Source organism: Ictidomys tridecemlineatus, chromosome 1, assembly GCF_052094955.1.
Source record: "Ictidomys tridecemlineatus isolate mIctTri1 chromosome 1, mIctTri1.hap1, whole genome shotgun sequence".
In the NCBI taxonomy this organism is placed as follows: Eukaryota; Metazoa; Chordata; class Mammalia; order Rodentia; family Sciuridae; genus Ictidomys; species Ictidomys tridecemlineatus.
Window position 1 is genome coordinate 222,234,532 of NC_135477.1, and position 72,089 is coordinate 222,306,620.

General features: G+C 38.2%; 2 long non-coding RNA genes across 2 annotated transcripts; both read left to right on the forward strand.

Annotated features, from left to right (window-relative positions):
- The first annotated feature begins 1,059 nt into the window (after positions 1-1,059).
- Positions 1,060-16,944, forward strand: LOC144365356 (uncharacterized). Its single transcript, XR_013423667.1, has 2 exons — positions 1,060-1,264; positions 16,587-16,944. It is a non-coding gene; the product is annotated as an uncharacterized LOC144365356 (long non-coding RNA).
- A 3,207-nt stretch (positions 16,945-20,151) lies between these two features.
- Positions 20,152-28,128, forward strand: LOC144366864 (uncharacterized). Its single transcript, XR_013426008.1, has 2 exons — positions 20,152-20,235; positions 26,092-28,128. It is a non-coding gene; the product is annotated as an uncharacterized LOC144366864 (long non-coding RNA).
- Positions 28,129-72,089: the final 43,961 nt, after the last annotated feature.

The window sequence follows — 72,089 nt, forward strand, 5'->3', positions numbered from 1 at the left end:
TAAGACCAGAAATCTGAAAATAGACATAACTGAGCTATCAACTGGATCAGAAAGACCATTGGAAAAGAAGCAAACCACCTAGGGTTCAGTTTTGCCACCAGAATTGTGAAGATGGGCATATGAAAGTCAGCTCTGGCTACTATGAAACCACGTCAGGCTTTAAGGAATCTGAGAATAGAGGAGACAAATCTAGGAAAGAGCCCAGGGATTCGAGCAAGCAGTGTTGCCACTACATTTTCAAGGACTGTGGAAGCCACAATCTGAGTTCTGTTCTCTAGCTTCAAGACCTGAAATTCTAGAAATCACCCAATGGGAATATTGAAATGGGAATATTCCAAAGTTTGGTGCAGTAGCCATGGCCACAATCATTTTTTTTTAACTATCACTGAGAGAAAAGGCATTATGGGGAAAAATGAATGATGCTCCAAATAACTCCAAAGCTAAAATCTCAGTAGGCATGGAGAAAACCAGGTGGGGCCAAGATGGGAGCCACCTGCTAAATGCAAAATACATTTTGAAAACAGATAGCTGTTGTTTTTTCTTCCTCCTGAGCTACAAGGAACTTAGTGCATCAATCTTCTTGTGTGCCCCTCAGTACTGCTCCTGGCATGGAAGCTAATCAGTGGAGATTATGTCAGTAGGCTTCCTGGAGCTCTGGATTCCATCTGCAATCAGCCAATGCAAGGCTCCGGAAGGAGACCAGAAAGAAAATAGGGAGAAAGGTAGGATATTTATTTCTCTGGATTCTTCTCTGCAAAGCTATTCTAGGTTGGCTCTGTACCTTACCACGCATGGATCGTTACTTCCATCAAGGGGCTAGGAAGAAGGTTGTAAGGACTTCCTCTTTCTTAAAACTTTCCCCTCCCCTGTTTTATAGTACTAGAATGATACCAGATATTGTTGCTAACCCTGGATTTCTTTCCTAGACCTTGTGGTTTTCTAATATCCCACCCACTTCTTTGTATTTGGCTCTTATGTAAATAAATCCTCTTTTAATTATCCCAATCTGATTATACCATCTGTTCTCTGTGGGGCCCTGGCTGCTACAGTGGGAGTGATTTAGGGAGAGATGAACTAGCTAGCATGGCCACAGTGGCAGGACAGGTACAGAGAAGGGTCTTGTTGACACTTGGGCTCCTCATAGACCTTAGAAAGATCTGGCAGACAATACTTCATCCAACCCAAGGCTCCAAAACAAGGACCTAAAATAGGACCCAAAGCAGCAGCCATGACAAGACTTTTCCTTCCTGCCATATAGATACAGGTGAGTCAAGAATAATGCCCAGGGCTGAGAATGCGTGGGGCGGGCCTGGAGATTAGAATGGGGAATTGACTCAGCCATGTGACCACCTGTCCCACATTGCCCTTGAACTCGGGATTTCTCCAAGACCAGGAAGATGCAGAGCAGGATGGAAGGTGAGCTGGGCAGAAGATCAACTTCCATGACAGAAATTCCCCCAGAAGGCAAAGTGACTCATGAGGCTCTTAGAGAGTCGTGAGGAGTCTACGAGTTGGAAAGTAAGTAACCCTAGGGAGCTGGCACAGAAGAAGTACAGTGACCCAGTTAGAGATCATCTATTTGTCCTTTGAGAAGACACTCACAGGTAGGGAATAACACACCAAATAAAGAATTGTCTGGTGGGGCTGGAGTTGTTGCTCAGTGGTAGAGCAGTTGCCTGGCATGTGTGAGGCCCTGGGCTCGATCCTCAGCATAGCATCTAAAGAAATAAATAAAAGATCCATTAACAACTAAAAAATATTTTTTAAAAAATGACTGGTGAGAAGAGCCTAGCAAGCTCTCTTGAGGCTGAATCTCAGGACTGGTTATTGACATGAATGGATTTGCAGAGGGGAGAGAGGTCCAGAGAGAAGGAAACTTTACAAAGAAGAGGGCCACTGGAGAGCGAAAAGACCATGAGGGCTTCTATCTGGAAACTGGAACCCTGCCTAGCCTCACAGCCCAGATCTGAGCTTCACGGAGAGATGAGCCTTTGGATCATTTCTGGTCTAATGGGGACTCAAGGGTATGGTTTTCTGTTTGGACTTAGGAAGCTCTTGCAAGACTCAGTGCCCTGGGCAGGGAAGGAGGTGACACATGACCAATGGAAAAAGCATGACTCAACCAAGAGACGCAGCAGCCACAGGCTGATTTGTAAGCAAATGAGACTCTGCCTAAGGTCCCCCCAGGAAGGTGTGGTAGAGAGGGGCTTAGTAGGGGATAAAGCTTCCCCGACAGACAGCGGGTAAGTGTAACAAGCCAACAAATGCTGAGTACGAATGCTAACCATATCTGTTCCCATAGGCTGGGCTGCACACAGAAGTACCACCTGAGAAAAGGGATAGTTTCGTTTTAGCCCATCCAATACATGGGCATGCATAGAAAATAATTGGGCAGAAAAAGAAAATAATTGGGCAGAAATGAGTGATGGGGAAAAAATACGTACTAAGAAATTCCTTTTATAGCACTCAAAGTATACACTAGAGTGAAGGCCAAAGAAAAACAAACTACAAAGGAAAGCCCATTTAATGGGCTGGTCAGAGGGTACCAGACTTCCTAGGGTTCTCATTAAGAGAACCTTATCAAAACCTCCAGGTATCCCAGCTTTCACTTGCACTAGCTCTGAAGGATCAAAAGTAAGTGGTCCAATCACTTGCTATCCAGAAAAGTTGTGTATTCTAAAACCTCTGCTGCCAGTTCCTGCCAAGAAGACAGGAACTTACCAAGAAGACAGGAACTATCACTGACCCTCAAATCAGAAGTTTACCACCTGGTAAACATCATAATTTTATTACGTTTTTGATTATGGTTTCATATTTCTCTTACATCTCTGTTGGAGTTCTGTGAAAGAATGATGTCTTCTGAGGAGCTAAAAATAATAGTATAGTAATAATAATAGCCATTCACTTCTAAGGGCTTCATGTATGCTACTCCTATGTGAGGCTCTTTATCTGCCACTCTATTTAGACTTCACAGAAACCCTATAAATACTGTGACTAAGCCCATTTTTCTGATTAGAAAAATGAGGTTTAGATAGTTTAAGTAACTTGCTTGCAGCTAGAGAACTGGGATGAGAAGAGAGGAGCCCTAGAGTTAAGGCTCTTAACCATTGAGCTCCACTAAAAAGGTGGCTGTTTGTCCCCACATCCCCCACCCCCCTTCATGTAAGGACCATGCACGGAAGTGCCAGGATAATGGAGGGAAATGCGAGGCATTCAACACATGCAGTTCATGGAAACTCTTGGAAATAAAATGAGGGAAAATATAAGTGTATAATGGACACACAAACCCAATTTTCCTACGGTAAGAGCTGGCTCGAAATCTTTTAGAAGAATCCTTACCATTTCAAAACAGCTCTTTCTTTCCTTAAGAAAATTGGTCCTTTGTGTGCATTTTAAATTTACATTCGCTGTTACTTTATTTCCAAAAGTTTCCATGAAATGAATGTGCCAAGGGCCTGGCATTTTCCCCCATTATCATAACATTTCCCGGCATAGTTCTCTAATCTTTTCCACGGTGGGTGGGAGTGTGGGGGTTAATCAGCAAACCAGGGAAAGAAAAACGCATCAGAGCAAATACCACCTAGGACTTGGTACTTCCATTTTAAGTACTTCTGAATGTCATTTCATTGGTTGTGTCTTGAACGAAATATATTAATTACCTTATAGTCCAGGACACAATATGGACTATTAAATGAAACAGTAGCATCTGCTAGGGTTAGTTAAGTAAGGGGAAATCTGGAAGTGTGCTAGGAGGCATAGCAAACAAAATCAAAGCTCTCTATTATTTCTCCAATTCTCCTTTTTCAAATTTAAGAAAAAATACTAAAAAGAATAAGAAATCAATATAGATATTTTGTGTAGATGAAAATGTAATATACTTCAAGTTATTGTTATCAGGAGTAAACACTTCTTTGGGGCAACAATACTGCTTTCTCAGAATCAAGTGGAAAATTGCAAATATTCCTTTCTTCCAATTGTGGCAGAAGAGGAAAAAGTACACTGCCATCAAGTGTCCTATGGCATGTGTCTGAAATCCATCCTTAACTTCTCCTTTGCTTCTTTAATCACCAAGCCTGCACTTCCCCCTCAGCCATCTTTTAATTTCCCTTTTGCCTTGTCCACCCTCCTCTGCCTCAAGGGAGTCATAGGAACTGGTGAAGATTGAAAGTCTGCATCTTCTATCTCATTCATAATAAATGGTGGGCCAATAAATTGTACAATAAATCATTTATATAAAAGAACAAGAGGTCACATTAATAGCATTTTACATCATAGATCTTACTCTGATTATTAACCCCCAGCCAATATAGATGGCCTCTAGACTAATAAGAAAATTCATATAGGTTTGCCTGGTTATTTATATAGGAGCAACAATGATATGCATTTCTGCTATGGCCCTTTAAGTGTGCTTTTCTTAAAGTAACCGTAAGGAATGTCAGATGGGCTTTCAGCAGAATTTGTTATTGGGTATCCTGACGCTTAGCCTCTTAGCCAACTACAATAATTTCCTCAAGATTTCATCAGCAGTACTTACAGTAAGCAAATTCCTCTATTCTTAAGGTCCCTAAATTATTCATGGGGTTCTGAAACAGCCATTATTTGGGGACACAAACCATCCTGTGGCTGACTACAGAGCATTTAGGAAGCATAAGAAAACACAACCTGTCAGCAGAGGATAGACACTTTTACAGCTGTGGTAAATTAATTACTGATGATGGTGAAAGTTCACAACAAGAATAATGCAACTGAGAAGGAAACTTGATTGTGTCTGTGGCCTGCAAGATATAGATAATAAAGTCATTTCCCAAAATTTTTAAACAAAAAGTCTGTAAGAACCATGCATAGCCAATTTTCAAAGTTAATACTCATTATCTCTGATGTAAAAAAAAATGGATAAATATATTTTTAAATATAACAATCTTGAGATATGATGTGCATGCTATACCAAGGGCAAAATGGCCATATATTAAGACTGTACTAGTGTGTGTCAAGAATATCAAGTAAAGAGATTTAGAAAGTTTGAAGTGAATCCTAAACATCTGTTTTAATAAAACTTCACAAGTAAGTCTAATATGCACCCTAATTAAAAATCACCGATCAAAAAATGTTACCTTCATATTAAAGATTGTGATATCAAGTTTTAAATGATAAATGATGAATGAAAACTCTCTTATAGTTTTTGTTACTAACATCAAAGAAGCACACAATTCTGATTAATATGAGAAACTTCATCAAAACCATTTCATATTACTTCAGTTTTTTCCCTGAAGTTCAAATATATTGAAAATGAGGGTGTTGGCAAAATTTACAGGGACTTTACATAAAGAACAAAATTTATGAAGCATTATGTTGATAACATTTCACCTTCATAGACTTAACAGATTAACCTATTATATCAATAGCATTTATCTATACAAATTTAACAGATTTAACCTACCTAAAAAAGAAAAGTCTGATTCTTTGCTTTTGGTGATAAATAAATAATAAAACCACAAAGTCAAGTATTACTCATATTGCATAATAATAGAAACAAAATCCAATTTATGTTTTTTAGTATGTTGAAAAAAATAGGCAAAGTTAACCTTCAACAGGTGAGCTCTTCATTAGAGCGCTGCTGAGCTACCACTAGAGGGCACTATGAACAGGTTAGAGAACAATGCCCAGGACCTTGTCTTCTGGTACAAAGCTTAATACTGTGGCATTTGTCTTCCTGAGTTCTAAACCGTTAGTAACAAGAGTAAAATGGTTTATATATTTGAGATTTGGTGGCTGTGTTCCCTTGTATCTATCTGCCACACCAGCTTCATGGATTTCTGCCAGGGATGGAGATGCAGAAAGTAACACCAGAAGGCTCCTCCTATACCACATTAAACTAACCCTTCACCTCAGGCTTTACTTTTTACTATTTGCTTTTCAAATAATTTACCATACAATTTCAAATTAGAGGATAATTTACATCTATGTACTCATCCTAAGGTTTAATAAGGAGACATAGATATTTACTTTTTTTAAGAGATAAAAGATGTTACAGGGCTGGGCTCAGTGGTAGAGCGCTTGCCTAGCACATGAGAGACATTGGGCTCAACCCTCAACACCACATAAAAATAAATCACTTTCTTCATCTACAACTAAAAAATTTTTAAAGTGAATCCTAAACATCTGTTTTAATAAAACTTCTATGTTACAGATAGAATTGAAGAATTTTTTAACTATCTCCCAGTTCTATTTCCTTCCTGTCTTCCCTATTTTTAATAATTTCAGCATAAACCACTATTGAGAAGTAGTTGTCTTTCCCACCCTACATACATATATATTATACACGAGGAAGTATTATTCATATTACAGTCGGTCCTCTAGGATTTAATTCAATCATAGCTTGAAAATATTTGAGGAAAAAAAGTGTATCTATAGTAAATATGTACAAACTTTTTTCTTGTCATTATGCTCAACAATAGAATATAATAGCTATTTACATATTTACATTGTATTAGGTATCATAAGTAATCTAGAGATGATTTAAAGTATATGGGAGAACATGCGTAGGTTATATGCAAACACTATGCCATTTTATACAAGGAATGTTGTATCCATCAATGTTGGTATCTGCAAGGGATCTTTGAACCAATCTCCCATAAATATGAAGAGGTAACATTATTGTTATTCCAAAGAGGCAATGTTTCCTTCCATTTGGTTTTTCTTTATTTCTGGTACTGGAGTGGAAATTATGTTTTCTTCCTTATTCTTTTAGTACTGTATTTTCAGGCCAGTATATATGTTACATTTAAGGAGCTCGGGATTTTAAATACAATCTTTCCTATTCCTATTCTTCATGTCTTCTACTGTTCTTTTTTTACCACCATTACTCAGCACTCATAAATATTTTATCACATATTGTTTTGTGTTGGTAGTGGAAGGAACATTTGTCTTTATCAGGTAAGTCCAGAGTATTGATAGAAGTCCACAAATAACCTAATTGGTCTTCCTTTTAATCTGTGTGAATGCTACTATCAATTTAACTGTTTCAAGACATTTTTTTCATCACACCTCTCTACTTTCTATGAAAACTATACTACTTTCTAGCTCAAGTGCTCTTCTGTAATGTTTGCAACTAATCTTTTCCATTGTATTTTCTTACTGCTTCCAGCATGTACCCTTTAATCTATATCATGATTGTTCCTCATTGATCCACAACACTGTGTTTATTTCTTAATCCATGATTATTATACCTATAGATAATTCTTTTTCTTCTTTCCTCTATCCAAATCCTATTCTTCTCCTAAATCCACTTAAGGACCAATTTGTAAGACTGTCTTCTGCTAGTGATTCCATATCCATCTTTATCTCTTGCCCCATCTCTTAAGACTCTTAAAGTCTATTATACAACTTAACATTGTCTTACACTCTCTTAAGCCCTGTGTTAAAGGATCAAATCTTCTTGATTGGAGAACAAGATATTTTGTTTACTGGTTCTTTCATTTAACTGACAGATGCAATAAGTGTTTATTAATTTGAGCTCAACTTCCAAACACTTGAGCAATTAAAAGCAAAGCACTGGATTACTGTTTGTAGAGAATTTGCTGGATTAGCTTTATGAGCGATTTCTCATTAAGTCAGGTCTTTCTCTCTTCCTTGTTATTTCACATCACTTTTATGGTCATTCAAATATCTAGTAACAATATATGTGCAAGTCTCTGTGCCACACATCATGGAGAAATGAATACATGGGGCACAAAAGCCTACCTACCCACTAAATATCATGCATAAGAGATGGTACAGTCTAAACTAGACTCTGAGTTTGAATCTCAGCTCAACCACTTCCTGGCTTGTGGCTCTGTGACCTTGGCAATTTCTTCTCCACACTTTAGTTTGCTATTCAAATAGGGGCAAATGGCCAAGCTCCTGGGACAGCAGGAGAAATACTAGTAGTGACAGGAAAACAAATAGATGTGTGGGTCTCTAGTTACTCAGTCTAAGACAGCACACAGCAATCTGTTGACCAGGATGTCAGAGGGCAGGGGAGGGGACAGCCCATTCCTAGGTTGTGGGACTTCTAAGATGCATGATTAGGAAATTTCAGACTCTTCCTTCAGGTGATTAGGGCCTGGAATACAATAGCCATATGACAAAGTAGCTATTGCCTCCAGACATGTCCTTCCAATTCAGCATTGCTGTTTGAGGTCAGCTACCAGCTCTTCTACCTGCAAGATCAGGAAGCTGGAATACAATCCTATGACAGGTCCATCACCTCAACCTTCATGCTTGGGAAAGCCCCTCACCTCCCCAGGAAGAAAAGGACTCAGATTGTCTGGGTTTGAATCTCAGTTCTGCCACTTACTGGAGAGACTTGTGGGCAAGACTTGCTTTCTGGTTGATTTCCACAAAACTTTGCAATAAGCCAGCTCTTTCTGTTTCTGGAAAGTTGGTCTATAGGGGACCATTCTTCAGCCAGTTAATTCTAACTTATTCTTTCCACCTTTCACAGAGGGATAAGAACAGTACCTACCCTCTTGGTGTTGGTGTGTTTTAACTGTTTACATAGAATACTCACAAAAGGTTGGCATATGTTAAATGCTCTCTAAGCATTACCCTTTATTATGTGTGCACCTAATTACAACACAAATGCCTTTCAAATGACACCATCCTACATAAATTCAGAGTGAATTTCCAGAAATGTCTGTCTATATCAATCCTGTGGTTGGCATCTTCTCAAATCACAGCTCGTGGATCCATGAACCATGGATCTCATTGCCAGGCTTCCTGTCTGGATGCTATACTCTGGATTTTTTTATCTGCTTGCTCTGATCCCTGGACACTAAGCTGCTCCCTACTTAGAGACATCCCAGGCCTCCTGGAGACCTCAGCTCCACCTATGCTTAGCTGCTATTCTGTGCCCTACTCCAATCCTCAGAACTCTCATCAACCTTAGACTGACCTGCGAACGTGACCGCCCTTTAATTGAGTTTTATCTCTCATTCTCTCGCTCTAAAGCCCCGCCCTTGATCTTGACTTCTCCTTTCTGATGGTCACCTTTAACCCTTCACCAGGGCTCTACTATCTAATGTAACTTCTGTTTTTACTCTTTCTAGTCTCTCCATCTTATGATCACTTTAGGCATTTCTTTAGTGAATATTAAAATCAAATCATAACATACTTAATGAGACATTATAAAGTGCCCAAGAGGTGCTCAAAAATGAGTATGACCAAGTTCACGCTTCAAGGAAGTCACAGCTTACTGAAGAGACAAACCATACCAGTTTTTATAATAGTCCTTTATTATTCTTTTAATGTCCCTGGGATCAGAAATGATATCCCCTTTTTCATTTCTGATATTAGTAATATGTGCCTTCACTCTTTTTTTCATAGTCTGCTAGAGGCTTATCAATTTTACTGACATTTTCGAAGAACCAAGTTCTGATTTTGTTGATTTTCTCTGATGATCTATTTTCTATTATTTTATTTCTACTCAACTTTTATTTTTTCCCTTTGCTTACTTGGGATTTAATTTGCTCTTTTTATATTTCTATTAACACATATTAACCATACATATTAATGAGCTTCAGTGTGATATTTCCATGCAAGCATATAGCATGACTAATCAAATCCTTTTCCACCCTTCCCCCAAACACACTCTCCCAATCTCTAGTAATCACTATTGTACTTTCAGGTTGACTTTGTTTGGCTTCCACATATCAGAGAGAACACACAGTACATGCAATTTGCTCTTCTTCTCATTTTATGTCTTCTTGGACTATTGACCCCTTTATCACTAGTTAATGGCCTCTTTATCTCCGATAATTTCATTCCTCCAAAAATATATATAACAATGTTAGATTTCTCTATCATAGAAATGCATAGAGCAGCCAAAAAGTATGATTATTGCTGAAAAAGTGGTGTCCGGATCCAGTTCATGTTTGGGCATCCACCATGTGTCAGTGCTAGGTTTAGGAAAGGGGACAAGAACCATTTCTTCAGGTATGATGCAAATGGAGCCCGCATGCACGGACCTGGCAGCAATAAAGAAACACTCCTATGTGCTTGTTTCCTTATTTGCTTTGTATATCTCTTCTGTCTTATCTACCTTGTCAAGCCATTTCAGAATGAATGAGACATCATGACATTTTATCCTGTTAATACCCCAACATGAATTTTTTTAAAAAGCAACAACAAAAACCTAAAGTTACACTCTGATAACTACAACCCCATTATTACACCTAACAATTAACAGTAATTCCCTATCTACCCTACACACAGCTGTGCCCTGAGAGGCTGACTCCTACAAATGCCTCCAGTCAGGTTCAGCCAATAGGAGGCCCCAACAGACATCAGCAGGAGGTCAGAGGGGCTGTGGGGAGCTGAGGTTCTTTTCCTCTGTCCCCACCCTACCCCAACCAGGTCACTGATTTGGTATTTTCAGAGAGTGTTCTCTGGTTCCACAGCTCCAGTTGTGACTGGACTCTCAGAATGGCACCAGGCTCACTCCCATAGGTCTAAGAGTACATGGTGATGTTATGTTCGTAAGCCCTGGGTACCTCAGCATCTCCTGTTCTTTCCTTTAGCCTTGCCCACACCCCTCAAAAGTCCTTTTATTAAATGATTTATGATTAAGTTCTTTGGAGTTTGCTATCTCTTTCCTGGGAAGACCCTGCCTGATATTTGAATAAACCATGTTCGAACATTCACTAATTACCCAATGTATTTTTAAATTTTTTTCTTAAAAAACAAAATCCAATCAAAGACCCTGTGTTGCATTTGGTTCTGCATTTATTTAGTCTACCAATTCCTCCTTTCTCTTTTGAGTTTTTTAGAGATCATACCAATTGTCTTATACATGTCCCGCAGTCTGATTGGGTCCAACATTTCCTAATAGTGGCATTTATTTCATCCTTCTCTGCTTTGTATTACCTTCAATTTGAATCTAATCAAGCCATTAGATCCAACTTCCATTTTAAACATTGTTGATGAGAATGCGGGTCATACCATATAATTTATTACATATCATCTCCATAGTTACATAGCATCATTCATTAATAGTGAGATAATCAATTCCACGTAATTATTGCTCTCTGTTTTTTCAGTCCATAAAGGTTTATAACCTTTCATAGTATAATTGTTGCATGGTTTCAATCTGTTGTCATTTAAAAGGTAAACAGAGCAGCAATGTATTCACCAGTGGCATATGGATGCACATTTGTTTTCTCATTCACTATAAGCACAAGCCTAGAATTCTCAGTAAACACACATCGTCAGTCTATTTCTGTAAGCCAGCTTGGGTGGTTTGTTTAGAGCACAGCACTACTAAAGGTAAACACATCATATATGAGTGGTGGTGAGGATGGCACCACTTTGGACACAGAAGATTAAGTTTTCTAAGTCCATACTTAACAACGAGGAGTACATTTTTTCAAGTGTAATTCTCAACTGTAATGCACAAATCAATAACAACTAATGTGTTAACTTTTTTTTGTAAGACCAGAAAAATGTTTGTTAAACTGTCACAAAGAAATTATGTGTGTGGATTTGGGCTGTTCAATTTTGACATCCATTCACAAGTATTCCATTCATCCTAATCTTGAACCAAAGACAGTTTAGATTTATTTATTTATTTATTTAGTATTTATTTATTTATTTATTTTTGGTACCAGGGATTAAACCCAGAGTCACCTAACCCGGAGTCACATCCTTAGCCCTTTTAATCTTTTATTTTGAGACAGAGTCCCGCTCAGTTGCTTAGGGCCTTGCTAAGTTACTAAGACTAGCTTTGAACTTGTGATCTTCCTGCCTCAGCCTCCTGAGCCATTAGAATTACAGATGAGTGTCACTGTGCCCAGCAATATACAATTTTAAAATATTACTGGCACAATTTTTAAAAGCTTCACATAATGATGACACCCCACTTTTTCTGCAAAAAAAGAAAAAGAAAAATGGGCAAAATCCTGCAATGATCATGCAGCAAAACATGATAAGTTCAGTTCATGTTTGCAGGAAATCTGTGGGGGTGATTCTTTAATGCCATGTAAACGTCTGATTCTGTCCACTGTTTGACTAACAGTTTTAGCATTGATTATTGATCCTCACCTGTATTGATTATTTCATTGTCTTGCAATCTTAAGTTTCAATTTCTACCAAGGCTTCTACGCTTAATAGCTATTCTTCTGTATATAAGAGATTTACTTTAAAAACAGGATCTATTTATGTTTCCTCATTGCAATTACTATAGTAAAAACAGGTTAAAACCTAAATTTTCCCATTTAAATCCTCACTCTGAAATTAGGTAATCACTATAATGCTGCCCCTGGTACAAACTATCTCTACTGGGTTTCACTAGTGAATTCTATGAATTCTGTACAATTGAACTTCAATTGATTATCAGGGAAATTTGAATGCTATACCTTCTGATACACAATATATTCAGCTCTGTCTGTCTTACCTTTGATTATTGCTGCAGCAGTGTCCTGAACAGTCATAGTCATCCATACAATTCTAGCACCAATAGAAACAGGCTTCAGGTAGCACAAATTGTAGGGGGGCGGGGGAAACATTATTAGTCACTGGTAATTACACCACAATTAGATTGTGTACCTCACAGGAGCACTCAAAATGCATTTAAAAGTGCTATCATCTCTTTCAGTGTTAGCTATTAGTTTCACAAATCTTTGATCATGCGATCCTCAAGGCTCAGCTCAAATGTTATGTTGCTTTCTCGATATGTATGCTGAAATAAGCCATTTTGCTCCCCTAAGTGCTTCTGTCTGGAAGAAATAATGGATTTTTAAAAGCTAAGTGGTGAGACTTCTGGGTTCTGTTTGGATTATTATAAGTGATCATTTGGGGGCTGGCCATCTGTTATCCCTAAGCAGTCCTTTGGATGTCTCAGTCACTCCCTATGTGTTGCCACAGGTATTTGCTACAGGTAGCAATAGCCCTTCACAAAGCTTCCTAGGAAAAAATACTCCCTGCTCAGCAGGACTCTAACCCTTGTGGACGTGGCCCAGAGCTTTTCTCTGAAGCCCTTAGCTCTTAGTATAGCTGGTCCTCTATTAAAGCAAAGCAGAGGGAAAGAACCAGTCAAAAAGAAAAAGCTGATACCGCCATTAACTAACTCTCCAACATGACTGGCAGTAATTACCTGAAATTCCTAAATTCCTAAATTTCTCTGATCATCACAAATAAATCCTCCCTCCACTGTTGATGAAATCTTTAGAGTCACTGAGAAAACATACAATGATTCACACAGGACCAATGCATGTAGGCTAGAGGATGTTTTTTAAAATATGGTGAAATGCTCTGTCTGGTAATTGGTTTATTTGCTCTCAGATCCTTCCTCCTGTGTGCTTCATACTAGAGGGCCTGTCCTCTGCAAACCACATTTCCCAGTTTATTCATTTTCTCTTGATCTATAACCAATGACTACAAACTTAGTAGCTTAAAATGACACCCAGTCATCATCTGGTAGTTCTGCAGTTCAGAAATCAGTTTGTTCCACTTGTTCTCTCCGCAGGGATCTCACAAAGCCCTAGTTAAGGTGTCAGTTGGGCTCTTACATGGATGCTCTGGGGAGAATACACTCGAGTGGATTCAGTTCACTTAAGTTATGGTAGAATCTACTTCCTCACAGCTGGAGGATCTTTTCTTACTTTCTTGCTAGCTATCAGTGGGAGACTAGGCCCTATCCAATTGTTGATGGAGCAGGGGTGCAATGCCCCAGGAAAAGCACTGCCTCATCTCAAAGTCAAGGTGGACCATGGTGGGCCATTGTGAAGCTAACTGCTGGAGGCTATTAGATAATAACTCCTTGTAACCAAACAGTCCTTTCTTTTAATTTTTCTTTTTTTCCCTTCCCTTTTCCTCTGCTGAAGTTTGAACTCAGAGTCTCACACATGCTAAGCACATGTTCTGCCACTAGCTATAATTGTAGCCACATGGAGAGTCTTTTCTTACAGTAGGATCTAAGACAGGAGTTGGCAAACCATTGCCCATGAGCCAAGTCTCACTTGTCATCTGTTTTGGTATAGGCCTGCCCTGAAAAAGGAAACAATTTTACATTTTTAATGATTACATTTTTACTTATGTAATAACTCAATTTTGGCAGTCATCCAGCATAGACTATGTACTATGAGTACTCATCAAGTCAGAATAGGTACTCTCTGGTCCTTTACAAAAATAATTAGTGGAATTCTGAATTCTACACAGAGCACCTTTGTATCTGCTCAACAGTGCAAGTCAGAAGAGAGGGTAAGGACCTGGTACATGGAGAAGGGAAGAGATAGAAGATATACCAAGTAGAAAAGGAACAAAACCTAGGAACCTGATAGCAGCACAGGTATCAAAAGTGAAACTGTCATTTAAAACTTCCTAGAACAGAACATAATTTTTTATCTTTGCTACTTTGTTGTAATAAAAAATGCTCATGTTTTAATTTGCATACCATTTGGTTACTAATAAAGTTGGATTCCTTTTCATATGTTAATTTGAAGAACTGCAAATGAATGCTCCAAATAAAATGAACAGATTTGTTAACTAAGGACAGAAACAAAAGGGTTAATATCCATAAAGCTAAATTTATCTACAAAATGGAAAATACATTAGCCCCAACCAAAAAAAAAAAAAGGAGAGAAAATGTTTATTCTTTTAAATTTGCTAATATTCCAAAACAAACCAAATTTTGAAGTATGACTTCATGGCCAACTTCATAGCTGGTGTATTAAAAGACCTTGGGTAATTTCCTGGTACTTGTTAACAGTTCATGACTCTACTAATTTGGTCAAAGTGTGTAGTTGTACACCCGAGAAGGTTCATGGTATCAAAGACACACAAAAATATTTTTTTTCTCAAAGGGAAAATGAAGTCAAAAAGATCAAATTTTAGCTTTGCAATATAGATGTTTCACCCTTATTCAATAGAAAAAAAATCCCCTTTAATGACCAAACTGTACTATTTCAAAGACACCATTTGAGAAATAGTTGGGTTTTGGTCCACACGAGGACATTTACAAAATGAGTCAAACGCTTTTGTGTCAGAAAGCAAAAAAACAATTAAACTCTAAAAAGGTCATGTCAATACTACATAGAAGATCAACTGAAAAGGCTCCTACTGGCAAGGTTGAGACAATTTGAGCAGAAAGGATTGACATCAGTGTTAAAGCATACACACATAAAATGTCAGTAGTTCATAATGATCCTCAGGGAGCAACTCACCGGTCACATCTGCATCTGCTAAAGCATAATTCTTTACTCTCAAAATTAATAAAAGAAAAGAATCGAGTCTTTACCTTCTCTATGTTTCAGCTTATCCAAAGCCTTGACAAGGTCGAATTCTTCAAAGAATCCCAGCTGACAAATGGAAAAGGAATGGCAAACTGGGAAGGTTACCATTTTTCAGTCTCAGTGAGACAACGGATCTAGGAAACGATCATTGTTCGATGAATCATTACTTGGTGCCACCTCCTCACACACTGATCAATCTTAGAGTTGCTAAAATTAGGTAGGCCTCAACACTGTACTTCACAATATGAAGCCACAGCAATTATGCAGCTTGTCTTAGGAAGTATTCTTACCAATGAAATTGACCTTGAACCTAAATCAAGCTTTGAGTTCTAACAATCAGTTTATAGGAAATATGGGGAATAGAGAAACTATTTTAAATACCATCATGAGAAACAATCAGTCAAATTCCAAATATGGAATACTTTGTCAGATATAAAGGACTGATTTCTCTAACAAATCAAGTTTATTAAAGAAAGGGCAGGGGCCAGGATTGTAGCTCAGTGGCAGAGAGCTTGCCTAGCATTCACGAAGCACTGGGCTCGATCCTCAGCACTACATACAAATAAACAAATAACGTAAAGGCATTCTGTCCTTCTGCAACTACAAAAAAAAATTTTAAAAAAATAAAGGGCAGAAGGATGTATAATAAAAGATCCAGCAGACATAACAATCAAGTGCTAAGTCTGAGCATTAGTGGATACTAATTTGGGTTGGGGGGAAGCTGTAAAAAAAGCATTTGAGACTATCAGAAAATTTAATATGCTGGGAATTAGATGAAATCAAGAATCCACTGTTAATTTTGTTCCTTGTGATCATGGCATGCTCTTAGCATTAAGGGGAGTGGATAGTCCTGATCAGTTAGAAATGCTCCAGACAATCTAAATTTCCCTCAAGGACAAAGAGCCTCTTCAGAACACAGAAGAATTACATGGGCCTCACAAAACAGGCTGGTCCAAATTTGAAACAGCATTTGTTTCCCTTGCTACAATGAACCAAATAAACAAGTAAATTGGGGACTGAAGACTGCTGAGAAAGTTGTATTGATGAACACATGATTTTTGCCAACATGTCAACTGAGGAGCTCAGAGTAAACTTTCTTGAATTTAGGAAGAATGATTCAGAAAAAATGTTTGGACTTTAGGGGGAAACCTATACAATGAAGGGCTTCAATGAAGTACTGGTGTTTGAAGCCAGGAAACCAGCTATGAAGTTTTCCATTATGTTAACTATCTGTTGAAGCTGTGATGCTCTGAGGTTGTATACCTCTGTATTAAAACTCTGGATCAGATTTCTAATGTTTATGCAAATGTTCTCTATTGACAGTGAATGCTCAAGACCCTGCAAGAAGACTAAGCACCAGGATGTGAGGTTAAAAAGACCAACTGTGATGTCAGGGGTAGATGCTGATAGAGATTCACCTGTGCTAGTGTTTGTATTGCTCTTGTTTATTTTTATTTCCTAATTATTAAGTTTTATAATACCAACCCCATTTCTCTCAAAAGCCCCATTATTTTAATTTCACTATATTTCCAATTACAAAGTTTTGGAGGTTTTGTTTTGGTTTGGTTTGGTTTTTTAGGAGTGCCAAAGATGTCACAGTAAAAATAATTGTGTATCAAAATAAAATTATTGATCTCTTCTAGAAACCTGATGTTGATTAAACCAGTAAATTTCTATTTGACTCTGTTTTTTTTTTTAATTTGACAAATGGGAATACCACCCATCTCAAAGGATTTCTAAAGTTTTATATGTAAAACACTGAATATGTCATCTAGCACATGGGAAGGACTGAATAAATAGTAGCTGTTATTATCTAAGACAAGATTCCCTTGTCTACCTGCTGCTGCCATGCCAGATAGCTCCAAAGAAACCAGGCCAACCAGTCTGCAGGCATTTTGACATTTATCTACCCTTACTCTGCTTTGCCAAACTACAGAGACACAACTAGTCTTTTCATTTCCCTTCCTTTGTCTATAGGTTAAAGCCTGTATGGAACCACACCCTGAACCATCAGCCAGGTCCTTATAGACAAAGTTAACTAAGTGCAGAAAACTGGAAGTTCCTGCTTCTTGCAATGGTAACATGTATTAATGTCTGGTATGTTGAGAAGTGATCCTGGGAATTCCCCAGGGGCTCTTCCAGGCATCCATTGCCAATTTGATAAACAAACCAGGGTCTGGTAATCTCCTCACAGGAACTCAAGAGTCCAGTGCCAGGCCCTCAGAATCAGTCCCATTGTCCCACGGCCCTCCTCTTTGCTGCTGAGCTGCAAAAGTTGGGTCAAAGGAAACCCCATAAAGAATCCTACCCAGCAGATAGTTTTGCCGGTGAAGACAGAGAGAGATCAAAGGAACTTAGAAATTCTGAGCCCCCTCATCCCTATCCAACATGGCTACCCCATGTACCTTCAGAAGGACTTGAGGAAAGGCACTGAACTAAAAGTAGAACCCTGCATCTCTCCTCCCAGGAGCTCTCTTGGGGCTTGTCAACCTAAATAACAATCAGAAAGAGATCCTCCAAGGAAATATGATATTTGGGATTGACAGAGCCTTGCCATAGGTACTTGTGCTATAGTAAACTAGGTGTATTCAGGAGTTTGAGGGAAGAGGAAGAGTATAAAGGGGGAAAGGGAAAGCTACTTGCATACAAAGTTCTTTGGTCATGGAGGCCTGAGGCAGGATTTGGCCTCTGCTCCTTGGCAAAGGTGCAATTGACGGACAAGTGTTCTATGGAGAGAGTATGATGTCTGAATTGTTGAAATCTTAAAGAATGCTAAAAGGAAAGCATTGCTATGTCGATCCAGGCATACAGGTTAAGGCCTACAAACCATGGTTGAGTAAAAAAGAAGAAGCAAAGCCCTCTCTCTGTTAGGCATGTCAAAATTCCTTATCTTAAACATGCAGTTATGATCCCTCCCTCCCTGTTTTCTGACTCCAATTTTCTCTGGGTCCTAACCAAAACACAATATCCTGGCATCATCAACTTTCACAGGCTTCACATCAAACTGGTGAGAAGGAGACCTGGGGCTTCCTTTGTTTGACTCTGGTTCATGACTAGTCGTTCCCTAGGAGCTGACCCACCCTTCTTAGTGCATGTACCTCTCCTGATCCAGGGAACCCCCAGACAGCATCAATCTGAGGGTCCTTTTCAGGATGATGGTGCAATTCAGAAAGTAAAGGAGAAACAGAGTAGTGGGTAAAAAAAATAAGAGTAAGAAAATAAAGGTAAAAATGGAGGCTCAAGTGAGAAGAAACGCTTGGAATGTTACATGCTGACATTGCCATCACACATTTCTGACTCAAAAAATATCTAAGCCAGAAACTGTGGCCCACAATTAGAATCCCAGCTACTGAGGAAGGAGGACCCCAAGTTTGAGTCCAGCCTGGGTAATTTAGCAAGACCCTGTCAATAAATAAATAAATAAATGTAGCTGGGGATATAGCCTAGTGGTAGAATTCCCCTGGGTTCAATCCCCAGAATATAAAATATATCTAGTTCCTAGGAAAGGATTATAGAATTATATTCTGAAAGCATTCAGTTTTGTCAGGGAAGTCTGTCCCTTGGGGGATTTTGTTTCCCATGAAAATGCATGAACTATGAGGATGGAAAGTTTTTGAGTAGCTAAGAGATTTTAGGGTTATTTAGATTTGAATCAATCTGCCTCACTCTGTTCTTATTTTACCAAGCACCGACTATTCTGGAGACATGCAATGTTAATAAAGGAAGTGACACCCAGTGCCCTGTCGTCCATGCAGAAGGGCCTGTTACCCACAGGGCCTTCTTCCCTGACTGGCCAGTGTTCCTATGGGACACACGAACAGAGCCGACTTCTCCAATTGTTTCTTACAAAGTGCTTCCAGGCTTATATCCTCAGAGAGAGAGAGAGAGAGAGAGAGAGAGAGAGAGAGAGAGTGTCTTGCTCACAAATAGTTGGAGAACAAGCTCTTACATGTTCAAGAAAGGAAGGCTCTGAAACAGCAGTAGCCCATTTTCCAGAAGAGAGGAAGAAAAGCAGATGTCCAGTTGATTGGACGAATTGGTTCTAGGTAGGGAAAAAGAATGTGAAGTGCGTAATAACCTGAAGGTGAAAGGCTATTGTGAATTGGTGAAGACAAAGAATGAACGATCGCTACATATACAGATGATGGAGATGGGGTCACTTGAAAACTCCTAGTTTTCTTCCACCATGCTTGACAAGAGCAAGAGGAAAAACCAAATTCCAAAACTGACATAATCTCTTAGAAAATAAGGTGAAACAGCCAAGTAGAAGTTATGAATGACGCTTCCTATTCTGAGGGCCACGGGCCATCTGGGTGTTTTAAAAATAGTTTTGAAAAGAACTAAGCCTTAAAAGAATTACCATCAACTTAGTAGGCTCTTTTTTAAAAAAAAAAAATTAAATAAATAATATTGAATAGATTATTGATTACGGGTCTGGGAAAAGTTCAAGAATATTCATGTTCCTGAAACCAAAGCCAGCCCAACTTATAAGTTTTATGAAAAGTTTAACTGGAGTTGTTTCTAAATTAAATCCAAGAAATATTTTCAAATTGATTTTGTCTGTTTAGAATTGTCTAAAGAAAAATTATGAATAATGTCTATTAGAAACTGTTGACTTCAATTTTTACCTTCTTCAAAAAGATATTCCTAAAGGTAAACAGCCTTCTTGCTCCTTTATATATGAAGGACATGCTCTGAAAATATAGACACAATTATTCATGCAAGCAAGTTTTAAAGTTGTTCTTTTGTGAGATCTTATTGTATGTGGTATAAGTGTTATAAATGTATTTGGAGATGTGTGTTATTTATCTATGGCTATATTTTTGAAATTACCCTAAAATTTCAGAGCTTAAAACAATCTTTACTATTTTATTCTGTTTCTAGTGTTGGGAATCCAAGAGTGGCTTAGCTGGATGCTTCTGACTAATGAGATGATCATCATACTGTCACCTGGGACTGAAGCATTCTGAAGGTTGGACAGAAACTGGAGAGTCTGATTCCAAGCTTATTCACATGGTTGCTGACAGGTCTCAATCCATTATGACTTGAAAGCCTTAATTCATGACAGATGGCTTCCCTTAAGTGTGAGAGATGAGAAATGGAAGCTATTATGTCTTCTATAACCTAATCTTGGAAATTACATACTATCGTTTCTATATTTTATTTGCTTCACAGATGACTTCTGGTACAATGTAGGAGAAGGTAATAGAAAGGTGTGAATACCAGGAAGAGACCATCTTGGGGGCAGGAAATCAGAGCCTGCCTCTAAGGTTCTCATAAATAATGTCCCTCCCACATTTAAAATGCATTCAATGCCATCCCAATGCTTCTAAAATTCATCCTATTAGAGCATTCGCTCAAAGTCCAAACTACTGTCATTTAAGTCAGGTACAGGTGCATAGGACGTCCCACAGGAACAGTTCCTGTAGCACAGTTCCTCTCAATCCAAAGAGAGACAACAGACACACCCAACACACAATGGTGGAACAGAAACAAGATAAATACCATAGACATTATTGTTCAAAAGGGGGATATGTTGGAGAAACACAGGAATCCCCATAAGAGCTCCAAAATCCATCCAGGCTTCAGAGAGGCTCTCAGCCAGGGCTGCAGTCTTCCGCTGCAATAGGTCTGAAGGCTCTACTTCTAGTCTCACTCATGTGGCTGTTGTCACACAGACTTCCAAAGGACTGCTCATTGCATGGCAATTGGCTGCTTCCAGAATGAACAATGAAAGACAGAGACCAGTAGAGACTGGTAGTATTATAAGGGGATCTTTTTAACCATATTGTCATATTGTCATTTCTACAATAGTGTATTAGTCACTCTCTGGAACAATGTGGGAGGATGTGAATACTTAACCTGAGATTATTGAGAGTAATTCTGGAAGGTATTATAGGATATAATGAGGAAACAAAAAACAAACACTCCTTTCCCCCACTGTACAGAATAAACTGAAAGCAGATGCAAGGCAAGAATCAAACAGAAATCAAAGTATTCACTCAATTATTGACAAAAACTCAACTGGAGAAAAGCTTAGATATGAGACCACAATGAGTTTTATACTTGACCTCAGCATTAGACTTGCCCAATTACATAAAGAAAGGGACAAAATTTTGCCTCCCCCAGATCAGATTATCACATAGACAACAACAAAAAAGTACCTTTTCTGTGGTTAAGAAGAAACCTGAGAGTGGGGACTAGCCCAGCTAATGGGAGTGAGGAGCAGAAAAAGGACAGCAGTGTACCTTTAACTATGGTTCTTCCACACTGATGGGACAGGAAATGGAAGCACCTGTCATGATTAAGACCACAGGCACAAGAGATCAGTGATAGGTGTGCCTTATGCAGCACACCTAACCCTGTCTCTTTATCGGATCAGAGAAGGTGTAACACAGTTCTCTAATTTTAACATGCTGATTGCTGGGCCCCACACATGGAGAATTTGTATTCCTTTTGATTTCTAGAAAATGCTGATTCTGCTGGTCTGAGAAGCACTCTTTAGAACCACTGATCTAACACTAGCTGAGTACCTACCATATAAAGCACTGGTGCTTTATATGCATCTCATTTTTTGTGCAGTCTCATTAGTCTTTATAGCTATATAAGAGATTAACCCTTTTTCTACATTAGACAAACAAGGAGATCAAGACTCAGAAGTGAAGCAATTGAGCCAAATTTACATCTTGCAGGTTCAGGAAAACCAACTTTTAAACCAGGTCTACCTCCCAAACCTATGGTCTTTCCTCTATATCAAGTTAGCATCGACTACTGAGAACTGAGTATTGGGAAGCAGGGTAGATGAGTCTGAGACTAAACAGTAGTTCCCTAGAATTTGTTTCTATTAACTCCACTTCTCTTCTTCTTAACCTGAGGTCTCAAGTTCTGTTTGTTCCATTTTTCTTCTCAAAATTAATCATATATTATACATAATATTTTCAACTTAGTTTCACAACCATGCATGTTAGAGGTAGGTGCATACGTTTACCTTTCAGGGGAAAAATCAAGACTACCAATTCATAAGGAGTGATCATTCTAAAAGTTCCATTCAACATGTTAGAAAATGGTCAGCATACCAGTCTCCCTCTCCTCACCACCCAGGATGTGAACCCCTGTGAACTGTCCACAGGCTCTCTTGCCCTCTGGCTCTCATTGTGTTCACTCTTCCCTGTGGGGAGCAGAGGATAGAAGGAGATTCCCCCGATTCCCTTCTTGTCAGTTCACCTAGGACTGACTGCTTTCTTCCATGTGGGACACTGGACACTCCATGGCAGCTGCTCTCACTGAACTTTTCCTACCTGGTTTCATGAACTCCTTCCTCCTTTGTCCCATCAGGTCTCAGGCAGTAACAGCCCTCAGAACCCTGCACTACTCCTGTGGTTTTCCTCTCCCTCTCCACACCTTTGTAAACAATCCCCTTATTACCACCTCCTTGAATTATCCTCAACTGAGTGTGCTATTTCCTGCTGAGACTGAGACCTTAGGGGAACAGTGATTTAAGTACTATTTATTTACAGTTTTGCTTTCTTAGAGCCAGACAGGTGACTTAGCTTAAGAGTCATGTCTTTCTCCTAGAAATCAGTAACTTCTTGGAATCCCCACTGTTGTCCATATGGCCAGGCCTCCACCACCACTCTGAATTTAAAGGTGCAAAACACCCCCTCTCACCTCCTATTATCCTGCTTCAGGAGACCAAATGGCAAGAGAACTTGGAAGGTGCTGCTGGCAATATTTCTATCATCAAAATTGCTGCTAAATTTTAGAACTCCACCATTTTCTCCCATAGATTAGGCATTTATTCTAACAGAAGGTAAATTATCCCTGGAAGAAAGAGATAAAATTGTCAGTCAAAGACATTCGTGTTAAATGAGTTTGAGATACTTTCTATTTTGGCAGCTAACCACAAACCTGATTTGAGAAAGGGAAAGATAAAATCCATCTAGATTTTAGAATAATGGTTCTCAAGGTGTGTGGGGAAGATGGTTTTCACTGTCTTCTGTAAGGCATTTTTGAAATTGTGGGGAGTCTTTTGATTGTGGGCCAAGGGCCAGGCGTGCTTTTCTGTGATGAAAGGGATGGCCCCACACATAAGAGGTCTCAGGAGCTTTAATGTCCCAATAATTTATGTTGCTGAAAAACCTGTTTATAATTATCTAGGCAAAGAACTTGTGTTAGAAGGAAGACAGAAAGAGGGGGAGAAGGAAAGAACTTGGGTATGGCTTGATTGTTCACTGATATTTCCAGGAAGGCAACTGTCACATAAGTAGTTGAGGGATGATAATACACCCTTTTGTTTTAATCTGATCAAAGTTGATCACAATTTGGAAAAAACACAACTATAAGTCTATATTTGTAGCTTTAGTACTCTAGGTGATTTCACAAAAATATATAAGTACCTGACAGTCAGTTGCATTCTATCTTAGTCCAATGGAGTTGTATTCTATTGCATATACTGAAGTTTATAAAGAAAACCTCCCCCCACACATTTTTTTAAAGAATCAACATAATACTCTAATGGAAATATAAAAGGTAGATACAAGAAAAGTAGTTGTAACTATTTTATTTCAGAATAGTCAAAGTACTTATTCTAAAATCAGGCATTGAATCTGATAGACTAGAGGCCCACAGACCTAGGGTAGGTGGTCTCATGGCTTGGGGACCACCTTGGAGTGCGTTCTCAAAGAAAATCTCTTTCAGGAGAAAGTTCCATGAAGGAAATTAAACAGAGAGAACTAGAAGTAAGGGCAATGTGTCTCAGGGGCCTTCTAGCCTATACACTATATAATACTATATATACTATTTTTAAAAAATTACCCAGTAACCCCCCATTATTCCATTATCTCCCACTATTATCTGGCATGTACTAGATGTTCAATGAGTATCAAAAAGAGTTACTCAACAAAAAATCTCTTTAATACATGTCATGCAGGGGCTCACACTCAGGAAACATATTCAGGGTCCTGGCAGATGGAAGAAGATGCAAGGCATAGTTAGGATCGTAGACATGCTTTATTCAGTGGTGGCCACAGCCTCAGCCTCCAGCTTGAGCTTCAGCCCCCAGCCAGTTCCATTTTAGCCCTCATTTTGCTCCCATTTTTGTCTCCATGAGCCCATTTTGCCTGGAGTCTTTTCCATAGGCCCTTTTTATATGCAGGTCAAACAAAAAAGGCACACTGCCAACAGGTTACATAAGGGAGGTACGCATGCTCACAAGTTAATATTTACGACCTTAAGTCCATACACTGAATCCGAGAGTGTCTGACCTTGACTAATCATCACATAGCCAGTTCCCAGTCCTGGCTACACACAACATAGCCCACTGGAAGTCTTGGCAAGGGAGCCTGAGTACAACCATTTTGGGCCTGCCCCAACACTACCATTTATTTCTTGAAACACTGATCAAACAAGCATTCACATTTGTAACTTATTTACAAAAAGGTCCTGTAGTATTTTTATCACATTTTGTAATTTGGGTGGGTGGGTGTAACTGCCTATATACCTTTGAACCTTCATCTGTACTGTGAGCAGCCAGATGAATGGTTATTTAGTCAAACTGAGGACTTCAAATCAAGAGTCCACTTATTTTCTTACATGCATTATATTTCACTTATTTGCAAGTTAAGAGATGTCTTGAGCATTTTTTTAAATTGTCCTGTGTGAATGACAGAATAAATCATCTAGAAAGAGAGCTTCTTCATTAAAAAGGAGACCTTAATGGGTGCTGTACCCTGAATCCCTCCTCCTTTCACCTGATTCTTATTTGTCCTTTAGGTCTCAAGACCTTCCGTGACACCCCCAAGTCTGAGATAGGAGTCCTTCATTGGTTTCCTCAGCATCCAACACTTGGTCAAAAGAGTGACAATGAGGGTCATTGCTTGATTACTTGTTTCTCCCATTAGACTCTCAAAACTTTTTCATCATTTGTCTCATACCTGGCCCACAGTTGGTTGTCAATGCTTCATCACTCATTCAACAAGTTATGCATTTCCATTCTGTAGAAGGCAATATTGATTTGCTGATCACTATTCCACTGAATAGCCAAGAAAGACAGGTGCAACTTCACATGTCATATTAGTTCATTTTCTGTTGCTATATTCAATACCACAAACTGGTTAAGTTATGAAGAGTTTGTTTTTTTTTCCACTCATGGTTCTTATCCAAAGTTGAAAGCTAATAACTGGTGGTGATCTTGCTGGCCAAGTCCTAATCACCTCTTAAAGGTCCCATGTGATTCCACTTCTTAATATGTCACAATAGGGATGAGATTTCAGCAAAAGCTTCAGAGGGGACAAACCATATTCAAACCATAGCACACATGGTTCCCCTTGAACAACGTCTGACTCGACTTCTGTGCTTTCTATACTTTTTCCTCCAGTCCCAGGACTCCTCTGCCTTGTCCATCAACTTCAACTTCAATTAAGTTGAGGCTGGGAGGGGTGAGTGGTTCTATTCCTAGTCATTTGTTTCAATGTACAGTTTTGCCCATAGGTTCTTAAATTTTAGCATGCTGGCCTTGCCTCCAGAGTTTCTAATTCAGAATATCTGAGGTGAAGCCCAAGAATTTGCATTTCTGAAAATTCCCAAAGTGTGCTGGCGCTGCTGGTCTGGAGACCATACTTTGAGAATAACTAGCTGAGGGGAAACACCTTTCAGTCACCTTATCCCAGACGGGGTACTGTCTTTAAATAAAACTCCAGTTGTGAGTTTGCAAATATTTTATGAGGAGACTAATATTTTAAGATAACAAGTTGTAGGTAGGGACTGTAGTACCAACAGGCTGCTATGTATATCCAAAACTCCTTAACACAAACCTGGTTTTGTCTTTTAGGTTAGGCTGAGGAGCCAAAAGTCTGCTTCCCACGGCACAGCCAAGATGGGACATGGCAAGAAGTAGAATTTTCTAGGTCCCAGGGTTCACTCATTCTTATGTAGGTCTGCTCACAGTGATGCCCACCCCTTATCTCTGCCTGAATCTGGACTTCACAATTCTAACAACTTTGGCTACATCTGAAGACATTCCAATGCATCTGCCTGTTCTTCAAAACTTTTTTTTTTTTGAACTGGGAATTAAAACTGGGGGCACTTAACCACTTAGCCACATCCCCAGCGCTCGCTCTCTCTCTCTCTCTCTCTCTCTCTCTCTCTCTCTCTCTCTCTCATCTATCTATATATATGTGTGTGTATATATATTTTAGTTGTTGGTGGACCTTAAGGCTTCCATTATTTGCTCAGGCACTGGGATTACAGGTGTTCAAGTTGAAGTTACACCCAGCAAAACATTTGTTATTTAGTTCATATTTAGTAATTATCATTTACTGCCTGACAGGAATGAAGCTTCTGACATGATATGGAGGTGAAACATAATATTTTTTAGCTATGTTGCATGTGTGCTTTTTCTTTTCTTTTTTTTTAAAGGGAGCTCTTTTTTAAAATTATTGAACAGATAACTCCTTAACTCTGGCCACATTTGTTTAAGCAGCTACCTTATTTTTGCTGTATGTCTTTCCTTTATAGATTCGAACTCCTTCAGGGAAGAGTAGTTTTTAATATAATAATATTTTTGATACAGCAACTAACGCCTCTGCCTGGGCAGTCGATGCCAGGCTGCATATGGGAAAAAGCATAGAGAATTACCCAGGTGGAGGGGCACTCCATATGGAATTGGCGACAGAGAGCCAGTTCCGAGAGTGGAGGCAGATGGAATCTCCAGAACAGATCACTTTCCTCTTTCTTTCCCTCAACCAATGAGGACTGAATAGGGACTTAAAAAACAGAAAATATTTGGATCTTTATTAAAATTAAGAATGATTCCCTGAACACCTAAGTTTTGGGCTGGGACCTGTACATACTACATATAAAAGCTCAATAACTATGTTATATTGTCTAATATTGAGTTTCTTAAGTTGTGACTTTGTGGTTTTCTTTATCACCAAAATCTGATCATTGACTATTCTTTGGGGAATATTTAACATACTGCCCTTTATTTTTTGACAAAGCATTTTGAGCATCCAAACTGGATACATGAATAACACTTGTAAACTCACCACTCTGCTTGATGAATACATTTTAAACACATTTTAAACTCTTCATGCTCCCCTATCTCATCTCCCTCTCTCAAAATGATAATTACTAAATATGAACTAAATAACATATATATATATATAACATGTATATCATATTATCTACACAGATAAGCCCCTATAATCAATAAGTAGTAGTATTTTATTTAAAGATTTATATAAATACCATGCTGCATATCCTTTCACAATTAGTTTTTCACTCAACATTTTGTTGAGACATATGCATATCAGTAAATATAGTTTCAGTTCACTCATTTATGGGACTATTACCACAACTTGCCTAGCATTTTTCCAATTGATCGCAATACCATACCATTTTCAATATTTTTCTGTCATAAGGAAAAATTCAGTAGTTACATGTGAAATTTGATACTTACAGAAGTATCAACTTTGGGATACATGCTATGAATAATATTGCCAGATGGTAGGATTTGCCCACTTCCAACTTTTCTAAACATGGTCAGATTTCTTTCTTCACTGGTTGTGACAATGTCACTCCCATCAATAGTATATCCATATCCTTACTGATTATTAATAGTGTGAGATCTAATACTTTAGTTTTTGCTGAGGGTTTGAAATTGTGTTATTATTTTAAATTTAAATTTATCTTATTACTACAAAGGCTGAGCGTATTTTCACGTTTGTTGACAAACGTGACAAATAGTCTCTTCTTGTTTACCCGTTTTTCTTTTGGTCTCATTACTTACTATTTTGTAAGAGCCTCTAAGTGTTTTGTTTTGTTTTTTAATCAACTTTGTATTGAAAATACATTTTATGAGTCTGTTTTCTCTTTGATTTTATTTTGCTAGATTAGTGTATATTAATTTGGTGTAGGCAAATTTTGGTCTTTATTTTTGTCATTATTATGATATAAAGGGTGGAGAAAAATTTCATCCAAGAATTTGTCTAAAAATTTTACTTTTGGGACTGGATCTGTAGCTCAGTGGTAGAGTGCTTGCCTCACACGTGTGAGGCACTGGGTTCAATCCTCAGCATCACATAAAAATAAATAAATAAAGCTATTTTTTAAAAAAAGTTTTACTTTTCATATTTCTATCTTCAATCTTTCTGGAATTGCTTTGTATATTGGTGTGAGGTAGAGATCTATTTTATTTTTATGTATCAACATCTTCCCAGTGAGATTTGCAACAGTACTCCTTTCTCCCACTGATTTATAAAACCACATCCATGGGGTGGTTTGAAACTCTGCTCTGCTCCACTGGCCCACTGTCTGTTTTCTTATTCTAAAGTGTTGGAAAATAAACTAATCTTGTAAAGTGATTCCCCCCAACACCTTCTTGGTGACCCTCAACGTTTTGATTCTATGTAGTTTGTTTTCCCATAGAAATTTGTCAATTAGTCAAGGTCCACAAAAAAACAAAAACAAAAACCGTGTTATGAATCAAACTAACTTTTAAAATCAAGTTGTTTAAACATCACGAATACTTGTACCTATTCCACTTACCACCATTTAAGGCATTTATAGCTAGTAGAAATGTACATTTGTTTGAGACCTTGAAATTCCTGGGAATGACTGTCTTGACATTTCCTGGAACCATTTCTATAGTAGCTTTGAGAGAGAATGCCTTGGTCAAAACTTTTATTTTTCTAATCCCAGGGAAGATACAAACTCAGCAGTTGTTGTGTACTGTTCCAAATGATTTGCCCAAAGACCTCCCATGGAGGTCTCCATAAACTTGCAGCTTGGATTACTCAATGAGGTCACCCCATGCAGGTTTATGGGCATAGGACCAAAACTTGACACAAGGCTGTAATCAGATTCCAAAACAAGTACACACATATACCTCTTCCTTGTCTATAGCTTAAACCTGTGTTCTGTAACAACAAGGAAAGTCTCCAAAGTGGAGTATATCATCAAATCACCCTGGTTTAATGGTTTCAAATAATTTGGTTTCAGATATGTTTTAAGACAGCCTTTGTAAAAAAATCTATATCCATTGCAACAAGATTAAATAACTAGTACCCTATTTACCTTCTAGATCTCTAAATTTAGTATAATTCACAGCTAAATCTAGAACTGGAAGGAAAACTTAAAATTAATCTAGTTCAGTGATGGTTCCCAACCCTGATTGTACTTTAGAATTACCTAAATGACTATAAAATAATCTCAACAACTAGGCTGCACACTTTTACCAATCAAATAATATTGGGATGGGAGAATCAAGTGTCAGTATTTTTCAACACATCTGGCCTGATTTCATTGTGCACCCCCGGTTGAGAGAACCATTGACCTGATTCAAACATTGAACACATTAAGAAAATGAGATTTCAAGGGATTAAGTGACCTTTAATTATGTTCTAAACTTGCACTATTCAATATGGCAGCCATTAGCTACCCTTGGATATTTAAATTATTTGAATTAAATAAAATTTAAACTTGAGATCCTCAATCATACTTTTTAAGCATTCAACACCCACATGTGGCTAGTGGCCACCATATTAGAACACATGGATTCAGAAATTTCCATCATCACAGTTAAGTACTCTTGGATATTGCTGTAATTAATGTAATTTCATGCGCTTTTTTTCTTTTTAATCTTTCTTTAAAGCAAGGCAGAAGACCATATTATACCTAACTATTACTTGGGTTTGATTTCTATCTAGGCATTAGGTAATTTCAGGAGAATTATAAACCATTTGTCCAAAATGATTAGTATAATAAAATATTTTTAAAGCCAAGAATGGCTCAACAGTCGCATGCACATCTATAAAGCATCTAATAACACAATAAAAGTAATAGCTCCTTAGGTAAGTGCAGATATGACTCAAGTCCACCCTTCCTCCACCTCTACCCCTAAACCAATGCATAATGATTTAAAAGACCAATTTGTTTTCTTGATTGGCAAGTAAAGCATACTGTGGAAGGGGAAGTGCTATAATTTCTAGGGACTGGTGCTGGTATCCAGACACAATCCTAGATCAAGGAAATATAGATAGAGGACAGTCCCCTCCTTCTTAGTGTACAAGACACAGATTCAAGAACCAAGTTGAAAGAGGTTTTCCCTTCTTGATATAATATAATTTATCCCCACCATTGTCTTTTTAAATTACAGGACAGGTTTTTTCACTGAAAATTGCTTGACCTCTTACAGTAAACATGGTACAACAGATTTCATAAAGCAGGTATTTTTGTCATTGAAACCATCTAGAAAAATATCAACATTTATTAACTTTGTTTTCCCAATTGAGTTGTGCAATTGAAACTTAATACCACTGGTTTCTTGTGAATACATTGTTCCTTGTCATGTGGTGCAATGTTTCACATTCCCAAGTGCATTACATCAAGCTGTGAGATGGCCATGCCTAAGTTTAAACAAGAGAAAGCTAGAAAGCCAATAGTAGAACAATAAGCCAATTTCGGTGATGACCATGCTAGGCACTGTTCTAAGCATTTTACATAGATTACATCATTTAATTCTCACAACAACTCATGATGAGTGCTATTATTATTCTCATTTTACAGATGAAGAACTCCAGGGACCAAAAAGTTAAGTAATTTACTTAAGGTCACACAGTTAGTAAGTGGTAGAATTGAACTTCCAACTCTGGTAGAACTCAGCATCTTAATTGCTCTGTTTTCAACCTAAAAGGTCATACTTGACTTATCAAGGTCAAGACCAAACATAAAAGACATTGGAATAAACTGGAAATTTAGGTGGTAAAGAGCTGTCTCTACCTGGCAGCAAGATGTGGATGTGAGGTTGTGCAATCCTGGTTCCAGATTTTCCAAGATCACTTTGTTGGGGAGCTTCCCTCCCCCTGGCAGTTTGACACACTGTCTGGCACCCCACCCCACCCTGTTTTTATAAGGGCAACAGTAGTTGCAACAAAAACTATTTCCCTAGACAAGGAAAGAAATGCCTAGGCACAGACAAAACAACAGTAGCTGCCTGCCCTTGCAAGTGGTTACACAATATTCCCTGGGTCTGGTCCTGGATACACATGGGGGAGTAAGGTTTCCTGGTACAGGGCAGGAGTCCGAGATAGATATCTGCATTAATTAGACCATTACATAAAACATCACCACTCACAAGGCCGTATTCTCTCATTCCTAACCTTTACAAATCTCAGCATGTTTCCACATTTCCTGTACAAATATAAACAAGAAACACAGTCTATCCCAGTGTTACTGGTTTACCAGCCTGAACAAAACAAATTATTTTCTCACCCAGACAGCCCCATGATGTTCTTATCAGCATCAGAGTGTTCTTTGGAACTTCATACCCACTGTTTCTTTGCTTATTGTGCTACAGACCAATGCAACTTTGCCATGTAGCCTGTTGTGAGCCCTTCAGACTTGTCTGCTACCCCTCCACTAAGGATTTCATCTTCTTAAAAAGTCTTTATTTTTACCAACAGTTTTAGGTTCACAACAGAATTGAGCAAGTACAGTTACCATATCCTACTATGCATATCCCACAGCAGTGTGGTACACTTGTGACGGTTGGAGAATTTAACTGATGGACTTCATTATCAACCAAAGTCCACACAAAGTGTTCACTCTTAGTGTGGTACATGGACAAATGGATAATGATATGTATCCTCCATTATAAAACCATCAAATTATTTATCTTTAAAGGGTGTTACCTTAGTTTTGTTCTGATCATAATTTTTAATTAAATTATTTATTTCATCTAATTTGTTATACATGATGGCAGAATGCAATTCATTTCATATTATACATATGGAGGACAATTTTCAAGTCACTGATCGTACACAAAGTATTTTCATGCCATTCGTGTCTTCATATGTGTACTTAGGATAACGATGTCTTAACTCATTCCACCATCATTCCTGCCCCCTTGCCCCCTCCTTTCCCCTCCTCCCCTTTACCCCATCTAAAGTTCCTCCATACCTCCCATGTTCCCCCCCATCACCATTATGAGTCCGCGTCCTCATGTCAAAGAAAACATTCAGCCTTTGGTTTTTTGGAATTGGCTTGCTTCACTTGGCATTATATTCTCCAACTTCATCCATTTGCCTGCAAATGCCATGATTTTATTCTGCTCATAATTTTTAAATGTATTTTTAAAGAAGTTTTAGGTTCAAAGAAAAATTGAGAGGAAAGGGCAGAGAGTTTACCTATATGCCCTTCCTTCAAATATGCACAACCTCCCTAACATCAGCATCCTGCACCAGAGTGGTACATTTATTACAATTGATGATCCTTTGTTGACAAATCATTAGCACCCAAAGTCCTTAGTTTACATTAGGTTTACTCTTGGTTCTATGGATTTTGAATAAACGTACAATGGCATGTATCTAATGTTATATTATATTAAATCATTTAACTGACCTAAAAATCCTCTATGCTCCACTTCATGACTCCTTCCCCCTTTCCTAGCCTCTGGCAACCACTAAATATTTACTGGCTCCATATCTTGCCTTTTCAAAATGTCCTATGGTTGGAATCACACAGTATGCAGCTTTTAAGATGGGTTTCTTTCATGTAGTAATATGCAGTGAAGGTTTTCCCCTGTCTTTTCATGCTTGATGGCTCATTTCTTTGGAGCCCTGAATAATATTCCATTGTCTGTCCACAGTTTATGTATCCATTCACCTCATGAAGGACATCTTGTTTGTTTCCAAGTTTGGGGGTTAAGTATAAAGCTGCTATAGACTTCTGTGTGCAAAGTTTTGTATGGTCATAAATTGTCAGTACCAATGAGAATGATTACAGTATCATCTACTCATACTTTTTACATTGCTTTTCAGACAGATTTAGACCAGGTATATACCACTTCCATTTTTAAATGAAATGCTGCTGCACACATCCAAATTCATAGTTGTTTATGTATTAGTGTATGTATGTTTGTTGGTTTTGTTTTGATGATACTGGAGATTGAACCCAGGGGTGCTTTACCTCTGGGCCACATCTGCAGCCCTTTTTATTTCCTATTTTGAGACAGGGTCTTGCTAAATTGCTAACAGCCTCACTAAATTGCTGAGGCTGGCCTCAAACTTGTGGTCCTCCTGTATCAGCCTCCCAAGTCATATGTATGTTTTGTGTGTTGGATTTACATAACAGAATATGAAAGTCTGAATAATTTATACAGAACAGAAATTTGTTTCTCACTGAGAAATCTAACATCAAGGCACCAGCAAACTATTCCTGTATCTGGTTCCAAAATGGCATCTTGTTGCTGAATCCTCCAGAAGGGAGGAACACTGTCATTACAGGGAAGATGAGAAGAACTGAGAGAACCCACACCACAAGCCCTTATTATAATAGTTTTAATCCTCTCATGAGGATGGAGCTCTTGTGACCTAAATACCTCGCAAATGGCCACACCTCTCAGCACTCTTGCTTTAGCTATTAAAATCCCAGCACATGAATTTTGGAAGAGACAAAAATGTTCAAACCATGGTAGATACAATGTGTATGCTTTGTTCTGAGAGTCTCCACCTGTTTTTGTTTAATAGTTTAGAGATTGTCTCATTGTCTCTGGAAAGCCAACAGACTGTGAATTTACTACCAGTGCTGTTGTGCTTGGTCTGACAGTGAGTGACAGCAGAGGAGGCCGGGGCTTCCAGACACTCCTCAGGCAGCCCGCCCAAGTGCCAGAAATCTGCAGTTGCCTTGGCAACAGCTGAAGTTTCCTGTCCTGGGCTGAAAAGCATGATGTCTCTTCATTTGTGAAAAGTCTATTTTATGCTCTCAATCTGCCTGGAGAATAAATATACCAGGAATGGGACCCTTAGGATTGGATTTCCTTTTTCCGATTTTGAACTAGAGATTTTTAAAACTCATAGTAGGAGGTGCAAAGGAGGCCTGCACATATATTCGTACTGGATATTGGGCTCAAGGATTTCAATATAGCCAGAATCTAAGCTAGTCAAAGTCTTGGGCTTCCAGAACATTTTATTTAAGACACAGCAATTATTTTAGGTAATCACAGACCAAAGAAACTCAATGGTCTTTCTTTTGCACTGTATTTTAAAATTCAAACCAGAGAATTTTGAAAAGGTGAAAAAGGAAAAACATATTCACCTTTAAGTACATGTTTGACTATGCCTAATATATCTTAGGTATTATTTAAAGAGCTCAGTACTCTCCAAATATGAGCTTGTTCTAAGTCTGAAACACTTAGGAAGCCCATCAGCCTTGCATTAGACAATAGACTTCTCTAGGTTTCAACTTTTTCCTCTAATTGATACTTCTGTTTGAACCCAAAGGGTTGCAATTTCCTTGATTGTCTCTCCCTCAAAATTCCCCAGACCATTGCTTATCCCAAAGCCTAAATTTCTGCCTATGCCAGTCCCAGGTATATAAATAACATTTAATCTTTCTTCCCTCCTTTGAAGAGTTAAGTACCAAGTCTCTAATAAACAGCCATCAGATTTTATTTTAGAACCAAGAGAATAACTGGACTTCCTAAAGTAACAAGACTCACATATTTCTACTCTACTGTAATTTAAAATCACTAGGGGTGGCCACCCTCCCAAGTGCTTAATCTGAGTAAAAATGGCTTGACAAAAAGTCAGACAAAGGAGAGCACTTGGTACTAAGTAGATCCAGAAGCCTCACCCCAGTTTCAGCACCCATGTCAGGAGGTCAGATCTGTTCCTGCTTTCCTTTAGTATCAAGGAAGATAAAGTATAAAAACTTTTGAAAAGCAGATTTTATGCTGTTATCTCTTTTACCTAGCAGAAGATGGCAAGGGCCTTGGCATGGTGGAGAATGGTATCAGAAGTGCCCAAGTTGGCAGTGAATGAATCAAACAGTGCAGGTGTTTACCTGCACTGAAGCAGGGTAGGTGTCCTGAGAAAAAAGTGATCACATCTAAGGCTGTCTCCACTCACTGGCCCCACACCTCCATCCTGGGCTGAGATAAAGAAGCTCATCATTATCTTTGGGGGCTATATACATAATTGATGCTCTAGAAAGGATTCAGTGTCATGAAGGATCCTACCTCTATGTTTTGGTCCTTGCCTTAAGGAATTTCCAAGAGGGCTGTTGCAACATTTGTGTCTCAACACACACACACACGCCAGGATAGAATACTGCCAATAAGCTATCCGGAGGAGGTTTGACTAATTCTAGGAAGAGGCAAAGCTAGAGTTCTTGAGGAAAACTTCAGAGGTAATATCAAGTTGAAATTTGAAGGAGGAGTAGAAATTGGCTAGATAGATAAAAATTTAGTTACTAATGGACCTACAAAGTAGGAGTTGGTTAGACTGGGAAGTCTTAAATTACCATGAAGTAAGATAAAGAACTCAAATGCTTTCAGAAAACTGAGTGATGCTGTTGTGTAGCATGTAGGGATTATTAGCACTGTTGACAAAAAATGAATCAAAGTTTAGGAACATCAAATGGGTCAATCAAAATACTTCTGCTGGCCATGGTGGTGCACATCTGTAATACCAATGACTCAGTAGATTGAGGCAGGAGGATCACAAGTTCAAAGTCATCTTCAGCAACTTAGAGAGATCCTGTCTCAAAATAAACAGTAGAAAAGGATTCCGAATGTAGCCCAGTGGAAGAGCATCCCCAAGTTCAGTCCCAAGGACCACAAAAACAAACAAACAAAACAAAAATCCTCTTCTGTAGACCATATAGTTGCTTCCTTAGGCACATATATAAGAGTACAGACCCCAAGAGAAATGGGAACCCCCATTTCTAGGATACAGATTGGTCAGCAAGATACACCTTATCTAAGGTAACAAGAACACGTCTGAAGAGTGGAAATCATTCAGACAACAACACAGTCTACACTGAGACTGGGAGGTAGCTAGCCAACTGAGTACTCCACTACCACTACCTTAATATTCCATAAAGCAAGTAGGAGTCTGACTATCTAGAGGTGCCTTGAAAATCATGGCACACCCAGACATATCATAAGATAATGACCAATATTCTCAAACCAACTATGAGTAATGAGATTCAGACCATCATTTTTATTGGTCAATTTTAGGTCCTCTAGGCTGGGGATGTGGCTCAACCAGTAGCGCAGCGTGCTCGCCTGGCATGCGCGGGGTGCTGGGTATTATGTAAAAATGTGGATGTGTAACCAATGTGATTCTGCAATCTGTATACGGGGTAAAAATGGGAGTTCATAACCCACTTGAATCTAAAGTATGAAATATGATATGTCAAGAGCTATGTAATGTTTTGAACAACCAATAAAAAAAATAAGGTGTGATGGAAGAAATATTACCCTACCCTATGGTTATCCTGCCAAGATGCATCCTCTCCTGAGGTTGAACCTCAGACTTTTGGTCAATTTTATTTATATCCCATGCCAACAAACCAGAAAATGAAATTTCAGAAAAATCTTTTAGAAACCTCTTCTCTGCTCACAGGAGCAAACTTCAAATGCAGTCCTGAACCCACCCCTCTCAACCCCATCAGCAGAATTCACAGGGACTCAGCTGGCCAGGAAGCAGCTGTCATCCAGGATGACACTTACAACAGCGAACAGGTTTCTCAAGGCTCTAAAATTAGCATTTTTACTTCTATCCCACAAATTGTATATCAGCAGTAAGAATGGGCACATAATAAACCTACAAATGTTGTAAGATTCTGAACATCACTGGGTATCACCTTATTGACAAGAAAATCCCAAGCTAATTGGGGAGAAAGAATAAAACTTCTGAGTTAGCCCAAGAAGGAAGAAAAACAAATCATATGGGAAATATGCTAACACTGATAATAAAGTAAAACTGAAGACTTGCATTAAAAGGAAGATTGAAGAAATATTTAAATGACAAATAGATTTATATAATATTTTTTAATTGTTCCTGGGCATCTGTATGAGGACATCTGATAGACTAGGTATGCAGGAACCAAGGTAAGAAAGAAAAAACTTTGGAGAAAGAGGACTTTAAGAGTCCTCTTATACCATGCTCTACTCACCATTTTTTAAAACTCAAGACTTGGCTTTTTGTAGAGAAGAAAACTGTTAAATTCTATAGTGAAAAAAAATAGAATTCAATGGAAATGGCAGAGTAGGAAGCACCAGAGATCTGTCTACCCACCTAGACAACTGGCAAAACTTGTCTACTTCAATGATTTTGGAACTTTAGTCACTGAAGATTGAAATTTGTTGGGGATGGCCTAGATAGTAAAGGTCACTTAATTTCAATCAATTTCTGCTCTTAGCCCTGGAGTCATAGCCACCTGTCATCCACCCTCATCCCATGTCAGGCAGCTGGAACACTGCATACATATTACTAGAACAGCTAACACAAAGCTTGCAGAAGCCAGGATGGGGTTAAAAAGAATCTTTTCATCCAAATATCAGAGATTTGTGCTCTGATCACTAATTGCGGTTTCTTATCCCAGGTGTTCAGACAAAGAAGCAGCAGCCATTATTGTTCTGCCTCTCCCCACTCCTGCTAATAATTGAAGTGATTACCAGGGAATGTTAAAAGCCAATTTCTTTCCTCTTGGTCCTCTTTTCCACTTTCTGAAGCTAGACATTAAAAACTGGGACATTAGAAAATAATTGCATATCTGGGGAAAGTTAAAATGACCATGCATGCCCAAAGAAAGGCAGAGGTTCAAGAAAAAGCTGAGAAGGCCTTAAGTTTACATCTCAGGCTGATCCTGGGCACATAGAGCCTACAATGATTTCATAAAACCAATAAACAAAACAAAACAAATAACAGCAAATCATGAGAAAGGGGAATGATTTTTCAATTATCAGATTCAAATGTCTAGTTTAAAATAAAATCCAGTGCAAACAAAAAATCAGGAAAGTATGTTTTACTCAAAAGAATAACAACTCAATGGAAATTGCCTCTGAAAAAAGTCTGATGGCAAATCTACTAGACACCTTAGAAGAACCATCTTAAAGATGTTCAAATTAACTAAAAGAAGATATGGACAAAGTTTAAAAAAAAACCAGTGTTTTAAAGGTTAGAATGTTAATAAAGAGAAAATCTAAAAAGAAACTGAAAAGAAATTCTAGAGTTGAAAAATTAAAATTTGCCAGAGGGATTTAAAAGCATATTTGAGGAAGAAGAATTAAAAAAAAAATCAGTGACCTTGAACATAGGACAATGGAAATTATCAAATCTGAAGAACAGAAAAGAAAAAAAGAAAAAAAAATAGCAGAGCCTAAGGGAGCTCTGGGATACCACCAAGGAGACCAACACAGGCGTTGTAGAAGCCTAAAAGGAAAAGAGAAACAGAAAGGGGCAGGGAGAATATTTGAAGAAAAATAGCTGAAAATCTCCCAAATTCAATGAAATACATGCATAGAAACATCCAAGAAGTTCCACAAACTCCCAGGATGAACTCAGAAACACACACCAAGATACATTACAATCAAATTTTTGAAAAGTCAATGACAAAGAATCCTGAAAGCAGCAAGAGAGAAGCAAGTCTTCATGTGCAATGGAGCCTCCACAAGGTCATTGGCAGGCTTGTCATCAGGAACTTTGAAGGACAGAAGGCAGTGGGCCAATACATTGAAGAGGGAAGTTAGAAAATACTTGGTAACAAATGAAAACAAAAATAGATTCTACTAAAAACTTTTGGGACAAAGCAAAAGCAATTACAAGAGGGAAATGCATTAGCTACAAATGTTTGCATTAAAAAAACAAGGAAGATTTCAAATGAAAAACCTGTCTTTATAATATAAAGAACTGGAAAATTGTTTTAAAAAACTAAACCCAAAGCTATCAGTAAGTAGAAAATAATAAAGATTAGCACACATGGAGGTGAAACTGAAAACAAAACAAAACAAATTGGTTTATTGAAAAGATCGATAAAATGGACTAAAAAATAAAATGGATGGCTGGGGATATGGCTCAAGTGGTAGCGTGCCCACCTGGCATGCGTGAGGCACTGGGTTCAATCCACAACACCACATAAAAATAAAATAAAGATTTTTAAAAAAAGTGAAATGATCAAGGCTTGCATTTAATAAATAAATAAATAAATAAATAAATAAAATGGACTAAGAAGCTAGATGGACTAAGGAAAAAACCCAAACAGGAGGTTCAAATTACTAAAATAAGAAATAAAAGTGTGATAGTACTACTGATTCTACAGAAATAAAAAGGATTTAAGAACAGTACTATGAGCAATAGTACTACAACAAATAGAATAACCTAGTGAAATGGGAAAATTCCCAGGAATCCAAAAACCTATAAAGATGAAATCCTGAAGAAATAAAAGAAAAAGTCAGAACAAACCTATAACTTCGAATGAGACTGAATTAGTAGAAAAATAATCTCCTAACAATGAAAAGCTGCAGAAATCATGAAGTCACGGGTGCATTCTACCAAATAAAGAACAGCTAATAATAATCTTTCTCAGTTTTTTTCCAAAACAACTTATTGATGAGGGGAGGAACACATCCTAACTCATTCTATGTGGCATTACCCTGATATCAAAACTAGACAAAGAACAACAGAAAAAGAAAACCAAAGACGAATATTCCTTGTGAACATTGATGCAAAAACCTCAACAAAATACAAGGAAACCAAATTCAGTAGCAAATGAGAAATATGTGAGATTTACTTCTGGAATACAAGGATAGTTCAACATACAAAAAAAAAAAAGATCAAGGTAATACACTATATTTACAGAATAAGGGGGGCATATAATTTTCTCAACAGATTCAGAGAAACATTTGACAAAATTCAACTCTCTTTTCATGATAAATATACTCAACAAACTAGAACTAGGAAGAAACTACTTCAAGATAATAAATGCAATATATGAAAAACCTACAGTAAACATACTCAATAGTGAAAGGCTGAACATATTTTCTCTAAGATCAGGAACAGAACAGTGATGTTCACCTTCATCACTTCAACATAGTCCTGAAAGTTCTAGCCAGAGCCATTAAACAAGAAGTATAAATCAAAGTCATCCAAATTGGAAAGGAAGAAGAAACTCTTCTCTTCACAGATGATATCAAAGCATATGTAGAAAACCCTAAAGATTTTGCATGCACACACACACACATACACACACACACACACACACACACACACACACACCTATTGAAACTACTAATAAACAATTTCAAAGTTAGAAGAATATGAAGTCAACATACAGAAATTAGTTGCATTTATATATACTAAGAATAAACAATCATAAAAGGAAATTATAAAAATAATTCTACTTATGTTAGCATAAAATAAACTTGATCAAGGAGGTAAAAGACATAATGAAAATTTTAAAACATTGTTGAAGAAATTAAAGAAGATATAAATAGAAATATAGTATTGGTAAGCTGTCAATCTCTCCAAAGAGATCTACAGACTCAGTGCAATACCTATCAAAATCCCAATGACTTTTTTTTTCAGAGATAGAAAAAGCCATCCTAAAATGCACATGAAATCTCAAGAGACCCTGAATATTTAAAACAGTCTTTAAAAAAAATAGCAAAGCTGAAGAAATCACACTTCCTGATTTCTAAGCTTACTACTAATGACCAATGGTACTGACATATAGATGAATGGAGTAGAATAGAAAGCCCAGAAATAAACCTTACATATACGATCAAATGATTTTTTACAAGGCTGCCAAAATGATTCAGTGAGGAAAGGACATTCTTTAACAAGTGGTGCTGGGAAAACAGGATATCCACATGCAAAGAGTAAAGTTGGACCCATACCTAAATTCACATATGAAAATTAGCTCAAACTGGATCAAAAAAACTAAATCTAAGACCTTAAACTACAAGAAAACATAAGGGAAAAGCTTTATGACATTGGTTTGGGCAATAACTCTAAGACATAACACCAATGATATAAGCAACAAAAGAAAAACTAGACAAATTGGATTTCATGAAAACTTTAAAACTTGGAACACTAAAAGGTCATATATAAACAGACTAAAAATGTAACCTGCAGAATAGTTGAAAATAATATGTAGCGAATTCCTAAAACTCAACAATAAACCCTGATTCAAAACTAGACAAATGACTTGAATAAATATTTCTCCAAAGAGGTTAGTTAAATACCCAATACGTACATGAAAAGGCACTCAACATCACTAATAATTAAAGAACTGTAAATCAAAAACTACAGTAAGATACCACCTTGCACCCATTAGAAGGGCTATTATCAAAAAATTTAAAATGACAAGTGTTAGCAAGTATGGGGAATTATTAGAATCCTCAGGCACTCTTGGTAGGAATATAAATGGTGCGGCCACTACATAAAACCGTACAACAGTTCCTCAAAAAATTAGAAATACAATTACCATAAGATTTGGCAAATCCATTTCTTGGGACCTATCTAAATAATTAAAACCAGAGACTCAAGAAGACTTATATGTTGTTTACAACAATACCATTCACAGTTACTAAAACATGGAGCAACCCAAACATACATAGATGAATGGACAACAAAATGTGATATGTAAATATGAAGCTTTTTTAAATAGCATGAAGTTGACATATGTTACAACAAGGATGAACTGTGAGGACATTGTTCTAAGTGAAATGTCAGTCACAAAAAGAGAACTACTGTGTGGTTCCACTTATATGAGGTATACTGTATAGTCAAATTCATAGAAATAGATAGTAGGATGAGTGCCAGGGACCAGGAGAGGGAGAAATGGGATTTTTTTTAAATGGTATTGAGTTCAGTTTTACAAAATGAAAACCAGAGCTGTGGGATGGATGGTGGTGATTACTGCATGATTATTGCATTATGAATGTATTTAGTATCACTGAACTGTAGACTTAAAAACATACATTTTATGTTAGGTATATTTTAGTACAATAAAAATGTATAGAGAATTACTGCTATTAAAGACATAGAAAAATATCTAGAGTTAGTAAAATATGTCCAAGCATTGAAAGACAAATGAATCATCAAAACTTCAGGATTTGTTCAGCTGTCTGACTTCATGAAAGATGGCTTGGGCCAGAAAAGTTTTCACTGAGGGAGGCTTGTCTCCTGTCACTCACCTGGTTCCGGCTCTGTTCTATTTGGATTCAAACAGAAGCCCAGATTTCAAAGTCATTTCACAGTTGTGTTAGTGCAGCATCCAGAGGCTGCTGCAGGTAAATCTGTAGACAATTTTGGGGTAGCCTGTGCCACAATCCTTACCCTTGGTTGATCCTATGTGGAGAACTGAAATTTGAAAGTTTTACTGAAAGAATATAACACATTTTCCCACATCATACTGTTATTTGTCACAATTAAAGACATCTTACAAAGTTTTAAATTACAAAATATTTATGGAGGATGTATAGAAACAAAAGTATATAGGAAAAACATTCATCACCTGATTCTACCAATAACTAGAGTGGTTGGGCTGTAGAGTCGGGTAAGGTGGGAATTAAACCCTGCCTCTGACATTGTGTAGCTGCCCAATCTGGGAGAAGTTACTGAGCCAGTTGGAGTCAGTGTCTCCATATGAAAAATGGGTCTATGTTAATAATATATCCAGACTGAAATAACTGAAATGTCCACCATTTGTTGCATGGAAAGACAAAAGCTGGTATGTCCATAAACTGAAAGGTTTACTTAGCAATAAAAAGGAACAAACTACTGACAGTTATTGTGAAATGGACAACGAAAACATATGCCAAATGAAAGAAGCCAGATACAAAAGACCAACAGACCAAAAATTATATGATTTCATTTATATGAAATATCCATAAAAAGCTGTTGAGAGCCATAGCCAAAGGGGCCCCAGCAAACTTCCAGCTGCCAGCAAACTTCCAGCTGCCGGCTGATGATTGGCTCACAGAGGCCCCAGCAACATCTAACTGATTGGCTCCCCTGCGGTGATGTTCATTTGGCTATTTCCCTGCCCTTCAGACTGCCAGCTGATGATTGGCTCACAGAGGCCCCAGCAACATCTAGCTGATTGGCTCCTCTGCGGTGATGTTCATTGGGCTGTTTCCCTGCCCTTTCAGACCACGGAGCTGCTCATTGGGGGACTTCTTTGGCTCCGCCCATGCGACCCAGCCAATCGGCCTCAAGAGCAGGAGGATTGTGGGAGGTGGTGAGGCTTGTGTGGGTGAGAGGCTTGTGGAAGCCGGTGGTGGCAGTTGGGCTCTGAGGGTTTTTTCCTGAGGAGCTGTTTTGTTTGGTGTTTGTAGTTCTAAAAATAAAGTTAGTTGCTTTTGACAAGTGGCTCCTGAATTGTGCCCAGCCAGACTGCGGCAAAAAGCAAATTTTTAGGCCCAGAAATTAAATTAGTGGTTACCTGGGACCATGAGTAGAAATGGGGAACTAAATGTAATGGGGAAATGAAATGTTCTAAAGCAAGATTATGATGATGATTGCACCACTAAGTGAGGATACTAGGAATCACTGAACTGCACAATTGAAGTGAATTAGTTCTATAATATGCAAAATCATACTTTTAAATACAGGTTATTTAAAAAATGATAAGCACTACTCATCCACTTATAGCAATCTGTGCTGAAAATATAAAAGCATTTATGGTAAAGTTTAAAGAAACTATCATTTCATGGTTAATGCTTAAATGAGGTTAAATTTTTAAATGGCCCAGTGCAGAATCTGGCACATGCAAACACACAAGCAGTTGCCTATTATAGTAAGAGCAAAATTTTAGCCACTGTGAACACTAAAAGGAAATACAATAACATGTATTTTTTCTATGCATGAATAGTTCATGTAGATCAGAATATCTTGTATAGATTCTATATCTTGCCTTTATTCCCTTTATCATGGTTTCTGCATTATTATAACTTTTTCCTAAGCACTCCATGATGACAGAGAACACTATATGACTAAATATCATTCAAACATTTGTTGTTGGGTATTTTGTTTTTTCAATTTTGCTTTAATTTTAACAAATAATTTTTCCCCATAAGCATTAAGGTATTTGGAGAAATAATCTGATCAGAAACACAAATAGAAAAGAATTGCAGGACCTGAGTTTATGACATTGTAGGGCAGCTGATGTGTGTTGCCAGATTGCATCCCTGAAAGTTTTTGCCACCACATGAAATCCCGATTTCATCACACAGTGGCATTGATCACTATTGATGTTTGGTTTGGTTTGGTGGTGCTGGGGATCTAGCTCAGGGCCTAGTGCAGGGTACACAAATACTCTACCACTAAGCTACAGTTTTGGATATTTTGATTTTTAAAAGTCTGAATAATTTGATAGTGTCACAGTGATGCTGTTTCTTTGAGTTTATCTCAGTGATTACCAGTGAGTCTGTGAGTCTAAACATTTTCCGGTGCCTTTTAAGCTTGACTCATTTATGTGAATTGTTGGCTCCTGGCCTGTGTGCTTACTCATCTTTTGGGATTCATTGTATCTTTTGAACTTTTAGGAACTCTCCAGTAAGAACTTTTCCTCTTCTTTATTGTATTTTTCTTCCAGGTTGTTGTGTTGGTTTTCATGTTATTAATCATGAATAAGAGTTTTAAACATTCACAGAATCAAGGTTACTTTGTAACAGGTTTTTAGAAGATTCAAGGATGGGCATGGAGTGGGGATGAAAAGAAGTAAAGGAGCACACATTCTTTGCCTGCTTTGAATTTAGCCTAAGTAAAAGGGTCCATGTATGGAACTCATCACAGCTGTTGTCTGCAGAGTCACAGTTTAGCCATCACAATTCAACAACCACTTGCTAACCCATGACCTCTAAAGACTATCAAAACTCCAAGAGTTGTGCACACAATGCCCTTATATTAAATTTTCCTCACAGCTTCCAGCACAAATGTTCAAACCACAATTTGGTAATACCTCCTTGATCAATAAGCAACTAAACAGAAAATCTATTATTCTTACTCTGGATCAATCTAAGAGTGAAAGTGTTGGGTAACCATGCTTCAATTTGTCAAGTGGACGTGATATTTTCAACATGCAATAGCCTGGGGCAGGAGTTATCATCATTGATTATGAAACAGCCATGATTGCTGCTTTGGTTCCTATTGAAGGTAAGAATTTTTTAGTCTAGGCCTTAGTTTTCTGAAACCTGCATCGGGAGAATCTCTTTCTAAAAATTATTTGAGAATAATAATAACACTTTTGAGACTTGGTGTTGGTAAAGTAAGTATATTTGAGAATGTCCTTAAATGTGTTATTGTTATATTAAAAATACTGGGGGAAAAAAAACCCTGATCTTCAAAGATGGCACTAGCTGTGTGACTTTGGGAAAGTTACTTCTGCATCTCTTTTCTCATCGGCAAAATTTAAAAAAAAAAATTAAATCTTTATACCAGACCTACACTATAGCTATAAGAAATTATAAGTCAGAAGTTCCATCAAAAAATTCATGTCTTCTTCATTCTTAGGACAAGGAAACTGAATGGTAAGTCTGGTGGCTTAATTCCTTATTGATTCTATTAGGTAACTAATGTGGGAACAGTAAGCCATTAATACTGTTACTTGCTGCTTGTTGCTCAAGCTTTTGTTTTGTGTATTTTTGTTTTGTGTATCTTTGTTTTGTTTTATTTGTTAGGAACTGAATCCAGGACTTCGTGGATGCTAAACATGTGCTGATCCATATACACTCCCAGCCCTGTGCTAAGTCCTTTAACCTTCTTCAACATTCACAACACTGGGTGTTAGCCCCATTTCAACAATGAGGATTGAAGAAATAGTCCTATATTTTGCTCAGTGAGCCAGATGCTTTCCTGTGACACATTTCTGATTTTTCTTCTACATAATTAATGCCTTATATGTAAGATGCAATATTTAAATGCCTATTGGGCATGTCCACTTTGATGACCAATAGGAAAAGCAAGTTCTGGACGTTGCCTCCCACCTACCCCCAAATCTACTCTTTCCCCAAAATTTGCTCTTCCCCCAATCTTCCCCACTCAGTAAATGACAACTCCATCATTTTTAGGTGCTCAAACTAAAAACCTTGAATCATTCTCACGTCCCTCAAACCTTATCTTTTATAGCTGCCAACTCTGTCTTACACCCAGAATCTGGACCACTTCTTATATTTCCAAACCACTACTCTGGTGAAAGCCACCTGTGACTCTCACCTATATTAATCTATGTGGTTCATTTATTAAATATTCTCCTACGTAGTTCATTTATGTTCTTGTGTTGTTTCGGGGTCTGTTTAAAAAGCTTCTAGAATGATTCTGCTAAAAATTAAGACCTGATCACACCATCTCTCTGCTCAAAGCTTTCTAGTGGATTTCTACGTGACACACAGTAAAAGCCAAAGACTTACACTGGCTTCAAAGGTCTGCATGACTGACCTAGTTCTCAGTATCACTTGCCACACTTTCTGTTCAATCCACTCCAGCCACACTGGTGTCCTTGCTGTTCCAACTCCAGATTCCACCATGGATCACTCCCTCTTGCCTTCTCCAGGAAGGCATTGTTCACCACTCTATCTCAAATCTCAAGCCCTTAATCATTCATATTCCCATTCCTGCTCCATTTATTTCTTTCACACTTACGACCAACATACTATATATTGTACATTCTTATCTTGTTACCCCCATCTTGATAGAATGTGACCTTCTTGGAGCCAGGGATTTTGCTCTGTTTTGTTCTCTGCTGCACCCCTAGCCTAACACATGTAAAGCACACCATAAATGTTGAATAAGTGAATGAGTCTGTGGCTGATACCTGTTTTGTTTCACCATGACATCTCCCTTCTCACTTCACACCTCACATGAGGGCCTCCTTTGTAGACAAAAACACTTCTTCACATTACACTCATGACTTTTATCCTGAGCAGAGCCTTAAAGTATTCCACATCCCATTCTGGGCTTTTCTCTAGATCTTAGAGACCAGTTTTAGGCCACATGACAATCTCTAATCTGATCTCTGGCAAAAGTGAACAGAGCCGACATGATGGTCATGGTTTTATCTTGATTTATTCCCTGCACCTGGACAGGTCACTTTAGAAAATCAGGAGGAAGGAGGTGGATTTTATGTAGGAAAGTAAGTCTGCCAAATCTACTGGATCACATTTTATATCTGCGATCACATTTGAGTTTCGAAATTTTTATCAGAAAGGTGCGCAGGAATTCTGAAATTTTACAGAGGAGGAAGCAAAATACAGAGGAATTCTCCCAAATGCCAAAGTTATGCAGTAGGTAAGAGGAGGTCCACTGCGGTCTAGCCAAGTTCTAGGTTCTAGAGAAGCAGGGCAGCGTAGAAAAGAAGAGGAGAGCAGGAGTCAGAGACCCCGAAATTTGTTCTTAATCTGCACACAAAAAAATTATCTGAGCCCCAAATTTTGGGGTCTTGGTGTCTATAAAGTGAAAACAAAGTCCCTTCCTTATTCCAGCATTGTGCTTGTGCTGATTAATCATTAAGACTCTTCCTACCTGTTCAACTGCAGCTCAAGCAGAGAAGTGGGAGTTTGAGGAGGTAGACTTTGAACACTGCAGAGCCAGAGAATTAGACTTATTTTCTCCTGTCTTATTTCAATCCCCTTTTGTGCTGAACATAAATCCATACAGATGATCTCTGCAAACCTTCGTCTGTTCCTGAGGTTCTTCTCTAGGTTGTGTCTCCAAAGCCTTCTAAACCTAGTTTTAACATTTGAGGAAACACAGGCATTGCTCAACAAGTTTGTCTGTTCCTCACTTAGAGGTCAAACCCCTTTGGACTGCATGGTTGGAAGCTTTCCTTGCAGAGCTCATTTGTAGAACCTGCAGCAGAGTTCTTCATGGCCCAAGCACTCTGATGTCCTGAGGCCTCACTGGACAGGGACTTGGTGTGCTCTGTTCCCTGGCTGCATCATACCAAATTTTGCCGCTGGGGTTCTCCTATATGCTGTTCTCAATACTCTCAATATGTCACCTACCTAAGAGATTCAAGTTCTGTCAAAGGAATGGTTTTACAGGGACAATGGAAGGAAAAAAAAATTATTGAGTAACTTTATTTTTATTTTATTTTTTGCACATGCTAATGGTGGCTGAACCCAGCCTTTTAAATTTTTATTTTGAGAAAAGTTTTCACTAACTTGCCCAGGCTGGCCTTGAACCTGTTCTCCTCCTATATCTGTCTGCCAAATGGCTGGTATTACAAGCATGCACCTCTGCACCTGGCAATAATATTACTTTTTAAATTCTATACCTGTATAACATTGTTCAGTCTCCTAATTTCATACATCAGGATCCTTCCTTTTCTGTAGATAAGGCACCTTGCACTAGTTTGTAAAACTGGTAAAGAACAGAATTGCAACTAGCTTCTAGGGCTGCCAGGCTGCTTATACAGTATCATTACAAATACTATAATTTTCATACTCTCAAAACAAACATGTATTTGTAATTGAAGTCACACACTGTTAGGATCTCAGGGTATATCTCTTTTGAAAAACCTGGTTAGGGAATTTTACTTAAAAAGAACTGCTTACATCAGGGATTGGCAAAATTTTTATTTAAAGGTACAGATAGTAAATATTTCAGACTTTCTGAATCAGATAATCTCTGTTGCAACAACTGAACTCTGATATGGTAGTGAGGCAGCAGTCATAACTAGATATAAACAAGTAAGCATGGTTATGTGTCAATAAAACTTTATTTACATAAACAGGCTGCAGACTGGATTTATCCCAAGAACCATATTGTTTGACCTAGGCTGAAGTGCTATTAGGACAATTCACTCTTTCACACAATGCTCTCAAAGGTAGTAGTAAAAATGTTTGTCCCTAATTTTCTAGGTCAAATGACAAGGTAAAATTAATTTCAGAATATATTCATCCCAGTACTTCAAAAAGATCCTTATATATTTATCTCTCTTATGTATTATACAAATTTGACTGAAAATTCATGGGCTCTTAGAATGTTAGGACACAAGAGAAATTTGAGATAATTTGGTGTCTAAGTCCCTCATTGTACAGGTGGGGAAGCAGAGGAAGTTTTCAGGTTCCCCTTCGAGAAAAGTATACCATGCAATTTGGAAGACCAGAAACTGATGAGTGCCGAGCTTAGTGCGTGGTTGGAATCTTGACATTTCTTTGATGGAAAATAAACTGCAACATAACTGATATATATCCTGCTAACTTTCTTCTTCACCTTAGTCATGTTACAATGAGTTTGTTTCATGCAAGATAAAATAAAGTCTCTTTAAAATATCAGGCAGAAAGACAGGAAGGATTGTCTTATTTTCCCATAAGTAAGAAAGTGTCTTTTCACTCTGTTGGTCTTCTGTGTGCTTTGGTTATTGGCTGGTTATTGTTTGAATGCAGCCCACAAGTTTCCGGTTGACTAAGTGACATTCCAGTTCACAACAGGACACAGATGGCACACTCAGAGCAAGATCCTTTAGAAGGGAACAGGGGTGCTGCTACAACTCCTAGGCTCAAAGCAGGAGTGGAGGCAAATACAGGACCCTGTGTTCATGAACAGAAGGCTCCCTTGAAGGCAGCAGTGGCAGTGGTCAGAGGACACAGCCAGCTATGCCTATGATGATCACCATAGTTCCTCTGCTCCTCTTTATGACTGCTTCCTGGGATGCCCTTCCCTATAGTGATCTCGGTAGAGTTTGCCAAGGAGAGGAACTCACGTAGCATTTGCAAGATGGACAGGAAGGAATGACCATTACTTTGGTAAAGCCCCTGCTGGTCCTCTTCTCTCCCTGCTCTGTATAGGGCACATTTCCCCAAGGACTGATGAGGCTCAACTCAGCATCAAGCCCACCTTCAGGCATGTGACAGAAGCTTCCAGACTTCTTTACAACCTCCTCTTTCTGGGTCTCACTCAACAAAGAAACACACATGACTTCTCAGACTTGGCTGCCAACTCTTTCTTACAAACCCTGGGGCCGCTCCACTGGCTAAAATGACCATAATTATTTCTCCAATCCTTTGACTCTCTGTCGCATACCTTATTATCCTAGCACCTCCCAAACTTTCATTTCTACACTAAACTCTTTCTTCCTGGCTTTTTTTTGTAGCAATGTTCTTATCTCAACTGAGCCCTAAGCTACCGCACCAGGAAGGAACCAGGTGGACAGAGGCTCTAACCCTCCTCCCTCCTTTCAGTCTCCTGCCAGAACTCTCCATTAGCTGAGCATGACTGAAAGCCAAGACCACTCCCTAGTAGAGACAGAACAGGTCAGCCTCCAGGACAGAGAGGTGGGTATCAGGGAAGGACAGGGCCTGCAAGGAGGAAAGGGACATCTCTGGCACAGACCCTTCAATAGTTGTTGTTAGACCAAACTTCCAAGAAAACTTGAGACATTTACAGCTTCAGCTCTACATATGTAAGTAAAAAGTAATGACCTTCCCTGTACTGTCTCCAACTAAAAACATAGTTGACGACTTTAAGATTAGTATCCATGAGAAAATAAGAAACTGAGAAGTAATATGTTTACTGAAAGGCTCCCTTTGTTTTAATGGAATTGAATTACATTGAAACAACATTTTATAAAAAAAAAAAAAAAAAAAAAAAAAGACTGTACAAAGCGGGCTGGAATTGTGGCTCAGAAGTAAGAGCACTTGCCTGGCATGTATGAGGACCTGGGTTCAATTCTCAGTACCACAGATAAGTAAATGAATAAAATAAAGGTTCATTAACATCTAAAGAAATATCTTTTAAAAATCCACTCTGCATAGAATAATGGTCTCTGTGAACTTATACTTTACCCTTATGGAAAAGAGGGGAGAAGAAAAATTCATCCTGAATTTATATAAAGAAACAGACACTAATATAAAAAAGTAGCTACTTATTCCAAGGTCAATTAAAGTTAAGGAGTCATTCTACAGAGACTTCTAGTAGAGTTTGGTAATTCTTCACTTCCTTCTGTTAAGTATAGTATTTGTAACCCACAGGGTTATAAATACTAAAGCAGGGCTGTTGAATAGTAAAATAATATGAGCCCCAACTCAATCCACATATGTAATTTAAACTTTTCTAGAAATTACATTCTAAAAAGTAAAAATAGGTAAATTTTAATATATTTTATTTAATCTAATATAAATATATCATTTCAATATGCAATCACTATTTAAAAATCCTTAACAAGCTATTTTATCTCTTTTTTTTCATAGTAAGTCTTCAAAGTCTGAGGTGTGTTTAGTATTTACCACACATCTTGAGTCAGATGTACCACATTTCAAGTGCTCAATAGCCACATGTGGCTGATGGTGACTGTATTAGACAAGATAGGCCTAGAGTGTCTTATGGTCCATTAATTTTGTTTCTCATTCACTGACTGCAGCATAACAACAAAACACTGCCTGTGTTTTTCACCAGTGTTCCCAGTTCTTCCCTTTTGGATACATGGGAGCATTGCCTTAACAATGGGCAGAGCTGAATGATTTGCTTTGGCCAATGAGATGTGAACAGAAGTAATGCATTACTCCCATTTAGCATTGCTTAGGAGCTGTGCCTGCTTCCCTGTGCTTTCTCTTCCTCTGCCATGATGACTGTGGAAACTTGTGTTTGATAAGAAGGTGCCTTGAGATGGAAGTTGCCTGAAATATTGAGAAAACACCTGAAAGACAGCTGTCCTACAAGACCAGGACAACAATTTCATTCAGGATAGCTTAAAAAATAAAATAAAATACCTAGGAATAAACCTAATCAAGTAGTTGAAGGACTGCTACAGTGAAAATTAGAGATTACCAAAGAGAGAAATTGCAGAAGACACTGGGAAAATGAAATATCTCACATACATATGGATCAGTAGCTTTAATATTGTTGAAATGGCCATATTACTGAAAGCAATTTACAGCTTTAATGCAACCCCATCAAAATGCCAATGACATTCTTCACAGAACTAGAAAAAACTATCCTAAAATTCACGTGGAAGCAAGAAAGACCTAGAATAGCCAAAATAATTCTGAGCAAAAAGAGCAATGCTAGAGACATCATAAAACCCAATTTCAAAAAACACCACAGAACACGTAACAAAAATAGCATGATACTGGCATAAAAGCAGGTACAGAGACCAATGGAATAGATTAGCGGATGCAGAGACAACTCACATAGCTACAGCCATCTGATTCTTGACAGGTACCCAAAGCATAAGTTGAAGAAAATACAGCCTCCTTAATAGATGGTGCTGGAAAACTGAATCTCCATATGTATAAGATTGAAAATAGATCCCTATCTTTCATCCTGCACAAAGTCAACTCAAATGGATAAAGATCTAAATATAAGATCTAAAATTTTGAAACTGCTAGCAGAAAACATAGGGGATACCCTTCAAAACATAGGCACAGACAAGGAGTTTCTGTATAAGACTCTGATAGCTCAAGAAATAACAGCAGGAATCAACAGCTGGGATGGCGTCAAACTAAAATCATTTGCACAGCAAAGGAAATAATGAAGTGAAGGGTCACTTCAGAATGGAAGAAAATCTTTGCCAACTACTCCTCTGATAGAGAATTAATATCCAGAATAAAAAACTCAAAATCTGAACACAGAGAAAAACAAACAACCCAAACAATAAATGGGCAAATATACTGAGCAGACACTTTGAGAGAATAAGCACAAAAGGCCAATAATTATAGGAAAAAAATGTAAAAAATTTCTAGCCATCAGGAAATACAAATCAAGACTACATGGAGAGTCCTTCTTACTTCAGTCAGAATGGCAATCATCAAGAGCACAAAACCCAATAAATGCTGGCAAGGATGTTGCAGGAAGGAACTCTTACACACTGTCAATGGGAATGAAAATTAGTATATTAACTGTGGAAATCAATATGAAGATTGCTCACAAAACTAAAAGATGAACTACTATATAATCCATCTATATTACTCCTTGGTATAACCTGAAGGAATTAAAGTCAGCACACTTCAGAGATACCTGCATATTTATCAGGGCACAACTCGTAATAGCTAAGTTATGGAATCAGCCTCGGTGCCTGTTGACCAATAAATGGATAAAGAAAATATGGCATATACACACAGTGCCATAAAGAAGAACAAAACCACGTCATTTGCAGGGAAGTGGATGGAACTTTAGATTATAATGTTTAGTGAAATAAGGCAGACTTGGAAAGACAAGTATGGGATGTTTCCCTCATATCTGGATTTATGGGGGGAAAAGGATGACGTGGGAGAATAGGGAGACTATTAGAGAAGAGGAAGGGGATCAGGTAGAAGGGGATCAAGGAGGTAGAAGGTCAGTGAGAGTGATGGGGGGATAGATATAATCACCACATGTTATTTGCGTGAACACATGTGCCACAATGAAACCTGTTATTCTGTATAATTAAATGCTCTGATTAAAAAAAATGGGATAGCAACTTTTGTTCCTTTCTCTGCTTCTCTCATATGACCCTCTGAGGTTTCTGTTAATAGCTCCTCCCACCTGTTCTTTCAACATAAGGATGGTATCTGGTCTCAGATGCTGATAATCCTGGTGTTCTGCTTTCCTGAGCCTTGCCCTCTTTTCTGTAAACTGTTTTTTTTTTTTTTTAACTAAACTATCCTCAATTACCCTTTAGGATTGTGCCATCTGTTTCCTGTCAGGGTCTGACTGATAACAGTATATTTGCCAAATGTGAAATGAGCCTAAGGACAGAATAAGAAGAGTACATTCAGGAAATAATTGTCAAATGAGTGTAAATCAATTTTCAAAGCAGTGCTCTTTGATAGTTGCCCAACAACTACTCTTATTATGCAAAATACCTCTTTCTCTTCCTTCAGTGAAGATGTACATTCTTTGCTCATAATGATTTTTGTTTATGTGTTTAAGGAAATCTATTTGCTTGAATTCTTTAAATATGTTCCAAACATTTACTTACAAGTTTATGTTTGAGATAACTAGCAACAATAAATAACTAGAAATTGTGGTTAAAGACTATCTTCAAATAAGGATCATACCTACAACTTTGAGCTCCCACCAAAAAGCCTGGGACTTGTGAGAGTTGTTGTGTTACTTGTTCCCTTGCAGAAAGATCAGAAAGATACAAATAAGTCTAAAGAAGGCAAAAATAACTCATCACATAAAGATAATCACTACTAGTATATACCAAAAATTTCTAAAAAATTGAATCTTATTGTCTTGATACAACCTTTTAATTTGCTTCTATGACTAAAATTGGAATGTAGTTTCACATCAGTAAATACACTTCCAACACTGTCTTTAAAATCCATACCATTATTGTTTGTAGTAACTGTTTTGCCATTATTGTTCCTTTCCATTGAAGGTCACTGTCAATTTTTCAATATGCATATAATACTGTACTCTTCCTTTTATGTTTAAGTATCTGGTCAAATTTTTCACTAATAAATTCTTAGAAGTCAGAACACACAGTTCAGAAAGGGCTTCATATTTGAAAGACTTCAAATAGATTTCTAATACATTCTCTGATCAATTTCTATTCTTAACATGAATCTAGGGGATGGCTCTTTATTACTATGTGTATACATGGTCCACACTGAGCCTTATCTTTAATTCTGTGTCTTCAATAGGAATAAATGGTAACTCATTTAAGTTTCCATTTCTAAATTTACAATGAGAAAACTTCTCAGATTCAGACAATTGTATTTCTTCACTTGTTATTGCCAGTCTTTTTAACTTTCCCATCTTGCTATTAGTTTTAAGACCTAAAAAAATCTCTCTAAATGCTAACACTTGCATGCTTTTAACAAAGCATGGGTTCCTGAAAGAAACTATGTCTTGTGATCTCCCTTCCAACCCCATAGATTCCGTTCAATTTAACTCATTACATGTAAGGGACTACAAGCTTCAAAGAGGTAACTTAATTGGTGGGACTTATTGCAGAAGATGTTACCAGAGCTATCACCTAAACTCCTCGTTCATTTGGTACTCTATCTTCCAGCCACTATGATTGTGGGTGGCTAACATCTTATTGCTGTACCTTTTCTGTAATATTCTCAAAGGAAGTCTGTCTCAAACACCACAGTGGCCTACAACCACTGATTGACTGTTGGGGAGCCGCATGCAAAAACCCAGCTCCCAAGGTGAGAAACCTCTATACTGTTTGTCCCAAATATTTCAGGGGAGTAGGGCTGAGCTACACCTCAACTTGTTAAAGTAAATTTGGCCAAAAGCTGCCTCCATATCTTGAGTTGGAACTTAGCACACTGCAACTTGATATTCTTGTAACAGGTATCTGAAACCCAGCCAATTACAGCAACCAAGACTCTACCAATCACAGGCTACCAATGGATTGGACCATGTCCACATAAGGCAAATGTCTTATCATACCATGTGAAAATAAGGCAAATGCCCAACTGTAATCAACAAAGCTACTTTTATAAGTCAATTTCTTTTGCTGTTTATAAACACTCCTGCTCACATTGCTCAGGGAGGGAGGGAGCTCTCTGAACCTCTTTAGATTCTGAGTGATGCCCAGTTCATGAAATCATTCTTCACTCAAGTAAACTACTAAATTTATCTCAAGTTCCTCTTTTAACAAATAAACTTCACATTTGCCTAACTTCTTCCATGTCCTATTCTGCTTCCCTTACTCCTCCAGGTATCACTGAAGAGGACTTCCTCAGTAAGTCACTTGTATAAGACTTCCTCTCAATCAACACTTCTAGGAAACCCAAATAAAGACACATGGTCTGTGGGGCAATTCATATTTAAGTCCAACCCATCTGACTCCAAACTTTGAACATACAGTCAGTAGAGTACACCTCATTCCCAAAGATACCATCTTAGATATTATTAAAAGCAAATGATAAATTAAATAGCAAACTATTTAATTTATCATTTGCTTTTTAATTTTATGTTTTGCATAGAGAACTATTAAATATATGTAGACAAATCTATTGATCTTTTTCATTGTAATTTCTATGTTTGGTGTCATGCCTATTCATCCTGGGTTTTAAACATTATTCTGGTAATTTTCTGGTTTTATATATTTACACTTATTTTTTTTAAATCCATATGTTCCATTGGATACTTTAATCACAATCATTCCAACACTGTTTTTAAAATCCATCCATGCCAAGGCCAATGTCTCGGCTTGGCACCAGAATCACGAGGCACTCACAGCTTTGTAGGTTCAAACAGCAATTCTTTATTCCCGCTCTCACACCGCCTCCACACAGGTCCAGGGGCAAACACGTTCTGCTGTCTCCCGCACAAACCACCTACTCCACGAGGCTCTCTCCAAATCCCATTTTAATCAAATCCCATTTTAATCTCACGAGAACTCAATGGGAACAAGCAGCAGGAACACCCTAATCCCAGCAATAATCTTCAACTTCCAACTTCCCTAAAACCCATTATCTTAAACTGGCAACGCCTTAAACTCAAGGAGCCGGTTACTTCCTCAAACCTGATCAGCTCTAAACCCGAATCCGCCTTGGTCCTTGAGCAAGGTCACCTTATTAAAGCATGCATGCAATGTTCCATCAAATGTCCTCTAAGCAGCATGGGGTATGCTTGGCAAGGAAATTTCGATGCGTCATTCCTACTTGGTAATGGCCCTCAGCACATCCACTACCTTTGAGTTTGTTTTTTGTTTTTGTTCAGCTTTTTATTCCTTTATGCTGATTTCTATAGTATATTATTAGTTCCAAAATTACAATTTCTTCTTATAAAAATTTTTGTGGGGTGTTTATCTCCAATTCTATTTCAAGCTTTGGAATGAAAGCCAGTTAAAAATAATTGATTCATTCATTGAATATTTATAATGAATGTGCTTTTTTGTATGTAATATTTCAACCAAAAATTTACAAAAAGTGGGCTGGGGATATAGCTCAATGGTAGAGCACTTGGCTAGCATGTGCAAGGTTCTGGATTCAACCCTCAGTACAGAAAAAAAGAAAGAAAGAAAATTACCAAAAGTGTGAAGTTATCTTTGGCCTTTTATTTGAAATTTCAGTTTTATTTACAAAAAGCTTATAAAACAATTTGGGGAGAATTGACATTTTTTACAATATTGAAGAATTACTTAAAAGCACAGATTCTCTTTTTGAGTATTTTTATAATCCTCAGTAAAATTGCATAGTTTTGATATGCTTTATATACCTTCAATTTATTCTTAAAGTTATTATGTATGTTATTAGAAATAATTATTATTAAGTGGTTATGTTTGTAAATAGAAGAGATATTATTTTATTTTGTGAATCTTTTAAATATGAATAGTCTCAACATAACTGCTTGGATTATAGCTAAAAATATTATTGGCAAGTAGTTTTTAATCAAAAATTTTCCAATTTAATATTTCATAGATGTAGTCAAATATTTTTTGTAAGTAAATTTACTTTACAGTAAGTTTTGGAGCCAAGACTAATAATTTCTCCCAGTTAAAAAGTACCATGATCTCAGGATTCCTCCAAAGGGCTCTATCTTCACCTGACCATCAGCTATTACATACCCATGCAGCATGCCAGCTGGATTCTATTCTGACTGGACATCTGCTCTCATTGGTTGATCAGATTGTTAAGTTTTACCTATATTTTACCTATATTTCCATCCACATCGTTAGTCCCACTCAAATTATATATGCAACATATTGTTTTTTTTTAAAAAATTTTTAGTTGTAGATGGACACAATACCTTTATTTTATTTTTATTTGGTGCTGAGGATTGAACCCAGTTCCACATGCAAGGCAAGCACTCTACCACAGAGCTACAACCCCACCCATAACATATTGTTTTCACTGCTTGTGAGCCAAGGTTGCATATATTATCTCAAAATTCATAACTTTTTATCTATTCAAGACTATTTGTAAGCACCTACTATGTGTCCAGTTCTCAACTTAGAGTTTGATAATGTAGAGAGACAAGTAAACAGTTATAATACTATATATGTATGTAGAAACTCTGTGATATAAGAACTATTGGGAAGGCTACCTAATCTAAATCTAAATGCTCAGAAGAGTTTCAGAATGTGAGCTCAAAATTAAACCATAAAGAGGAAGTGAAACTATGATAAAGTTAGTAGAAGAAAGAGAAATTTTCTTCTTAGCAGAAGAATGTGTATAGGGCAATGGTACTAAAGTTTCAAAAGTTAAGAGTCAGATAAAGCAAGGAAAGGAGGTGAGTAATAATATTTCCCTTTCACAGGTTTTCCAAATTAGTGTCCTAATCTTAGGATGCTGTTCAGTATTTAGCTGGTGCAATTTAGCAATACAATTACCTAATCAGTTGTGGTCTCAGATCACTTGTTACAAGCTAAAAAATTTTATTTTCTTAAAGAAGATTCTGTTTTTCTATATTTACTTGGATGCATATCAGTTTGAATTGGAAATTATTTCTAAAGATGTAACAAAATAAATTTTAACTATTGAGTTCTGCTAAATCCTAATAGGCACATGGTTTTCCTGAGAGTAGGATCAGTCAACTGCTTTGCTACCACATATCAGGAACATTAGCATTCCAGGTCACTCTAGATAATTGCTGCTTCCCACATCAACTTTACTCAGTTATTTCCCTATTTTAAAGTTTATTATTTTAAACAACATAATCCTGGTTCCAATTATGACAATTCCTCCCTGTCCCCTCCCAAAGAGGGTACCTGAGATAGACAAGAGAAAGAAAAAGATTGTGCTGGGCTATCAGAACTAACCAGAACCAGGATTGAATATCATTTCTTATGTTTTCCCTTATTCTTGCCTTTCACAATAGAAAACCTTTTTTCCCCCTAAATGACAAGAATATTGCTACATCACTCAAGTTTTTTACCTTATGCTTTTGACCACATACAAGTTGCCAACTTGACTCTGACCCCAGTTCCAAAAGTTTCCAAGAAAAAGACCTTAAGTTAAGCTTAGATCAAATTCTCATCCCTGGTTCAGTCAACAATCCTGTCTGAGTGACAAGGTTCTTTCATAAAAATAGATTTTTCTGTGATAGAGTGTGAGTGGGGAGTACAGTTCTCTGAAAACCAACAGCTTGGGACTGGATGGGCATGAGTCTAAAGGAGATTGGAAGGCACAGCCACCACATTTAATAAGAAGAGCAAGTAGCTGCTTATGTATGGAGACTTTGCTATTTCATATACTTAAAACTAACCCCTTCAAGCAGTTTCCCAGAACCAGAATTTTCCTATTGTGGTAAGGCAAACTCTCCAGAAGGCTTCTGTTAAAAAGCAAAATGTCCCTTGCCACTCCTCTGGCTTTACCTTGTACTCTCTGTCCCTTGCTTGTTGCACTTCTTTCTCTTTATTCTTTTTGTTCTTCAAATTTACCCTAATGATTAGCATCTTAAGACTTTGAGGGTTACTGTTTGCTCATCTAAAGGACTCTTTCTCCCAGATCTTTGCATGGCTGGCTCCAACAGGCTCAAATGTCACCTTGGGGAAGCCTTCTGTAATTATATACCTTGAAATAATCTCTATGATATTTATTGTGTTCCTAACATTGACCAATACTTAAAATCTATTGGAGCATATATTTGTTTCCTAGATACGTGTAACAAGTTTCAAATAATAGAATACCCAGCAAAAAGTTGCATAAATCAGAGTTTAAACACTCAGTAACTAAAGTGTTCAAAGATATTAATTTCACAGTTGGTAGGGTAGTTCAACTATGTCATCAAGAACCTGGAATTAGTTTTTTTGCTCTACCATCTGCAAAGTATTATCCACGGTGGCTTCTCATGGCTTTAAGACACCTAGAGACATTCTTCTGTATCCCAAAAAAAGGATAGAAAGTGTGGGAACTTGAACATCTACAGAGGAGAAAAGCTTTCCAATTGATCACATCATACTTTCACTGGAGTTGCAATGCCAGAATGGAATTGTTTATCCAAATCTTAGCTTTAAGGGAGACTGAACAGGGTTAGCATCCAGCATTTTCAGCTTCCATTTATCATGAAAGAGACTCCTGATAGTAGGGTTGTCAGGAAGGCTGTCACTACTAGGAATGTAAAAGCAAGGTCTATCATATGGTCTGTCCCTGTCTTTATCTGTAAAATGAAGTTTCACAAGAGCAGGTACCTGGCTGGCTCAAAGCCAGCTCAGCTCCTGTTGATAGCTATAGACCTTATACTTTCCCTTTATTGTTTAAGCCAGTTTGAGCTTTATTCTAATATTTACAATCAGCACTATCCCAACTGATAACCAAACACAGTTTGATAAACTAATAAACTAGTCTTTGGGTGCAGCTAACATTCAGGGATAGCGTATCCAGGAGGAGCTGCATATGATGACTAAAGACTGGAGCATATGCTTGCAGGATCTTGTACAAATGATTTTTTGTTTTATAATTAAAAGAAAATATAATAATGAATCTAGTCTGGATTAGATTTTTCTTTATCCTAATGCAGTTGTAAAATAGGATAACTAGTACGACTGTATGTTTCCAAATGATTCTAAAGGGAAGTCCTGAAAACCTAATGTGAGAGGGATGCTCCTGGGAACACAGAAAATGGGAAATAATAGGAACAAGGGATGATGGGCCACAAAAGAAAAGGGCAAGAAGGGAAAAGGAATGGATAAAAAGTTTACATGCAAATAATTTCCACCTATCAATAAAGTCCTACAGGGATAATTCCGCTGGTGGCTGTGACTACTATTCTAGGATCCCAATATTTTCCCCACTTTTGAAACAAGCTCTTACAGAATAAAACAGTACTTACCGAAATCAGTTTGCCATCAACATCTGGGTTTAGATTGTTTTATATTGTAAGTTACTGTGCCCTGTGTCCTTATTATAATGTCAGGGTCTACATGTAGCAAAATTAAAGGAGAAAGAAAAAATAAATAAACCTCACTAGATTAGAGATTCCCATCCTTGCTTTCATTACTGCCAAGAGTGTCTGGTTATTCAAAATAAAGCAAAAAATAAAAATAAAAAAGTTTTCAGACTTTATTGACTTTAATATTAAAATGTCTACCCCAGCTTGCAGAAAGTATAGAGCATTTGTAGATTTATAGAATCAACAGCAACTGCTCCAGGGTACAAGAACCTCTGTGGCACACAGCAGTTCCTTTAACATTGTCCTCCACAGACCGCTCTCTGTTAAGACCAACATATGAAGGCAAGTTGTACTGTGCACCCCCCGCAGGGCTGGGGAAAGGCTGGATGTGGTGTCTGGTGTACTTGCCTTGCCATTCAATGTGAAGAGCAGTGAGTGCAGCAGGTGAGAGTTTAGGCTGCACCAGTTGCAGAGTCCAGTCAGAGAAAAAACACCCCTAGCACTGTCTTCCCCTGCCCCCACTATCTCACCATGCTAGGTCTACCCCAGGATCCCTGCTGCCTTAATCCAGTCAAAAAGGGATATCAGATGTGAGATCCTGTGTTCTAATTTTACTCTTTAAAAAAAATCAATGATTCTTCTGGAAATAGAAGTAACAGTAGCACAACACCATGAATGTACTTAACGCCACTGAATTATACACTTAAAAATAATTACAATGACAAAAGAAAAATCAATGATCTCCCAAATCAATGATTTATTCTTGTTTTCTTTTTTTTTAAAACTTTCTCAGTCCATGTATTATTAAAATCCTTACTGTGTGCTTTGCTAAGACATTGGGTTGCTCAAATCTCCCAGGAGAGTTAGAATGCAATGCTGGGTGTCTTCTTTGCCTTTGTGTTAAGCAATAATGCTCTTGACAATGACCATTCTCTGTGGGAGTAAAAGGCTGGCAAAGACTGTTCTCCCAGCAGTGGTTTATATGTCTGGTCTCCATGTTTCTAATTTTGAAGCCATTTAGTACTTTTGTTCCCAGGCTCCTTTATTTTCTGCATGCAAAGGCTCACTGAGCCTGATGACCTGTCTACATTACTTTACCAGCCTTCAAAATAGGAACCCAGCTTCAGTCTGCTTTAATTTTTATTGTTAAATATAACATATGGGAAAGTGCATAAAACAGATATATAGCATAATGAATACTCATAACACGAACACTCATAAAGTTGCCAGTGTTTAAGAAATAGAACATTGCTGTACTCAGAGGCCCCCTGTGTGTCCCTTAGCCTTCCCCGCATGTTTCTCTTTCTAGGAGTAAAGATTTGATTACCATAAAGGTAAAAGTTCCTTGTTCCTCTTTTTAATTTTACCACCCATGAAAATTTCACCTAGCATTGCTCTTAAACTTTATAAATGGAACTATAGTGTTGCATTCAGCGGATTCTTGACACTTTTCCATTTACCCTGCTTAGACCATATTGTGCTTTCTTGCACATTCATTCTCCATTTGTGATTGTTTTAGAGAGAGCTGTGCTGTATCAAGTATTGCCTCAATGCTAATAGATTAAATGCCTCCTACTACTTCATTATTAAAAACTTTCTCTCCTCCTGTTACACTGATTTAGCTGAGCAGAATATGAGATGTGTCTTGGCCCAGGGTGACATTTGGAATATTTAAAGAGTCCACAGGGACCTCAATCAGTCAATATAGACAACAGGGGAGAGGCCCTAGTATGCTTGACTCAGTGCCTTGACTCAGCCCTGCTTTTAGTCCTTACTATTCCCCCTGTCTGGACTCACTTGTTCTGCAAAGTCCAAACCAGGGTCCAAATCCCAGCTCACTCCCAAATTTACCAGTATAAACTTGACACATGACAATCTTCTAGTTTTCTTATCTATAAAAGGAAGGGACTGAATTATTCTTGAAAATTCTTCCAGATCTAAAGTTCTGTGACAGGAAGGGTCTCACTCATGTCTGTTCATGCCACTCATCACTCTGTACTTTATATTCCAGTTGTGTGCAACTGAACACACATCAAAACCAAGCACCCTGAAGTCAGAATCTGGGCTTGATTCGCCTATAGTCCTCAGAAGGCATTCTTCAAAGAAAGTGTTACATAAGTGTGCAATGAATGAAGGCCTGATTCTAAAATGCTATCCTTCACCATTCTGATCTGATCTGTTTTTTTTTTTCCTGAAATTCTCTGCCAGTCATTTGGTTTTAATCTTAGACTTCAATTTTTCCTTCTTTGAGATTGAAACGTCAAATGCACAATTTTATTTCTATATGCAAAGTGATGTATTCTGCAGGAAGCCTATATCCTGTCCACAAGAGGTCCAGACCCTGGATTTCAGGAGGTCTTCTGTGTTTTTGGAATAAATGACTAGCTCTCTATCACAGAGCCCTGCCTCTATCATTTAGAAAGAACATGATGGCCATACCATTCTGCATGATGCATGTCCCTACCTATTTTGGTTTTTCCATGATGGGGCTTAGCAATGTGACTCCACGTCACTCTGGGCAGCAAAAGAATCATTACATTAATGATGTTCTTGAGGTGAGGCTTGAATTAAGCAGAATTCAAGAGGCTTTCAGCTCCAAGTTGAGAGAACATTGTCAAAAGTTCTGAACTTTCTTTGGTACAGGAGGTAGAAGGCCTCTCCTTTTCTGGATTATGACTCCAAACATTGTCCTAACCCAATGCTCCAGCACCTTTTGTGTATATTTGGGAGTGGGGGAGGGAGAGGCTGAAAAGTTAATCACTCTGCTAAGGCAGCTGGATGGCTGCTCTGGCCAAGCACTAGACTATTTAAGCAAATTAAAAACAGAAGCTTATAAACTGACCCCAGCCTGCTACCTCTAATGACTCCAAGCTGGGTTCTCAAGTATTTTGCTATTTTTAAAGTCAGTCCTTTTTCCATGCCTGCATTTTATTTTGCCATAACGCATATGTGGCAAGAATTTTTCCATAAACTTTAAAAATAGAAGTAATATACTGTTAAACTGGATTTCTCTTTTAAAAATTTTATGATGATTCAGTCTATGGGCCTTTTTCTCTGCTCTCTCTCATTATGTCTCATACTTTTATTCTTTCTAATAAAAATGTTGGGAGTAGAGATAGTGGTTAAGATGTTTACTCAAAGTGAATGGAATTAGGGAGTAAGCCATTTTTATTTTTCCTAGAATCGTATTAGGTAGGCTTTGCTGAGTCTGCATTTGAAGTCACCTTAGCTATAAAACATACAGGGTGACAGGAACTACAATTTAATATGGAAGCACCCATCCTATGCCAGAATAAACCAGGCTCACCATATACCAATCAAGGGCTCTGGAGAGAAGCCAGAACTTAGAGAAGCGGGAACAAGGAACATGGAGGACCTTTTCTTATTTCTCAAGATAAGTAGGCCACCAGTATTTGGTGCCAAGAAATGACTGTGACTTAAAGCTGCTCTCTGGCTGAAAGTAGACCTCCCTGGAGAAGTTGCAAAAGTGATAACTTGTTTATTGCTAACAGTTTGGAGATACCAAAAAAAAACTCAAATATTTGTTTAAAAATTAAAAGTCATAGCCAGAGACAGCCCTCCTTCTCTATTCAGATTACCAATCCCTTCTAAGGATTTTTCACAGAAAACTGTGCAGTGCAGATGGAAGCTACCTGGGCAGATCTAAGGAGAATAGACTTTGGATAAGAAGATTTCAGGGTCCAGGAAGTGTGTAGAAATGACTCCTACAGACAATGAATTCTTAGGAGCAGGTGCAGACCTGTTCACTGGCCTTGTACTCCAGTTGCACACCTTGAAAACCCAGCACTCCATGTGTTGGCATCTCATGACAGATAAATGATTCTACCAAAAAAAAAAAAAAAAAAAACCAGTAGAAATCCCAGCTCTGCCATGTCTCACCTCCTCTAGCTCAGACAAGCATTTAGCAGTGAGTCCTGCATTAACTCTGTATGAACCTCTAAGATGCTGAAGGAAAACAGTACCCACTCTCCATTCGGTGGACATTCACCGTCCATTAAGCAAGCACTTCCTGCCACTGGCCAAACCCAAGGGCCTCCCACAGGCCAGACACACGTAGGGGTGAGACATGATCTGCAGCAGCCAATAGTGCAAGAAGAACACATGATTCCATGTGAGGTTGTCTGGGAAGGGCAGAGTGACCGAGTTGCTATGTCTGAAGGGACAAATCAAGACGGAAGGACTTTATTGCAATGTAACTCCAAGATCTCTTGGGATTACAAAACAAAAGAGAAAAAAGTATGTTGTAATCTGTGCTGTTACAGAATGTACCCAACCTGTAGGGGAGCTGTTCCCCCTGCCCTGTAGAACTTTACTCTCAAGGACTGAGGCATGAGGGTCTGGATAACAGTAGTGGGTGAAGGGAGGGGCAGGCCATGGCTGACACATATCTTGTCCCTTTCAGCAAGAAGCTAGAGGGGGTAACCTTAGAGACCCAGGCTTTAAGATTCCTGACATTCCCCAGATGTCCCCGTCCCCTGGCTCCTTAGTCCCTAGCAGTACTGAAGATAGAAGCAAACTGCATAAGAAAGTGGCCTAGAGACCCCTGGCCCCTTTCTCTTAACCTTCACCTAAATCCTTATGGGGCTTCTCTATGGCTAGATGATCACAGAGGAAAAAAAAAGATAATACACATGATTTCCCAACACCACCCCCAAGTAGGTGACTTTAGCACTGCAGCCCCATCTCAGGGTGGTTGTGGAGGACATTATTTAAAGAAAACTCTCCTCCCAGTGGGCAGAACTTTGAGCACTGCATCTGGCTGCTCATTTCCTCTGGAAGGTAAAAAGGCTGAAGGTGTAGGTGGAGAGTCAGGGACTGAAAGGGAACATGACTGGAAAATTGCTGGCAAAGAGGTCTAGGAAACTCGTATGTGACTAGAGAGCATCACAGTGTTTGGGGATATTTCTGTCTCATGTCAATGCTCTTCAAAAAGCAAGGTCAGGTGAGAGTCTTAATTTATCTGACAAGTTGACCTGTTCTGTAGCTGTCAGTTGGCCTCCCCCCAGCCCCTAGCTACCCTTTCCCTTGCCCAGTGAGCTATGACCATGATGGGGATGAAGTTTATGCATGGGCTCACAACACGGACTCCCTCTCGCCACAACTGATCTGGCTAAGTCTGCTGCTGAGTGCCCAACCTCCCAACAGCAGAGTCCAACCCTGAACTCCCAATATAGCCATTCCCTGGGGACAGGCCTGGGGCTGGAGGAAACCAGCTAGCCATCTGGTAGCAGATTGATTACATTAGGCCACTCGCCTCATAGCACTGCCAGCACTTGATTCTTAGTGAAATAGATTCCCACTGTGGCTAGGGATTTGTCTTTCCTGTCTATAGCATTTCTGTCAAAACCACTATCTGGGGACTTATGAAATGCCTTACACCTTGATGGAATTTTACACAGCATTTCTCTGGCCAAGAGGCTCCTTTTACAGCAAGCAAGGAAGGGCAATGAGCTCATGGTCTTGGATTTTATTAGTCTTATCACCATCCCCATCACCTTACAGCAAGTGGCCTAAACAAATGATGAAACAGCTTTTAAAGACTGTTATGGCAGCATCTTCATGGCAACTCCTCGGAGGCCTGGGGCAATATCTTCCAGGATGCAACAGGCAGAGCAAGTCAGCTTGCATTTTCTCCCACAGCCAGGATTTTTGGAATCAAGGTTGTAAATAGGAATGGCTCTTCTTAATATTACCTTTCGTGATGTACTGGCAAAAGTTTGTTTTCCAGACCATGACTTTAGGTTCTGCTGATTTAGACTCCTTAATTAAGTGAAGAATACTTCTACCAGGGAATACAAAAAAGTTTTCATTAAATTGAAAACTGGCCACTTTGTATTCCTCATGCAATTGATCAGCAGGCAAAAAAAAGGGGGGGGGAGTTGTATACTGGTTGGGATATTTGATCCCAACTATAAGTGGAATTTAGGCCACTCACTACTTCAAAGGAGGAATATGTCTGATACACAGGAGATTTTTCTATGGCACATGTAAGTATCCTATATTGCTAAATATTGAACTGCTTCTCCAAAAAAGCTGAGTTGAAGTTCTAACCCTTAGTACCTATGAATGTAACCTTATATGGAATTAGGGTTTTTGCAGATGTAATCAACTTAAGATGAAGTCATGTTCAACTCAGTTGGGCCCTAGTCCAGTTTGACTGACGTTATAAGGAAAGAAGAGACTGAAGGAGGATGGCCATGTGATGGTGGAGACCTACTGGAGTTATGCAGCCACCAGCCAAGGAACACTGAGGACTTCCAGCCACCACCAAAAGCCAGGACAAAGGCCTGGAACAGATTCTTCTCCCCCTTAGCTGCCAAAGAGGAACCAAACCTGCTGACATTTTTATTTCAGACTCTGACTTCTGGAACTGTGAGACTCAGTTGGTAGCAATTTGTATGACAGCCCAAAGAAAATAATATACACACCCTGCGATGAATACATTGGTAGAAAATTACAAAACCCAATCCAGGTGAGGCTTGTAATGGCTCAGATCTTTCAGGATTCTGAAAGGGTGGGTCATCCCAGGAGGCAAGGAGAATATAAAGTGCTTGTTGAGGGTAAAGAATATGAAATAGTGAGAGAACAAAAACCATGTCGTTGGCTAAAAAAACAAGGAAAATAAGTTAGTTATGAGTATTTATACTTTATTTTGAATATATTCATATAGATATACACATATATCTATATCTATCTATATCTATATCTATATAAAATTTTTCTTCCCTCCTCCTATTCCCCTACACACAAATAACTTTATATCTCAGCATAAGTTAGAGGATATCAATGGGAGTATGACTCAGATGAAAAAAGGAATGAACATTACCCAAAGATGGGGTGATAAAGGGATTTTTCTTGTTTTGGGAAAACTGTTAAGGCATTTTTGCCAGATGTCGTGGCAGTGATAGTTGTGGCTTTGGGGGCTGAAGCCTGATTTTGTCACTCTTTTATTTAGAGGCTAAGTCTGGCTGAGGAGGTACATATGGATTAAAGTATAGAGTGGCTTTGCACTCTGTCAAATTTCCTATGCTGGAGAATTTCCTGTTCTCTAGAATCCTCATCCCTCCATGTCCCTAAGATATCAGAGACTGCAAGAGAAACCTGTGGAAGATTAACAAATCAGAAGTGGCATGCAGCCAAGTTTTTTACCCTCTGGAAGTTGGGGTAAGGTGCAGGAAGCTCATATACTGCTGATGTTTGCTGCCCTTGCCTACATTAGGCAGCACTGAGCCCACAGTTCTTCCTGCTACTACCAGATCTCTCCCAGCTTCTCCAAATCCTAGTCCAGAGGTCCGTGAGATTCAGTGAAAAGAGCCAGCCTTACCTACAGTACAGAAGTGGATTCCAGTTTATCCACACAGGTTCCAGCTTGTCCTTTGGGGTTCAAGTTTACCTTTGCTTTTCTTCCCACCTGCTGGTCTGGCCAACATACAGAAAGAACAAGCTCCAAAGACTCCTCCACTAGTTCCCATAATTGTGCAAGGTCTTCACCCTATAATAAACCCCTTATTCTATTTTCTTGTAGCAGCACTTAGCCCTGTTTAGGAATGTTTGATATGCTTACTCAAGTAGGTAATTTGTATATCTTTAAAAATCAAAACAAATTTGACATCATAGTTTCCCTTCAAAAACTTTCAACATGTCTCATACCATTTAAGAAGATTCCTGCTAAACACAAGGTTCAGGCATAAAGTTACATACCTAAATTCTTAAAATATGCCCATATAAAATAAAACTTCATGAAGTTACACATTCATCGGGAATGTCTGGTTATATCAGCTTGGTTTCATCACTGAACACTCCTTGAAGAGGGTTAAGATGGGAAAGATGAGGCCATTCTGATAGAGTTGGGCAGGTAGGTTTATGGGTAGGAGTAGGTAGGGAAATCAACAGGGATGGTGGAAGCAGAACTACCCACAGAGGAAATGAATATCATCATAGTTCACTGAGTTACATCCATGGAAGAGGGTCACCAACGAGAGCCATAGGTATGGAGAGATGAAGCCACCGCCACACCCTGCCACAGCAGGATAGAAGAACAGCTTCTCTTCCACTCTGACCTCCTTGTCTCCAGCTGCTGTTTCCCATGGTAAGGGAGCCTGAGTGAGATGGTTAGTATGGTGGGTCAGAGAAGGGAAAGTCGGGAGGGCAATCTTAACCTAACAGCCATATTAAAGAAAGAAGGCATTCAGGGTTGGTAATGAACAAGTGTCCTATAGCAATTCCTACTGTGCTACAGAAATCATAGAAGAAATTATCTTATAGCCAGCATCTTTATTTGCAGAATCAATAACAAGTGTGTTTTTGAGAGTGTCTCTGGGCAAGGATCTCAAATTAGTGAAAACCCCATATTTATAAAATAGCTCAACCCTTGCTTCTTTAAAGAAAATGAAATTCAGAACAATTACGATGGGAAGGGAAGGTGCACGAAGGTGGCAATGTCTTCCTCTATGGGTAGTTCTGCTTCCCCCATCCCTGTTGATTTCCCTACCCACTCTTGCTCATAAACCTATCTGCCCAGCTCTGTCAGAATGACCTCCTCTTTCCTACCCTAACCCTTTCCTCAAGGAGTGTTCAGTGATGAAGAGCCTGAATTGCTTAGTTCAGGCTCTTCCTACTCTATCATGATTCTTCTGGAATCAAGGAGAATAAGCAGCACTTCTAAATACTTCCTAAGTGCTTGACAATTGTGGTGTAGTTAACTTCTGTGGAATACTGTATACTATGTAACAGTCCATTTATTAAGGTAAAAGACACAAAGTGCATACAAAGAAAAGAGAATACTAAATGGCTGTAAGGCTTTTTATGCTGACCCTCCACTCAGGGCTCATTTGTGGCTCATGTTCTGCCCTAGTACTAGCCCTTGTAAGCACTTAATCCTTCAGGTGGTTCTAATTACAAGCAGCTGTATTGAACAGAGCTCCAATATCCAGGACATTCCCTTGTATGTTCAGAAGTCTGACCCCTCTTTTCTCTTAGTTTTGTAAACAAATGATCTGGAAACCTTCAGATACAAAGGGCAAAGCCAGCTCCTAAACTCCCCTTTGTGTTCTGCTAGAGTGTGACACACCATCTGCCCACTCCTACCTATCTCCTCTAGAAAAAATCTCCACAGCAGAGGCTCCTCAGATTCTGGAAAATTGAGCTTATCACCTTTTGATAAGCTGTGCCTCCTCTCATTTCTTCCCATGTCCAATCACATAGCAGTTACCTCCCCTACTGATTCTTGCATGGGTCTCAATGTCTTTTAACTGGGATGCTTCTAGACTATTCCCCTTCAATCCAATTCTGTATCTAAAACATTCCCTGAGAAAACCATAATGATTTCCTGTCAGAAGCTGAACTTCCCAGCCATGACAATCAAGCTCTCCATTGACCAGTGACATCTTATCTAGGCAAGGTGTTCTCACAGCCTGACTCTGCCACTATGGTTATGTTGTTTGTCTTAAAGACCAATCTTTTTCCAATCACTTAAAATATCCCATCCCCTCCACTAAACCAAGTCCTTTATCTCAAGGCTGTCTTTGTCCCACCTCTTTCCCAGGCTCTGAAATTTAGACCTTAGTTGTCCTTCTGTTATGATCCAAGTAATTCCAGAGAATCATGTGTGGGAAAAAAAATGCTTCCAATGCTTCCTATGTGCCAAGCACCATTCTAAATGCTTTACAACTTTATGTGTTCTAATTTAATCAAAAACAATTCTAAGGGAGTAGGTCCTTTTACTAGGATTTTACAGATGAGAACATTGAGGCACAGAGAGGTTAAATAACTGGTCCCAAATCACTTAGCCCTTAAAAGATGAAGCACAAGTTTGAACTTACATGGAATTTGTCTCCAGAACCCATGATGTTAACTAATTATTTTGCAGGAACAGGGTACTGGCTTTTTGTGACTCAATGCATGCCAGAACCCCTATTATACAGAACACAGGAATATTTAACAATTGTTTTTCTCTAATTAGTTGGTGCTATGAATATGATGCAAATTTTTACACCAACTATTAAACTACCTTATTTTATGAGGCTTTAGATCGAAAACTCTTATAAATTCATATACAAGTTCATACTTGTGGTTCTTTCCGTGGAAACCATTTCTGAGCAGAAGCAGTCTGCATGTTAAAAGGGACTACCCAATTTTCACTCAGCTCATAGATTCCTTATGCAGCTTATTTTTTCCTTGGGAATTATCTAACTTACTTAATTTTGTGCTTGTCAAACACAATGACCATGATGAATCCTTCTAAGTTACAGATTTATCAAAAACATCTGTTAATTTACTAAAAAAAAATGCACATGACCTGAATTGTCCCTTACAAAAGGAGGATCTTGTTCATCAGTGAAGAGACTTCTCTTTCTTGAATCCGTAATGTTGTCAAGGGTAGGGTATCACTCAGGATCAACTTGCAAGTTTAAACAAGTCCTTCTTACCCTTCTCTCTTTTCTCAATACAAGGTATGTTTTAGATTTTCAGAAAATTGAGCTTATCGTTTTTGATAAGATACAGAACAGCATTTCCTCCATTTCTGCTCCATGGCCCAGCAGTGTCAATTTCTGTTTTAGAATTTCAGACCATGATGCAAATTTTTGCTTATTGTCAATCTGTGCTGCATTCTACATAAGGTATATGGAGATTTTAGTGTATAAAATAAGACCACAAAGGAAAAGACTTGAGGAGACTCAAACATTTTAATTTGGTCTCCTATTTAACAATGTTCCCAGCTCTGCAAAATGTAAACGTACCTGAAAGTGACCAAGTGACTGCTGTGGACTCAATGCAAGGGCCTTTGCCTTTAATGAGATGCATTAGCCTTGGTAGCAGTTTTATGCAAAGAGGTTAGTGTTTTCACAGGTCCCCATATAAAACATTTAGAGAGTAACTCATTAAGTTTTAGGTTTGTGGCATGTCAAATCATTTTTATAAAATTACTTTTGATATCCTGAAAATTGACTGGTTTGTTATTGCTTTGTGCTGTGAAATGCCTTATGAACAATATCACTCATAACTATGACTGATATTCCTCTACATACTAATAATTGTAAACTTTTCCTGAGAGAGTTCAAAACAGAAATAGAGTCCCAGGGCTTCTCCAACCACTCATAAAAACCAACCATCCCCTGATGGTTAATTACTTCTCCTACCAATGTTGAGGCTTGGAGAAACAATTCAATACTGAATTTCTTAATTAAAAAAAGGCTACAGATGGCCTAGATATTACTACAATTTTCTTTCCTTTCCATAGAAAATAGGTCACTTATTGAAGTGTCCTTTTGTGGTAAAAGAACAATAGTTTATCCTGTAG